This window comes from Phoenix dactylifera, chromosome 3 (assembly GCF_051530095.1).
Source record: "Phoenix dactylifera cultivar Ajwa chromosome 3, Ajwa_hap1_PhDact_Kaust_v1.1, whole genome shotgun sequence".
NCBI lineage: Eukaryota > Viridiplantae > Streptophyta > Magnoliopsida > Arecales > Arecaceae > Phoenix > Phoenix dactylifera.
The window spans coordinates 23,951,722-24,023,397 of record NC_143192.1 but is presented as its reverse complement, the minus strand read 5'-3'; the positions used below and the strand labels follow the sequence as shown (position 1 = coordinate 24,023,397).

Genomic DNA, 71,676 nt, shown 5'->3' with positions numbered 1-71,676 from the left:
GTTAGTTCATAAAAATTAATCTCTCAGCTACTTTTGAATCTTTCACCTCTTTTTTCATGCATAGGGCTAGAAATGAGCATATATGGGTTCAAGACTTACCAACCAGGCCAGGCCTCATTCACATGGGGCTAGGACAAAATATCAAGGTGCAAAATGATTCTAGACAAACTCTGGCCACTGCATATACTCATTGCCCCTAGAAAAAGCCGTTTGCATGACTGAGCACAAGTAGAGCCTTAGTCAAAAGCTTGCAAGAATTTTACCTCCTACTATTAGAGCACCTACTTCCTTTAGTCTTGAACAACCTCATATTCCACGACCACCTAAAGCAGTTGCCGGGCCAAAGTGATGGAGATCCAAGTTTGTGCCACGTTGCATCATGCTGCAGCTTAGATTTTTATTATATTTGATTATCATTTTTTTATGTATTTTTCTTTTATTTTCTGGTTATTTTCAATTTCAATGGGTTATTTTGGATTCTAGGTTGAGATTTAAAGATCTCAATACTTATCTAGGAACCTAACTGCTGTAGCATATTACAATTAATGGCACTGTACATGTTACAGTAATCATGAATAGTAAGTGCGTCTTATTAGGAGCAGTTTTGGATTTTAAAAGAGTTGAATTAGAATTTCTGTTTTGTTATAAAAAGGGGACGCTTAGTGTTTGATATAATCACAGTTTAAGCAGATTATGAATGAAATAATGGAGTCTTCAGTTTTCTTTACTCTTGTAGTGTGAGGTCTTGAAACCCTAAGTGTGACTCCAAGGTTTTAGTATGAGTCCAGTATTATCTTTTCCCTTCTCTTAGTTTTTTTTTCTATGTTTGATCCCCTAGAGACTTATTTGGACTTACTTCCTTGTCTCTTATTCATCTCTTATCGATCTCTATTTTGGGTTTCACATCCCAAAAGATTTTTTTTGGTCATATAAATATCAGATTTTCTTTCAAACTATTCCTGCAAGCACGCGATTTCATATATTTAAATGCATAAATCCTAAAAGTCTCAATTTAACCTGTAGAATCTTAAATTTTAGGTTAGAGAGTAGCTATTCATTAACTATTCTCTTCAAAAATATTATCTTTCTAGTTTAGTTTTATCGAAAACTAAGATCTGCGATTGAATTTCCAGTACATTTCAATCATATCCTAAGCCATTCTAGATCCCCTTCACCTGTCCTACATCACACAGCTTTGAAGCATTGCTTATGTTGCACCATAAACCAGCAGGACCAGAAGCATCAACCTCCTCGAGCCATTGCCCAACCACCTAGGAAGCACGGATGCTTCAAATTACATGTGTCTGTATCAGGTATGTATTTACTGGTACTCATTGATTACTTCTTGAAGACATGGCTGATACTTATATATCTTATTTTTTAAAATTAAGAAAAGAACTTCAAATAGTTCTCAAATATACTTAGAGGTTGTTTGGTTGTTGTGAGTTTTTCTATAACAAATTAATTCTCTGTAAAACAAGTTTCAAGAAAAATAAGGGAAGACCTGTTTTCATAAAATTCATTCTTTGGGTCTTATGAATTGTCAATTTGGGCCAAATAGGTGTTCCAAAAAAACACCAGACAAATATTTTCGTAAAACTCATTTATTTCCAGCTTTTAGTAATCTTAAACTGCTAAAGCTCATCAACCAAGCTTTGAGGTAAGCTATCTAGAAGCATCAAATGTTTAAACAATTGGATATAGTATGCCACAATATGACACGATTGGGTACTCCACTTCGAAGTAAATCGGTAACACCAGCTAAAGTTGTCCAACAATTGGACATTTTTTGTTTAAAGTCTCATCCAGGGAAACCTTAGTTTAAAGTGTTAGATGCTTCAAATGAAATTTCCTTATATTTTAAGTTTAGAGCTATCAAGATTTTCCAGACTCTTCAAGTTTAAGTGTTGTTATCACAATTAATATGTACACTTTAAGCAAAGGGTTGTTATGTTTTCAATATAAAGTTATCATAATTATGTGAACACTTTAAGTGAAAATGTAATTCAAATTAGTTATCAACTTAGGTATCTCAAGACATCTTAAGAAACTTTAAATGAGCCTAGCAGATAACTTGCAAGAATTGTTACTAAGGTATGGCATTTTCCATGTTCTTTGTCTTATCTCCATGGGGACATGATACGACATGCCAAATACAGCATGACACACTGCAAACATGCATCCTTTCATAGCCCACGCCTCATCTAAATTCCTAATCTTAAGGACTATATTAATCATGATTGACCACATATCCTCATTCTCGTACATAATATGGCTGTGCCTCTCATCTTTCATCCATCCAAGATGAAGCCATGGAAAGGAAAAAGGAAAAAATGTGCAAAAATTAAAAAAGGGTTAAAGAAGTGGGATGAGGGAAGAGCCACAAACAAAGAAAAAAAATGAAAAGAAGTGAGAGAAGAGGGAAGAATCTGTACCTTCCTCATCACCACCCCAACTCTAAGACATCCACCACACCTTTGAGCAGTTGGAGCATTCTTCTCTCTCTTTCTTTTTAGCCTAAGCCATAGGAGGCAACTGGACGGGGTGTTGTTCCCAAGCAATGATTAAGGACTTTGGAAAAAGCCCTTTTCCCTAACAGTGATGTTCTTAAGTGAACATGGCCATAGCATTTCTAGTTGTAGAGCCCAGCATCTAAGCATGCGGCCCATTAGCCATAACCCATAAATAAGGCTAAATAGATTTATTCATTAAGATTATGTTAATTTAGTGTTTTTCTATTCTTTCTCCAATTCAGGGCTATTAGGATATAAATTACTTATTTTATCCTGTTAGTTTTGCTAAAATTTTATGTTCTAATATATATACATATATTAATTATATGTCATTGTGTCCCTGTATACACATTTTTTGAGATTGTTGTGTCAAATTCTTCAGGATACTTGGACACTTGATACCCATGTCCCGTGTCCAAGAAACATTGCTCACAAGCACATGGTTATTCCATTAAGTTTTTGTTTGTTAGGCAAACTCTATAATTCTACTTCCACTTTTAAGTTACTCTTCTGAAATAAGCATCAAAACATGCACACGTGTGTCTACGTATGCAGGTAGGTATCTATGGACTGACACATATACATATAAATATATGTACGAATCCACACACATGTCCCTGTGCCTGGATTTTTTGTGGTTGTCATGTCCAACACTTGAGGACACTTCAACACTTAGCAACCATGTCAAGTGTCCAAAAATGAGGGAGGGCATTTTCTTTCTTTTCTTAAAGAATAACCTTTAAAAAGTTATGGTCAATTTTGTAGCCTAACATGTCAACACTAAAATATGAAGGATGCTTTAAGATCTATCGATCTGAATAATGATTAAATGATGAGATTGTCAAAATTGATGCTGTCGTATAATGTGTAGATTGTCATTTTGTTAGGCTGCTACGCTTCATGGATTTTTCTATTTACATATCTAAATATATGCATGTGTATACACACATACATATATGTGCACTATAGCATATAAACATACATATATAAATATATAAAAGAGGATGTATATACATATATGTAATATTTATAAGTATGTGTATTTGTATGTGTATATATGTGTGTGGGTGTGTATAGATAGATACATGTATATATGTATGTATATGTAATTGTTTGCACTCCTCAACAACCTAGAAGGCAATCATGAGCAAGCGCCACGTGGACCAGTCAAAGTGGATGATAGTCACATGACCCTTGCTGGACTGATAGAGTTCGGCTGTGATAATCAAACATGAAGGCACAAGCCAAAGGAGGAAGATTCAGCAATGACATTGACAAGCAAGCCAAGAGATTAAGACTGGGTCGTGATCAACCGCAATACAAGGTGGATGCATTGGTCTCAAGAGTCTCCCAAGGCATAAAAGGCCATTAAAGAGAAACGGCCAACATAAGCCATGTAGGGATAGGGCAAAGAAAGTTTAACGATGACCAAGGCTGATAGAGTATGAATATTGGTCAAACAATTAGTACAAAGTGGCCATTTTCATGGTCATGCAATAGTAGGAAGACGACCGCAATTAGTTACCAAAACTACTACAAGTCGAGACTTGATGCGGATAACCGTCAAAGTGAGCAGTTATTATATTTTAATATAAATAATGGATTTGTACTATGTAATAGGACCCTTCGACATCCAAATCAATGCAATTTATCTTATCTAAGTTCTTAATCTACCAGTAGTTTATACCTTAAGTGCAGTGGTAACTTAAATTAGATTTCTACTATCATAGCCTTATGCTACATCCCTATTCCTTATACAGATCCATCTCACTCAAACGGTAGTATAATAGTGGCAAAAAATTTTGAGGTCAAAGCACCTGGACCCATGGTTGATGGAACCGTCCCGAACCGTTCGGTTCAGGGCGCACCAAGTCGTATCTGCGGCAGACTGGAATGGTTCCGACAACCAAAACGAGAAACTGGGATGGAAGAGATGAAGAAGGAAAGAGAGAAAAAGAGAGAGAGCAGTGAAGGGAGAGGAAAAGGAAGAAAGAGAGGGAAAGTGGCTGTCAGTCGAGGGCTGCGAAGGGCTGGAGAGCCGCGCAGAGGGGCAGAGGAGGGGTTCCACCTCCGGTTACCCTGTTTCTTTTGAAACAGGGGTCCCCGAGGGGACTTCTTTTTATTTTCAAAATTTTTAAGTAAAGTTGAAATCCTTCGGGAGTCTTGTTTCAAATGAAATAGGAAAACCAGAGGCAGAACTTCCGCCGGCCTCCTCTCTCCCTCCCTCTCTCCCTCTTCTCTCGCTCTCTTTTTTTATCTTCGGTTCTCCCTCTCCCCCACCTCCTCTACTATGTCGGTATGGGCCAGCACAAAACAACATAGAAATGTACCGACCCATGCCATCGAAAAACCGGTCTGCACCCCAGTTCCGGCACAGCAATCCTTGCCTGGACCTACAAACTCCTATAATTCAATTACCTTTAATAAAAGACATCACCACCATCTTTTCGGCTAATCTAATACCGATGGCATGCTCGTGCACATATCTACCCCTTGCTATTAGGCTTGTCAACTCTCTCTATCAGACGACCGAGTTTCTTAGGACAAGGAGTTCCTTGGCACACCTAGACACGATGGAAAGGGTGGGAACAGTGATGTATGTAGATATACATATGTGTGCATGACAATCTAGATGTATATGTATTTGTACATATGCATATGCATGGTATATGCATATGTATGTAAATATGTATGCATATTAATATATCTTAGCCATATCATACTATATTCTTCAAGATTTGCCATATCGATGGATTTGTACCGTGTAACAGCTATATCGCATATCCATGTTGATGCTTCTAGCCTACCACAAGCAATCACATAGAAATTAGTTTAACACTACTTCAGAACTTCTGAGCTGTCACCTCCAAAGGGAAGATTCTCACCTCCTTCATACCGTTACCACAGAATATCTTCTCCTACTTTTATCTTTGAATTGACAAGCGAGTTAGTTGATTATATTCTAATACTTAAAATATGCATAAAACCTATTGCATGTACCAAAGATGAACTTGAATGGGATTGAGAAGGATAGTTACTGTACAACCAATAGAAAGGGCCTAAAATGGATAGACAAAGTTTATGGCCAACACCAATTCGAAGTGGTGCTTGACTGTATTATGGAGGAGGACAATGTAAATAGCAATAGTAGACACAATGACAAATGTTGACAGCATGTTTGATAAGTATTTTGCTTGCATTAAGCTAAAATTTTTGGACTTCACTCATTTCCTTTTAATATGAAACTAAATTTAAGAACTTTACTATTGCGCACTCTTAAATTTATCTATTATCAAACTTTGATATAGTTACAATTATTTAACATGATTCGGGGAATATGTTGTTTATAGTGACTTTTAAAGTGTTCTAATATATATCAAGCTACCAATAACCATATATTAAAATTGTCTTGATATATTTTAAGATGTTTCAATTCATAAATGCCCCTTTCTATAATTAATAATGTCATTATGATAGTTCCCTAATTTTGGTTCATAAATTTATTTTTGAAAAATTAAATTAAAATCATGGGTCAATGTACACCTCAAAAGAAAAAAAAAAGACAATTACAAGTTATCCAACTTCAAATCTAATTAACTATTTTAATTTGTAATAAAATTTCCCATTGTATTATCTTATTAATATCAATTTCTAAGACATTAAGTTGTTTCTGGCTCAAAGAAAAAGTCTTTCATAAGTAACAGCATACAAGTTGCATCCATCATGGCATAGAGTTCCATGGATTCATGGATCAAAGGCTCATAAGCCATAGTTAACAATGTGAATGGAGCACCTAAAAAAGTAAAATGTCCAAAAGACTACATTAACCAAAATGATAACAATAGCTCTTAATTTCAGATATTACTTGATTGAGATCTGTCTTAGCTATTAAATCTCCATCTATTTGTTTTCGATGTCAAGTGCCTGGTCCGTAGTAGTTGGAATTTTCTATCTAGAGTAATACACCCACTTCAACATCTTCCTTCCTAGAATCTTGAACCTGCACCTACTTCCTAAGCACTTCCTTGCAAAAAGTGTTTCTAAAATATTCACTTCTCTGCACCCATACCTACATTCCACTCCTAAACTCGCTTCGAATTCTAGCAACTAACATCTAGTCTCCAACATGTTAATTAGTCATCAAATCAATAATTCCATGCCACAAGACAAGAGGTTTGTACAAACCAAGGTCGTTGAAATGAGGAAAAACTAGTTCACCTTCCATGTGTAAATTGGAAAACCTATTGGCAATCCAATTTCTTTGATTGCATTAACTTTCCAGTTTTATCATACAGCTAACTAGCTGTGAGCAAACAGATATATGTATTTGAAAGATATGCTAGTCCAAAGTATATCATTTGATATGCTAATCAACTGTTTACCTGTATAGCATAAACCACTCCATTAATTGTATAGAAAGTTGGCCTAAGCCCATCAGTCGACACGGCACGTGCCTGAACACATTCCAATTCAGAAAAAGGAACTGAGTAGGCATCCGAAATCATTTTAAGCAAAAAGAAACTAAACAAAGAATCCATGATCAGTCAAGATAATCAAAAATGAGCAAGGATGGTTCATCAAATTGAGAAATATCCGACCTGATAATATATTTCAGCCCAGAAGAGTACCAACAGGGCATAGGTTGTGAAGAATGCAAGACCAGGAAAATCAAGAAGAACATGTTGAAAGATCTGAAATGCAACAATATTATAATAATGGCTTGGAAATATTTGGTTCAAATGCTCTGGAACCAGCACATAGTTAAAGTTCATCAAACCTCAGGCTTTATCTGCTGCACATTCCGACGAAAAGCAAAAATAACCGATCGGACTGCAATTGACCGATATAACAGCAGTGTCAACCATAAGCAAAGAAAAATATCCCCAGTGTTGTTTATGGAAAACATGTATTGAAGGATACAAACCGCCATTCACCAAGAAATTCAAGAAATGGAAGACCTTTTGCGTCGTCCAACCATACTCTGGTACTCTACATTCAATTCTAACCAATTGTATCTGCAAGGCACAAAATTTCAGCATCCAAAAGCATAATTTTTAATGGAATTTTCAAGCCTAGGAAAATGAAAGGCCAGTTTTCAGTTTTCACTTTGTCGCAGAAATCGTGAACTTAATAACCCAGAGGAGGAAAAGTGTTCTCATTAAAAAAAAACATGTTTCATGGAAACCCTAAAATTTCCAAGTTTTTCTAAGAAGATTCTTTGAGTGCAAGCATTGAGCACGCTAACCCTAGGTTTCTAGTTTTCTGAACATGAAAAGAATAATCTTTTCAAAAACTGAGGCTTCGAATTAGAAACCCTAGCAATCTGAAAATCGAGGAACAAACAAACCAAACGATCGAATCGAATAACGACAAAGGGAAAGGTAGAGATCCAACCAGAGCCACGGCTCCAACGAATCCAAAGAGGCCCGCTAGTGTATGGTAGATCCGGTCCTGCCACAAAGGCGAGTTGTTCACCTCGTCCCACCAATTCGCCGCGCTCGTAAGCGCCACCGCCGCCACATTCGGCACCACCGACGAGGCCATCGGACCCCGCTGGAACTCCCCCCAATATTTGAAATTCGAATTCCCAGTGGCCGGTCCCTAAAAATTCTCGGATCCGAGAAGCTGGAGAGCCGGAGATTGGAGAAATCCAGGAGACCGATAGAAAGAAAAAAAAAGGACCGAGGAAGGGAAAGGCGAGACGAAACCCGAAAAAAGACGAGAGGGCTGGGTTAAAACTTCAAAAACGGCCTCGGTTTGGATTGTTGTAGCCGATGGGCTGCTTCTAGCTCGTGCGGGAAACGGCCAGATGAGTCGGACAGCCGGCAATAGCCGGTGGGTTGGCTAGGGTAGACCGACACGTGGGAGTCTCGGCAGGGAACAGCTCATTCGATCGAGGTCCAGATTGGCGGACGGCTATGATGCAATCCCACGTTGCCGTAATAATTATGCCACGTTGGAGTAGGGCAGCCCACGGCCGACTAGAACTATCCTACGCTACCTGGGAGGCCCATCAAATTATGAGCTGGGCAATTTAGAATCCAATTTAGCTTTGGATGATGACCATCATAGCATGCTGGGGTTGGGTCAAATCAGAGATTTTTTTGGTAAATAATAGGAGGGGAGGGGGAGGGACCAGCCCACCCGCGTAGCAGCCCCATTACTGAGCCCCCCTTCCACTAGGGAATGTTCGATACAGGTCGCAGATTTCGCGTGCCTTCCCCTACCCGTGGGCTCACCCCACTGGGTTCACCGCCTCACGTGTGGGTACGTCATCCCAGTGCCACCTTGGTACAAGTGGAAGGAAAGCATAACCGCCAACAAGCCAGCCGGGCGTGGGGCATCCGGTCCCCCAAGAGATTCACCGGATAAATAAACTACAAAGTCATCAAATTTTACCGCCAAATAAACCCCGGGAAAAAAAAAAAATTAATAGGTGCTACAAGAAGTCTTCACATACCAAGTTCATTAAATATTTCTAACCACTGGAATCTAAACAAACAAAAAAAAGATAGTGAAAGTCATTTTTTCTACTCCTCTCTCTAGCTTCTGTTTTTTTTTCCTCTCTCTCCTTGTTTTACTTTCATACTCTCTCTTTCCTTCCACCAATTTAGATAATAATATTATTTTGCATCACCATGAAACTCTATATATGAGTGAGGACCAACACTCTTCAATTGCTGCCTCAAGAGTAAAGTCTATTTTCAATAATATTTTTTGATTGTGATAATTTTTTAGACCTCTAAGAGTTTAGAATCATCCTGGGGTGATTCTCAAACCATGTTACTGTTGATTTGTAGGAGAATGTGTGGTGGACTATGATCCAAAGTTGACTTTATGAGCTTACTCGACAGTTTAAAACTTTACCATAATCAGTCCAGAGAATTTTGGTACTAAAAACCCTCTGATTTGATATCAAGTTACTTTATCAATTCACCTCGAATGGCATCAATTGAAATTTGGACAAGGAAGATATGGATAATATGCCAAAGAAGTGATACTATTGCTTAAACTACCAAATTTGCGGACACTAGTAGTAGCACCAGATGCATCTAATGGTTCAAACGAAACTATCAAGTCCATAGAAAGAAAAATATTTTAGTGGAGGAAACTCACTTTACCATGAATTAGGTACCATCAAAATTTTTAAAACAACTACTTCTAAATATAGAATTTGTTGGGAATAGTCTTCTTGATATAGCACAAGGAATCCCTACTATTTGATATATGCCTTGGTCCTTATTGCATCAAGATATATGACAAACCCACGAAGGAATATGGTAAATGGTCAAACACCAACAAGGTTGAAGAAAAAGCATCATATGGCAGCATTGAGAGCTGTACTAGAACAAACCTAAAGGTCCATACCTCATCATTTGTACGAAGCATTCTTAACACACCAATAATATGTTATCGCATGCTAGAAAACTAATCCACGAGTCCAAGTGCTTAAATTTTGTGACAAAAATATTTCTTTGTTTGATTAGATTAACTTGAAATCAATCAAGGAATCTAGTGCAAATTAGTCTCAAAGATGAGTTTAACATTGTCATTGCAGATGGAGTTTGAGTTTCAAACTTCTTCAATGCATCGATATCTGTAATCAAGTAAAATTTCTAGCTCATACTAAATCACCAACATCAGAGCTTGAATAAGGAAGATATGGCTGAAAACAAAATTGATGCTAATGTTTCCATTTTTGGCAATAAAGACTAGGGTGTTGGTGTGAAACCAACAACAGTGCTCTACAATCAATTGCGATTATTGTTAGTTTGAAATTTGCTACTTTACAAGTCCTATTTAGCCTAGGAGTAAACTCATGCACCCTATTAGCCATCAATATAGGTTCTAATGGCGACATAAGTGCATCAAATGGTCCAGAGTTCTATAAGCTTCTTTAAGGTATGAGATTGCTTATAGAAGGTCACTTTTTTTTAGTGGTATGAGGTTGTGTTGTCGATTCAATTAGTGAGAAGAAAGGATTTTCTTTTCTTTCATTCATGTTGCCCCCTTATGCAGCCTAAAAGAGAGGGTGAATTGGATTTTTTAAAATTTTAAACTATAAGTACAGTGGAAAGATAACTTACTAATGTGTATGTGATGTAAAATGAGAGATATGAGCAATAAGTAAGGTGATAAACAAAATAAAGAAAGAACGCAATCAAAGCACCACAAATACAAAAGATTTATAGTGGTTGGGTGCCAAACCAAGTATCTACATCCACTCTCCAAGTCCCCTACTTGAAAACTTCACAAACGATTACAATGTCAGATACCACCGGCCAAACACCCTAGCTCTCCAAGCTAGTCACTTATTTTCTGGATACGAGCAAGCCTTACACACACTCCATTTCAAGGTACGGATCAACCTCTCTAAGTTTCAACTCAACTGAATCTTGTCCCACGAAGACAATGAAATACAACATAACAATGATTAATATACAATGTCTACAATTAAAGCTCCTTAGTGAGAAGAAATAAATCAATTAAAAGCCCTTTTGAAATGATGGAAGAAATCTCTTAATGTCCACTCCAACTGGAAATGCTTAATGAATGCTCTTGAAGTGGTTGGTGAAGTTGGATTGAATGCTTCTCACCCAATGAATGCTTTTCTTGCTTTGAATGCTCTTTTCGCTAATTCTTCTTGAGTTTTTCTCTTATTTTTCATCTTTTGGAGGCCTATTTATGAAGAGAAGCTGCTGAAAAGTGATTACTAGCTGTTGAAGACAGTTGGAGAAAGGTTGAGCTCATTTAATGCACTTCATTCTCGTTGGAAAACTAGCCGTTACAACCTGCAAGTACAGAGAGGTCGACCTCTGGTCTAGGGGTCGACCTCTAGATGGAACCTAGAGGAAACTTGAAACACCATCCCTCTGTTTTTTGCTTGTGGCACATCAGGGACCGACTTAAAGGTCGACGCTTGGTCCGGCGGTCCACCTTAAGGTCCACACCTAGTCTGTGCCAAGCGTGCCACTCATCTCCAGCATGTTGGAGTCGACCTGCAGATCAACATTATTAGATGTATGCCCTAAAAGCCAATCTGCCTGATACATTATTTATTCTGAAACATAATTTTGTACTTGAGTTTGTTATTATTTAATAATATTGGGCATCTTTTTCATTCATGTTGTGTATGTGTCCATGAATCGTCTAAGAAATTAATAAGATGATGATAGATATTCTCAAGAGTTGAGAATTTGAACCATGTGTCATTGATAATTAATTCCTAAATGCTTCTGATCGATGAATCATCACGAGGACGGTGATTGATCTGATGAGATTAGTGCACAGATTGCTTTTCTTTTGGATGGACGAGTCTCGAGTCCACAGTGTAGGGACACTGAAGTGATAGTGCAGGTGCTTGTTAGAGAACAAGAGTACCGAGCGTGACCAAAGCAAGAAGTCACTTGGATGTCTATCCACTCGTCAGTGACTTACTTGATGTTGCAATGGTATGACTGATCTTTCGACCTGTGGTGCCTCAGCTATTCACAATGAGGTTGCTGTAGTTTGACTGCACATATACATGGTCTCTAGCCATATGGGTTCTTGTAGTGCAGATTGGCTGCAGTAGGTTCACTGTAGGAGTAGGGTATGCACCTATATAAAATCTATCGATCTTGATAGATAAAGAGTAGTCCTATGTGATTTATGAGATTGAGTTCGTAAGATCTCGGCCAGGGCAGTATGTACAGTGGAAAAAGAGTTTTCCACTCTCGAACTAAAGTCGAAAAAATCTTAACATATGACAAACAATGGGGTTTGACAGATTATCCATGACATCCGTCTCGTAGGGATCTACGATAGAAGGACTATATCATACAATAGTTGTACCTAGAAGTTTATCTATTTCATTCTGCTGGATTACCACTATATGCTGCTAGGTGTCACTGGTGGATGGTGAGACTCACAGAAATTATCTTGATGGTCAATGATCCTTGTTGAGATGAGTTGGAATTGTTCCAACCCATTGAAAGGAGTTTTCAATGATATTGTGATAGGGATAACAATATATCTCACTACCAGACAGAATAAAAACTATGGGATCACACACATTAGAGGTTTTGATCGATCTAATGGTTAGATTGTGATTTGGAATCACAATAAATCATGATTATCAATTTGATTGATAATTGGTTTAACCCACTAAGAGTTAGTGAGTTGAAGAAGGAATAATTGCAATTGGATTGTAATTTGATTGAATCAATTTGACTTAATTAAATTGGGCTTGACCTTATTAGATAAGGTTTAAGAGTCCTATTTGCAGTAGGACTCCTAGAGTCCTAATTAGATTAGGACTGCAAATTATAAGAGTCCTACTTGGAGTAGGGCTCCTAGAGTTCTAATTAGATTAGGACTTGGGAATCTTAATGGATGTAGAATCCTAATTGCAATAGGACTCCTTATTAGATAAGGATGAAGAATCCAAATTGCAATAGGACTCCTTATTAGATAAGGATTAAGAATCCAACTTTTGGCGAGAGCAGTCCATCCCCGATATTCGTCGTGGAGTGCACCCGGGTATAGGCAGCAGAGATCATTCATGCAGGCTTAACACATGAGCCTTTAAGAGCTCGGGGCACCTGGGGCCCCCACTCTACTGAGGTAGCACCTCACACGGTGTTTTTCACCTAGGAGCCCCCACCCATGAGCTTCTTTAAGGTCAACTTTGATGGTTTTGTGCTGGATGCGGCAGGAGAGGAGGTGCTGAATTTGTCATTAGGGGCCCGAACTTTAGGGTAGTGGCTACTGGTGCATGCCAGATCTTCGATACCTCAGTTCTCTGGAGTAAAGTTGCAGGCGACTTGGGCTGGCCTAAGCCATGCATTGCGAGAGCTATAGGCCAGCTCAATTATATTGGAAGGCGACTAGACCACCGTGATCAGCTGGATCCAAGGTGGCTCGAGTGGCGGTGGAGAGGGACACCCTCTGCTTCGAGATATTTGGGCAATAATGAGTGACAGGGTGGCCTTTCAAGCTAACCATGTATTCAGAGAGGCCAACAGGCAGCGGACTAGGTGGCTTCTTATGTAGCCTGCTACTCTAGGGGCACCCTGTGGGTTGGGGAGGTGTAGTTGCCTAAAGCACTCCGAGATTTGTTGTTTTCTAATTTTATTGGATGTATCCGTGCTCGTAATGTATAAAATAACTATTTTTAGTAAAGAAGTAAAAATAAAAGAGATGGAGCTCGATGAGACCTATACATTTTTTCTACTCACAATAATCATTAGAGAATCACGCTCATAATGGATGAAAAGAGCCCAAAATGAATACGACCCACAATAGACACGGCTCCAACAGAGTGAACAGGGCCGAATATGGCTCAAAAGGTATACGATCTATAATAGACACAACCCAACAGGATGAACAGGGCCCGAACTCGGCCCACGATGGATGCGGCCCAACAGAATGAATAGGGCCTGTTATGGGGCAATTGAGCCGCCATGCCCCACGTGATCGGCACGCGTATCCAGGAAAGCTACAGCTGCCCTATGATCCAGCACTCCGACCCCGAGTCGGACCTCCTCGGCTCCGCAGCCCGACCCCGGGTCGGCTGCCCTATGATCCAGCACTCCGACTCCGAGTCGGACCTCCTCGGCTCCGCAGCCCGACCCCGGGTCGGCTGCCCTATGATCCAGCACTCTGACCCCGAGTCGGACCTCCTCGGCTTCGCAGCCCGACCCCGGGTCGGCTGCCCTATGATCCAGCATTCCGACCCCGAGTCGGAGATCTTTTGATAACGACAGGCTATTCTCCAGAGGCACGCCGCGGCCTCCTGCTCCACTACTCCCTGCAACGGCTGTACCCGATGCTGCCCACGATCTCCTGTATCAACCGTACAAAGCGGAGCTCCACTACGCCCTGCCATGACCGTACCCAGCGCTGCTCCACGACGCCCCGTAACGGCCATGTCAGTGGCCATTCTATCGTGCCCCACGACGACAAACCCCCCTGAGAGACCTCCCAGCCAGGTATATATGCGGCTGGGGGGAGAAGGGGGGGGGTAAGCAATACCTCCCAGAGCACTCTCTCCCACTTGTGATTATCATCTCTCCTCCTCCAATCTCCTCTGACTTGACCGTCGGAGGGCCATCACCACCCTGGTGGTGGTGCAAGGCTTGTTTGCAGGTTCCTTGGCGGAAGGTGGAGCGCAACCAGCACCAACCAAGACAACTCAGGCGGAACCCCGTTCACACCGTCGTGTCAATCGTTCTCGGTTTGGACCACCAGCAACAGTTGGCGCTAGAGGAAGGGTCGAATCTCAGAACGATCGTAATGGCACGGCGAGGTGGTCGCGGAGCTTCCAATGCTTCCGGTCGCGGAGCCTCTCGCGCCTCTGGCCGGGAGGCTGCTGCGTCCCCAACACACTCTCAGCAGCATTCCACCGCTTCTCCTCCCATTCAGACGGTCGAACCTGCTCAGTTCGACCAGCTAGCCCAGCAGGTTCGCACCCTCGCGGAGGCAGTGCAGAATCTGCAGGGTGTGATCTCTCGGGTGCCGCAGCGGGCTCAGGAGCCGCTGCTCCCCGAGCACTCGCCTCTTCCTCACAACCCGCGCTCCTTCCTCTCCCATGGAGAGGAGCGCCGGCGCGGGGAGGATTCTCGAGTGCGGTCCATTCTGCCAGGACCTTCTCATCGGAGCTGCGCGGGGTACGAGAGGCGGACCCGGGCGCGTTCTCAGACACCCCAGTCCTTGAGGGGCCCGCACTCCGGTCGGTCCCCCTCGCGCCGCTCCTTGTCTCCCACCCACCGGTCGCGCTCCCTGGACCGGCGGGTGGACGATCTCCACAGACAGCTCCAGGTCCTGAAGGGCCACTCCAAAGATCCCTTCGCCGACTTGGAAATCTCCTCCCAGCCGGCGCTTGCCTCAAGGATCCTGCGAACCCTAAACCCGCCGGGGTTCAAAATGCCGGCGATCGAACCCTACGACGGGGCGGCGGACCCACGGGACCACGTGGAGAGTTTCAGGACTCTTATGCTCCTCCATGGAGCATCGGATCCTCTCCTCTGCAAGGCCTTCCCGGCGACCCTCCGCGGCCCGGCAAGGGCGTGGTTCGCCGGCCTGGAGGCTAATTCCATCCAGTCCTTCCACCAGTTCACCCGTCTCTTCATCAGCCATTTCGCCGTCAGTAGCCGGCGAAGACTGGTCTCCGACTCCCTCTTCGATGTCCGGCAGAACGAGGGAGAGAGCCTGCGGGATTATCTCACCCGCTTCAACAAGGCAACACTGGAGGTCCGGAATTTGAGCCAGGAGGTGGCTCTCTCAGCCCTGAAGCGAGGCTTCCGGAAGGGCAGACTCACCTTCTCCCTGGACAAACGCCTGCCGCGGAGCTTCCCGGAGCTGTTGTCTCGGGCAAACCAGTATGCAGACGCCGAGGAGGCAGCCTCCCACCGGAACAAGGAGGCCGCCGAGGCCCCTCTAAAGCCCGGAAAGAAAAGGCGAAAAGAGGCACCCCAGAGGAGGAGCCCGACGCCTCAACGCCGGCGCAGAAGCCCGTCACCAGCAAGGAACCACGGCGCCACACGCCCTCGTTCTCCGCACCGACGCTTCAACCGGTACACCCCACTCCTGGCCCCCCGGGCCCAGATCCTCATGGAGGTCAAGGGGCGGGAGGACCTCCCGGTCCCGAGGCAGATGAAGAAGATCCCTGGGAGGAAGCCTTCTCGGGCGTACTGTGAGTACCACCGAGACCACGGCCACGATACCGAAGACTGCTTCCAGCTTCGGGACGAGATCGAGGCTCTCATTCGCCGAGGGCGTCTCGGTCGATATGTAAACGACCGACGTCCCCCCGCAGACCCGCGTCCAGCCGACCCGGCCCCTCAGGAGCCTCGGGAGCAGAATCGACCCGTTGCGGGAGTGATCCACACCATCACTGGGGGCTGCTCTCGGCCCGTGAGGAACGCAGGGGGCTCGGCGGAAGTATCAGGAGTGGCCGTCGCGAAGAGGCAGCGGGTCGGAAATGTAATCACTTTTTGTGATGAAGATGTAAAGGGGGTTCAGACTCCCCACGATGACGCCATGGTGATCTCTCTCACTATGGCGGACTATGATGTAAGGCGTGTTCTTGTGGATAGTGGAAGCTCAGCTGATATTTTGTATTACGAGGCCTTCCAAAAGATGGGCTTTTCCCGACAATTGTTGCACAAAACATCCACCCCCCTCATAGGATTCACTGGAGACGCTATCTCGGCCGAAGGTGTCATCGAGCTGCCTGTGACTGCGGGCATTGCACCCGCAGAAGCCACGGTGCGGCTCGGGTTCTTGGTCGTCCGTGTCCCCTCGGCCTACAACGCTATCCTCGGACGACCCGGACTGAACGCCCTTCGCGCGGTGGTTTCTACCTACCATTTGCTCATGCAGTTCCCCACAGCGGCCGGGATTGGAGAGGTCCGAGGTGACCAGCCGACCGCACGGCAGTGTTTCCTAGCAACTCTCAAAGGGAAGAAGCCCATGGAGGCCCTAAGCGTCGAGTCACTTGACGCCAGAGACGAAGTGGCCTTGCGGCACGGGGAGCCGGCCGAGGGCGTAATCGAAGTTCCCCTCGAAGAAGGCCGCCCGGACCGCACGGTCCGGGTCGGTGCCAACCTCGACTTGGAAGCTCGGCTCCGGTTAGTGGAATTCCTCCGAGCCAATGCAGATGTGTTTGCCTGGTCGGCGGCCGATGTACCTGGGATCGACCCGGAGGTCGTTTCTCACGCCCTCAACGTCGACCCGACCCACCGACCAGTAAAGCAAAAGAAGAGACACTGTGCCCCGGATCGGATCCGGGTGGTCGACCAGGAGGTAGACAAACTCTTGGAGGCAGGTTTCATAAGAGAGGTGAGCTACCCCGAGTGGCTGGCAAACGTCGTACTTGTCCGGAAGGCGAGCGGGAAGTGGAGGATGTGCGTCGACTACACCGACCTGAACAAGGCGTGCCCCAAGGATAGCTTTCCGCTTCCACGGATAGACCAACTGGTCGACGCGACTTCCGGATATCAGCTACTGTCTTTTATGGACGCCTTCTCCGGCTACAACCAAATAATGATGGCTCCACAGGACGAGGAGAAAACTGCCTTCATAACAGACCGGGGGCTGTACTGTTACAAGGTAATGCCCTTCGGTCTGAAGAACGCTGGCGCCACTTACCAGCGCCTCGTCAATAAAATCTTCAAGGAGCAGATCGGCCGGAATATGGAGGTGTACGTGGACGATATGCTGGTAAAAAGCCGCCATGCAGACCAGCACATTGCAGATCTGGAGGAGACTTTCACCACCTTGCGAAAGTTTCGCATGAAGCTAAACCCAGCGAAGTGCGCTTTTGGTGCTTCGGCCGGGAGGTTCCTCGGTTTCATTGTCAACCAGCGCGGGATCGAGGCCAACCCGGACAAGATCAAAGCCATCCAAGATATGTCCCCTCCGACCAAAGTGAAGGAGGTTCAGGAGCTCGCTGGAAGGGTCGCCGCGCTCGGACGATTTGTGGCAAAGTCGGCCGAACGCTGCCAACCATTCTTCAAGGTGTTGAAGCGCCCAAAAGACTTCCTCTGGACGGCCGAATGTCATGCGGCGTTCGACCAGCTCAAGGAGTACATGGCGTCTCCTCCCCTGCTGTCCAAGCCGCAAGAGGGGGAGATGCTCTACCTTTACCTGGCGGTCTCCCCAACCGCAGTCAGCGCAGTACTGGTTCGGGAAGAGGCAAGACTTCAGAAGCCTGTATACTACATCAGCCGAGTCCTCCGGGATGCCGAGACGCGGTACACGAAGGCTGAGAAGATCGCCTTCGCGCTGCTGACTGCGACCAGGAGGCTTCGCCCCTATTTCCAGGCTCATTCTGTCACCCTTTTGACCGATCAACCACTGCGGCAGATTCTCAGCAATCCAGAGAATGCGGGACGGCTGGTGAAGTGGGCAGTAGAACTTGGTGAGTTCGACATCCGCTACCAGCCCCGACCAGCCATCAAGGCCCAGGTGCTCGCGGACTTTCTCGCTGAGTGCACTGTGCAGGAGGCGGAACCTAAGCCGCCGGAGACACCCAGCCTCGATCTCCCGATCTGGACGCTCCACATTGACGGGTCGTCGAACCCTGAAGGTGGAGGGGCTGGGCTGGTCCTCACCAATCCCGATGGAGTGATAGCCGAGTATGCCTTGAGGTTCGGATTTCCAGTGACCAACAATGAGGCGGAGTACGAGGCCCTAGTCGCGGGACTCAAACTCGCCAGGGAGCTCGGCATCCGGCGTCTGAAAGTCTTCACCGACTCCCAGCTGGTGGTCGGGTAGGTTCGAGGGGAGTTCGAGGCGCGGAGCCCGACCATGCAGAGCTACGTCCGGAAGGTGCAAACACTCATTCCCGACCTCGGCAGTGTTGACATTCAGCAGGTCCCGAGGAGCGAAAATGCCAGGGCCGACAGGTTGTCCCGCCTAGTGGACGCAGACGCGCACAACTTGTCGAGGGCAATCTACCTGGAGACCCTGGATGCCCCGAGCATTGACGGGGCTGGAGCGGTGATGGCAATTGATCCGGAGCCGTCTTGGATGGACCCGCTCGTCGCCTACCTCGCCGAAGGAATCCTCCCTGAAGACGAAGATCAGGCCCGGCGGCTTGTAAAGAAGTCCGCCCACTACGTACTTTATGAAGGGAGGCTATATCGGACCTCGTTTACCGCCCCCCTCTTAAGGTGCCTCCGCCCCGCGGAAGCGGCCTACGCCCTCGGCGAAGTCCACGAAGGCATCTGCGGATCGCACTTGGGGGCTAGGTCCTTGGCGCATAAGATCATGAGGCAAGGCTACTATTGGCCGACCTTGTTGGAGGACTCGAAGGACCACGTGCGGAAATGCGACGCCTGCCAGCGCCACGCCAACGTCCAGAGAGTCCCCTCTGTCCCCTTGGCGCCAATCACCGCGCCCTGGCCCTTCGCACAGTGGGGAATGGATATCCTCGGACCATTCCCCGTCGCTTCGGCCCAGCGGAAATTTTTGATTGTCGCCATCGACTACTTCACCAAGTGGGTGGAGGCAGAGCCACTGGCCACCATCACGGAGGCACAAGTCCGGAAGTTCGTGAAGAAGAACATCATTGTCCGATTTGGAGTACCTCGGGTCCTCATCTCGGATAACGGTCGACAGTTTGATAACAAGCACTTCCGGGACTTCTGCGAGGAATTCGGGATCGAGCATCGGTTCACATCCGTGTCGCATCCCCAAACCAACGGCGAGGCCGAGGTCACAAATCGGACAATCCTCCAAGGTATCAAAGCGCGGATCGGCCGGACGGGGCAAGCTTGGGTCGAGGAACTCGAGAATGTCCTTTGGGCGTATCGGACCACACAACGGACTCCTACTGGAGAGACGCCTTTCAGCCTAACCTATGGCACGGAAGCCGTTGCCCCCGTGGAGCTCGGACTCCCCTCGCCTCGGGTGGCCGCGCACCGACCCGAGGCCAATTCAGAGCAACTCCGAGGGAACTTGGATCTCTTGGAAGAGGCAAGGGAAATGGCTCAGGTACGGATGGCAATGTATCAGCAGAGGGTGGCCCGATATTACAACTCCAAAGTCCGACCGAAGCTTTTCAGAATTGGAGATCTGGTGCTGAGGCGAGCTAAGGCATCTCAACCTACGGAAGGTGGGAAGCTAGCGCCAAATTGGGAAGGCCCGTATAAAGTTCGTTGGGTAAACCGACCTGGCTCCTACCAGTTGGAAGCCCTAGATGGCCGAGAAATTTCAAGGGGCTGGAATTCCGCTAACCTGCGGATGTATTACCAGTAGAACAACAAGGCCAGAAAGACAATTTAAAAAGGTGCAATACTTTTCATTTCAATAATTTCTGGTTACAGTGGCGTGCTCGTGTGATTACAAGGAATTCCCAGAGGGGAATTAGGGAGTAAAGAAAGTAAAGAAGAGGTGGGGACCCAAACCCTCAACCCAGGGCGGCTGCAGTCCCACCAGAAGTGGGTGCTTCTAACCGGAGGCGCCATCCAGCACCTCACCAAAAAGAGGAGGAGCCGCCGCAGAAGAAGCTCCCGCTGCCCCCAGGGGAACGCCGCCTCCAAAGGATATTCCCATCTTCCCCAGTGGTAGGGAAGAGAAGGGATTCGAGGGGGAAGAGTATATGGAGGCGCGGTCCCGGATTGAGCGTCCGGCGCAGAGCTCAACCGGGAGGCTGAACTTCAAGGAGGGGAGATGTGATCCCGGATGAAACGCCTAGAGCGGAGTTCCGCCGGGGAGACCCTCCTTGTTGATCCCAGATGAAACGGCTAGTTGGCTGAAGTTGTAAGGGGAGCGCCTCCCCTTTCCTTCGACAGGAGTCTCTCAGTCATATGCCAAGGAGGAGGTCCGCGATCCATGGCAACCTGCAGCTCCGGCTTGGCAAATTCCATCGTACCTGCACCTGTATTTATAGCCAAGCTGCGGCCCCCTGGTAGTTCCGATACGGGTGGCTCCAATAAATGCAGGCGCACTGAATCCGGAGCCGTTCCGGCTCCCGAGGCGTATCTCCCCGCGATTTCCTAAGCGTCATTCTCCTTAAATCGCATTCTTTGTGCAGGACGATCCGGGTGACGTATACCCCTAGGTCCACGTGTCTCCGCTCGCGCCCAGGCCGCATCCTCCTCGAAGAACCCGCGTATCGCGGCCGCTCAGCTAACACTCCTCACCAGCAGCAACTGGCGATCCGATTTCCCAGGTAACGCATTAATTAGCGTTTAATACCCTTCTCGTGTTCCCCCCAGGCAACGCTTGGAGGAGAGGAGAAACACGGTCGCGGCTGGGCACAGAGAAACCCCGATGGGCGGCGAGCGACAAGTGGCCGACCAACGAGTGGAATGTCCCGAGGCTCGGCCCTCGGATGCCTGGCTAACCCGATGATCATCCCGGGAGCAGACTAGCCGGAAGCCCCGACCGGTCGCCTCGGCTTGCGCCAGCCTAGGCCGACCAACGAGTGGAATCTCCCGAGGCTCGGCCCTCGGATGCCTGGCTAACCCGATGATCATCCCGGGAGCAGACTAGCCGGAAGCCCCGACCGGTCGCCTCGGCTTGCGCCAGCCTAGGCCGACCAACGAGTGGAATCTCCCGAGGCTCGGCCCTCGGATGCCTGGCTAACCCGATGATCATCCCGGGAGCAGACTAGCCGGAAGCCCCGACCGGTCGCCTCGGCTTGCGCCAGCCTTGGCCGACCAACGAGCAGAATTTCCCTGAGGCTTGACAACCCTCAGATGCCTGGCTAACCCGATGATCATCCCGGGAGCAGACTAGCCGGAAGCCCCGACCGGTCGCCTCGGCTTGCGCCAGCCTTGGCCGACTAACGAGCGGAATTTCCCTGAGGCTTGACAACCCTCAGATGCCTGGCTAACCCGATGATCATCCCGGGAGCAGACTAGCCGGAAGCCCCGACCGGTCGCCTCGGCTTGCGCCAGCCTTGGCCGACCAACGAGCGGAATTTTCCTGAGGCTTGACAACCCTCAGATGCCTGGCTAACCCGATGATCATCCCGGGAGCAGACTAGCCGGAAGCCCCGACCGGTCGCCTCGGCTTGCGCCAGCCTAGGCCGACCAATGAGTGGAATCTCCCGAGGCTCGGCCCTCGGATGCCTGGCTAACCCGATGATCATCCCGGGAGCAGACTAGCCGGAAGCCCCGACCGGTCGCCTCGGCTTGCGCCAGCCTAGGCCGACCAACGAGTGGAATCTCCCGAGGCTCGGCCCTCGGATGCCTGGCTAACCCGATGATCATCCCGGGAGCAGACTAGCCAGAAGCCCCGACCGGTCGCCTCGGCTTGCGCCAGCCTTGGCCGACCAACGAGCGGAATTTCCCTGAGGCTTGACAACCCTCAGATGCCTGGCTAACCCGATGATCATCCCGGGAGCAGACTAGCCGGAAGCCCCGACCGGTCGCCTCGGCTTGCGCCAGCCTAGGCCGACCAACGAGTGGAATCTCCCGAGGCTCGGCCCTCGGATGCCTGGCTAACCCGATGATCATCCCGGGAGCAGACTAGCCGGAAGCCCCGACCGGTCGCCTCGGCTTGCGCCAGCCTAGGCCGACCAACGAGTGGAATCTCCCGAGGCTCGGCCCTCGGATGCCTGGCTAACCCGATGATCATCCCGGGAGCAGACTAGCCGGAAGCCCCGACCGGTCGCCTCGGCTTGCGCCAGCCTAGGCCGACCAACGAGTGGAATCTCCCGAGGCTCGGCCCTCGGATGCCTGGCTAACCCGATGATCATCCCGGGAGCAGACTAGCCGGAAGCCCCGACCGGTCGCCTCGGCTTGCGCCAGCCTTGGCAGACCAACGGGCGGAATTTCCTTGAGGCTTGACAACCCTCAGATGCCTGGCTAACCCGATGATCATTCCGGGAGCAGACTAGCCGGAAGCCCCGACCGGTCGCCTCGGCTTGCGCCAGCCTAGGCCGACCAACGAGTGGAATCTCCCGAGGCTCGGCCCTCGGATGCCTGGCTAACCCGATGATCATCCCGGGAGCAGACTAGCCGGAAGCCCCGACCGGTCGCTTCGGCTTGCGCCAGCCTTGGCCGACCAGCGAGCGGAAGAATTGCCTGAGGCCTAACCCTCGGATGCCTGGCTCAGCGCCGGAAGAGTTTCCTGAGGCCTAACCCTCGGATGCCTGGCTTAGCGCCGGAAGAATTTCCTGAGGCCTAACCCTCGGATGCCTGGCCTAGCGCCGGAAGAGTTTCCTGAGGCCTAACCCTCGGATGCCTGGCCTAGCGCCGGAAGAGTTTCCTGAGGCCTAACCCTCGGATGCCTGGCTTAGCGCCGGAAGAGTTTCCTGAGGTTTAACCCTCGGATGCCTGGCTTAGCGCCGGAAGAGTTTCCTGAGGCCTAACCCTCGGATGCCTGGCCTAGCGCCGGAAGAGTTTCCTGAGGCCTAACCCTCGGATGCCTGGCTCAGCGCCGGAAGAGTTTCCTGAGGCCTAACCCTCGGATGCCTGGCTTAGCGCCGGAAGAATTTCCTGAGGCCTAACCCTCGGATGCCTGGCTTAGCGCCGGAAGAATTTCCTGAGGCCTAACCCTCGGATGCCTGGCTTAGCGCCGGAAGAGTTTCCTGAGGTTTAACCCTCGGATGCCTGGCTTAGCGCCGGAAGAATTTCTTGAGGACTAACCCTCGGATGCCTGGCCTAGCGCCGGAAGAGTTGCCTGAGGCCTAACCCTCGGATGCCTGGCTCAGCGCCGGAAGAGTTTCCTGAGGCCTAACCCTCGGATGCCTGGCTTAGCGCCGGAAGAATTTCCTGAGGCCTAACCCTCGGATGCCTGGCTTAGCGCCGGAAGAGTTTCCTGAGGCCTAACCCTCGGATGCCTGGCCTAGCGCCGGAAGAGTTTCCTGAGGCCTAACCCTCGGATGCCTGGCTCAGCGCCGGAAGAGTTTCCTGAGGCCTAACCCTCGGATGCCTGGCTTAGCGCCGGAAGAATTTCCTGAGGCCTAACCCTCGGATGCCTGGCTTAGCGCCGGAAGAATTTCCTGAGGCCTAACCCTCGGATGCCTGGCTTAGCGCCGGAAGAGTTTCCTGAGGTTTAACCCTCGGATGCCTGGCCTAGCGCCGGAAGAACTTCGAGAATCAAAAGTCAGCAAGAAGCAACCAAGAGCTAAAAAAAAAAAAAAAAAGAGGACGAGGGCGAGATGAAGAAATATTCAACGTGCATTAATTTTCAGGGCCGAGGCCCATACAATTAGGCAAAACGCCGACATACAAAAATAAAAAAGACAATGAAAGGTACAAGAGGTCAGCTTGGAGGAACTCCCGGGTCGGGAACGCCGGGCTCGTCCGCGGGAGGTAGGGAAGCAGCAGGAGAACCAGCAGGCGATGGCGCCGGAGAGGAGTCCAGGAGGGAGATCTCGCTCAGGTCAACTTCGGGATACTTAGCCGACACCCTTGCCAGGCCCTCCTCGAAGCCCAAGGTGAAGGCTTCGGCCCCCGCGTCCGACGCGTCATGGACAAACTCGTCAGACTGGCGATAGGTCCGCACTGCCTCCGACATATCATGGGCGAACTCGGCGGACTGGCGATAAGCCTCTACCGCCTGACGCCCGATTTCCGCCCTCTTCTCGGCCAGCTCCGCCTCAGCTCGCTCCATAATCTGAGCCTTGGCCTCCAAGACCTTCGCCACAATCCGGCCTTCGGCCTCAGAGGAGACCCTCAGCAGATCAGCCTGAGCCTCTTTATGCTTCGCCTCGGTAGCAACCCGAGCGGCCTCGGCTTCCTTCAGGCGCGAACGGAGCTCTTGGACGTCCGTGCATGACTTCTCCAGGGCCGACTCCAGTTCGCCTAGTTTGGCTTCAAAAGAGCGGATTCGGTCGCAGGCGTTGTCGGCAGACCGCTGGGCCTTCTCCCACCGCTCTCGATAGTCCGCGATCTTCCGGGACTGCTTTTCAGCCCGTTCCTCCGCCTTCTTGACCCTGCTTTCGAGGCCCGAGGCGGCTTTGAGTTGCTCCCGAGCCTCTGACAGTTGCTCCTCCAGGGCGGCGAAGCCGAGTGCCCGCTCTTCGGCCTCCCGGAGCCTCGCCTCGAGGTCCCCGGTCGTCCTGCCTGCCGCAGCCCGGCCTCCCTCTTCCATTGCTTTCAGCCGGTCCTCGGCCTTCGCCAAAAGCCCCGCCTGTTCCTTGTAGCACTCCTCCAGACGGATCATGTACTGGGCGAGCTAAGAAATAGGAAAAATAAGGGAGTCAGGCGGAGAACAACAGAGCCAATAAATGGTGAAAGACGGCCAGAAGAACACTCACCGACATGAGACAGACGCAGCTGGCGGCCCCAACGTCAGAGACATCCAACTCCCGGACCCGCCGACGGTCCTTCTCCAGCAACACTGTTTCGATGAGATTTCGGGCGCCATCGGTAGTGAAGGCAGACCCCGATTTCTCCCCGGAGCCGGATGGTGGTTCTGCAGCCTTACCCTTATCCATCGCCTGGGGAAGAGTCCGGCTGATCGCGCTCGGGGCGGGGGTCGCCCCAGGAATTGATAGGGTCCCGCTCGGCCGGGGCCTCGGCGCGTCCCTCCTTGAGTCATCAGGAGCCGACCGAGTCGAAGGCCGGGTCGGGGACCGATCACGTCCGACCCGTCCGTCTTGAGCAGGCTCAGGTGGCACCTCCGGAGTAGCGGCAACCTTACCACCGGAGGGCTGATACAGCGTCAGCTGCCGGTCGGTGCCCACGACATCTCCCTGACCGGTGGGCCCGGACTCGTCGGTCGGCATCGGAGGTATCTCCTTACGGGACTTCTTCGCCGGTGGGGCCCCGCTCGGAAGAGCTCGTTTCCTCCTCCGGACTGCTTCCAGCAGGGACGCCCTACCAACAGCCTTCGACTTCACCGACCGCATGACGTCGTCGACCTCTGCAAGAAGGACGGGATGGTCAGGGACTGAGAAACCGAAAGGAAGAAGGAACGAAAGAGAAGAAAAGAGCTAAAGAAACGATGGCGGACTCACGGTCGGTGGGGACCGAGCTCAAACCGACGTTCACCAAGGTATCCTCAGAAATAAGGCGGCCCACCGGGGGAAGCTGGCCCTCGGCGACCAACCCCTTCAAGGCGGCGACGCCCTCGGATTCCTCCCTCGACAACTTCGACAGGCCAATTGGGGACTTCACCGGCGTCCCCCAGATTGCCCTGATTTCCCAGGAGGGGTCTGCATCAACGAAAAAAGAAGCGCTCCTTCCAGTGGTGAATGGAGGTAGGACCCTCCTTGACAAGGCCGCACCCTCGCCGCGCTGCGAAGCACCACCACCCTTTGTCCTGGGGGTGGCCGCTCAGGCCGTAGAGCTCCCAGAAAACGTTCAAGGTGGCGGGAATCGCATGCAAGCGACAGAGAACCTGGAAGACCGTCAGAGCACGCCACGAGTTCGGCACCAGTTGCGTCGGTGCCATTCCTAAACCCCGGAGCACCTGTAAGACTAGGTCTGAAGGGGGAAAGCGGAACCCGGCCTGGAGGATGCCCTCATTGATGGCGATCTTCCCTCGAGGAGGATGAGACATCCTCTCCTCAGGCCCTGGGAGCGTGACATTGCAGGCCTCGGGAAGGTGGTACCGAGCCACAAATCCGTCTAAGTCCTCGGCGACCAGTTTTGACTTGATGCTATCTGCTCCCACTTCGCCCATCCCTAATGGCCAATCTACGGTCAGGACGGGGTCAAGAAGGAGGGAAAGGCCGGAACGACTGGGGTGCACTAGTACAAAAAGAAAAAGTATGAAGAGCTCAAAGTGGAAGAGTGGGAAACTCACTTGAAGAGGAGGAAGAACGGCTCCGAGAGCGTCAAAGGAAAAGCAAGCGAACGTTTCGGCGGCAACAATGGTAGCGCAAAGGAGAAACTCGAAAATGTCCGTAAAGAAGAAGACGGACGGGGGAGGGCCCCCGATTAAATAGGCGAGAGGGAAAGTGACACCTCGATGACGCCAGAAGACGCCTGGCCGCCGAAGGGTCGCTCGCACCCCAAAGGCGAATCGACACCATTAAGGAAGGATGTCCGCCGAAATCCTCAGGTTGCCAGGTCAGCAGCAACCGCCATACGCCATAAAGAAGGCGGGAAGCTTGAAGCGCGCGCGCCTCTCCGAAGGATGGCGGCAATCTCGAAACATCACTCCCTTCACCTGTTCCCCTTCTGGTTCCAGGCTCGGAAGTGGGGGGCTACTGTTATGGGGGAATTGAGCCGCCATGCCCCACGTGATCGGCACGCGTATCCAGGAAAGCTACAGCTGCCCTATGATCCAGCACTCCGACCCCGAGTCGGACCTCCTCGGCTCCGCAGCCCGACCCCGGGTCGGCTGCCCTATGATCCAGCACTCCGACTCCGAGTCGGACCTCCTCGGCTCCGCAGCCCGACCCCGGGTCGGCTGCCCTATGATCCAGCACTCCGACCCCGAGTCGGACCTCCTCGGCTTCGCAGCCCGACCCCGGGTCGGCTGCCCTATGATCCAGCATTCCGACCCCGAGTCGGAGATCTTTTGATAACGACAGGCTATTCTCCAGAGGCACGCCGCGGCCTCCTGCTCCACTACTCCCTGCAACGGCTGTACCCGATGCTGCCCACGATCTCCTGTATCAACCGTACAAAGCGGAGCTCCACTACGCCCTGCCATGACCGTACCCAGCGCTGCTCCACGACGCCCCGTAACGGCCATGTCAGTGGCCATTCTATCGTGCCCCACGACGACAAACCCCCCTGAGAGACCTCCCAGCCAGGTATATATGCGGCTGGGGGGAGAAGGGGGGGGGTAAGCAATACCTCCCAGAGCACTCTCTCCCACTTGTGATTATCATCTCTCCTCCTCCAATCTCCTCTGACTTGACCGTCGGAGGGCCATCACCACCCTGGTGGTGGTGCAAGGCTTGTTTGCAGGTTCCTTGGCGGAAGGTGGAGCGCAACCAGCACCAACCAAGACAACTCAGGCGGAACCCCGTTCACACCGTCGTGTCAATCGTTCTCGGTTTGGACCACCAGCAACAGGGCCCAATTGGGCCCAAAAGATATACGACCAACAATAGACACGACCCAGCAGAATGAACAAGGCTCGAACTTGGCTCACGATGGACGCGGCCTAACAAGGCCAAAAAGGTATACGACCCACAATAGACACGGCCTAACAGGATAACAGGGCCCGAACTCGGCCCACAATGGTCACTGCCCAACATGATGAACATGGCCCGAGCTCGGCCTACAATGGACACGGCCCAACAGGGCCCAAATTTGGCCCAAAATGACTAAATTGGGCCCAGTATGGGCACGGCCCAATAGAGCCCAAAATGAATGAACTAGGCCCAAATTTGAACATGGCCCAAAATTGTATGGTCTAAAAGGGATGAACACAGCCCAAAATTGGATGAATTCGACCCAACTAAATGAGCACAGCCTAATATGACCTAAATGGATAACAGAGAGTTCTTCAGCTCACTAAGAAAATAAGGAGGAAAGAGGAAAAGAAGAGAAGTAGCAGAAGAGAGAAGAGAGGAGAGGATCCGGTGGCGGCCGGCCTAGGTGGCCAACGGCCAGCCGTCAACGGCAGTAGCAGCCGACAGCTATTGTGGCGATCAGTGAGAAGAAGAAAATCGAGGGTGTCCTCAGTTTGGGGCCTATCTTGAGCGTGGTCTTACAATGTCGATCAATTATTTGGTCTACCTAACAAAACTTTAGCTTTGGTTAAAAGAAAAAAAAAAGGAACAAAAACAAAAATTATATATATAGAACCCATTCGGTATTATTTTTTTTATTTATGCATTTTTTATAAACCGAAGAAGGAAAATAAATTACATTGCTCTTTTGTTTGTTGAAATTATTTGTAAAATCTTTGAATTTTTTTTTTTTGGAGAAAAAAATTCTTCAAAGCTTGGGATAACAAAGATTGATTACTTTCAGAAGAGAATGAAAATAAAAGCATGGGATATCAGAAATTTTGCTCAATTGCTATTTTCAACACCAACCTCCACATAGTTTTCACCAATTTGTAGAGGAACAGAAACACAAAAGCCCCATTGATGCCAAATAGGCCTACGCTTTTTGCAGATAATGCTCGGCAGGTGAAACAGATGAGAAGAACCAATAAAAAGACAGAAGGATCATGAGCCAAAGACCCTCACAGATGTGTTACTTCTCAGGCCTACAAATAAAGTTCTGATTGCATCCATCTCGGTAGCCACTTCTTGCATCTCCATCCGTCCATTTGGTGCTTCCTTGGAACACAAAAGGCCAACATCAATCATGGAGACCAAGCATTCCACTATTCCTTCTCTGGCTATGGTTTCACTTGGACTGTCAGCTTCCATGCTTAACAGTATGCTAGGATCCACAATCTCCATTACTCTTTCAGGGTACCCCATCTCAACAAAATTACGAAGCGACTGGCCATCCTTAAACATATCATCAGTAGGCCTCTTTCCTGTGAGCAATTCTAACAGTAGAATCCCGTAACTGTACACATCTCCATGCGTAGAAACCTTGGCACCCATCCCATACTCTGAAGTTGATAGAAACATATTTTAAGCATAGATATCTCATATTTATCAGAAAAATAAAATGAAAAGCAGAAGTACGTGAAGTCAGGAATTTTTACCTGGAGCTATGTATCCTATCGACCCTTTCAATGCAATCGAGTTTGTTGGATCTTGAGTTGATAAGGTATTGTTACCTTGGAGGAACCTTGCCAATCCAAAGTCACCCAGGTGAGCACATTTTTGATCGTCGAGAAGAATATTGCTTGGCTTCACATCGCAATGAACAATTGGAGTCTTCCCATGGTGATGATGAAGATATTCCAATGCTGAGGCGACATCAATGGCTATGTCCAACCTTTCCGCAAGGCTTAAATGCCTGGACTCACAGTTGTCGGCTACCCTGGGATGTAACCACTCTTCTAGGCTCCCATTAGACACGAAATCGAAGACAAGAGCTTTGAAATCATTTCCAAAGTGATCAACGCTCGAACATGTAGTAATGATCTTGATGAGATTCCGATGTCGGATGTTTCTCAAGGCTTCGCATTCAGCTAGATAGCTCTTTAAAGCTCCACTCTGCTGAAGGTTGAGCACCTTCACAGCAACAACTTTGTCGTAGGCATCTAGAATTCCTTTATACACAGAACCGAAACTCCCAACCCCAATTAGATTGACGGAAGAAAACCCACCAGTTGCTTTGCGCAGGTCAGTATAAGAAACCATTCTATTTTGATCCTTTGATGAAGACTCAGATGGGGATCTCTTTCTTGGGCATTTCTTCCAACAGAGAATGCCTAATAGGAAAATTATCAAAGTAGGAGCTGCAGCGACAATTATGAATAATATTTTGAGTGATCTTCTTTTGTTGGAGCATAAAGGAAGTTGTAACTTTGGATCACCCCCACAAAGCTTTTCATTGCCTTCAAGAAAAACTTCACTCGTATTTGTAAAGATACCCTCTTCTGGTACTGGACCCTCTAAATCATTGAAAGATAGATTGAGATAGTAAAGAGTTCTAATATCCGTGAAGAATTCTGGGATTTGGCCAGACAGTTTGTTGCATGAAAGATCAAGCCGTTGGATACTTTTCAAACTGCTCAAGTGCAAAGGAATGATTCCCTCAAAGAAGTTGCCTTCCATGGAAAGGTAATTCAAGGTCACACAATCACCAAGAGCACTGGGAATTTTTCCAGATAGCTTGTTTTCAGAAACATCAAGCTGAGTTATAAGTTTCAACTTGCCCACATCAGGCGGAAGGGATCCAACCAGAGAATTATGGGACAGATCAAGAGACTTTGTAAGAGAAGGAATCCTAAAAACCTCATGCGGTATAGTGCCACTAAGCTGGTTATAGGAGAGGTCCAGCTCGTCTAAGTACATATAGTTTATGAAGCTTTTTGGAATGTTTCCTTGCAAATAATTGCCTCTCAAATTCAATAATTCTAGATGAGTGAGGTTGCCAAGTGAGGCTGGAATGGGCCCTGAAAGTCTATTTCCAGATAAAGTTAGTTGGCCCAGGTTACGGAGCTTTCCAATTGTTCCAGGAATGTTGCCGGTAAGAATGTTATAACTGAGATCAAGTTTCTGTAATCCCTCGAGGTTCTCGAGCTCTTCAGGGATCGACCCTGACATCGGAAGCTCCGACAACAATAGCCGTTCTAGTTTTGTAGTGAGGTTGCAAACGGAGCTGGGAAAGGTGCCTGCAAGAAAATTATGGGACAGGTCCAAGAACTCAATATTTGTACAGTTGGTTAGAGAATTAAGGAATTTCCAATCATTGGCATCCCTTGCCTCGAGCAAGTTGTATCCCAAATTTACGCGAGATAGATTCTGAAGCTGTCCAAGATTCGAAGGCACTCGCCCGCTGAATTTGTTGCCATTAAAATCAAGTATTTGAAGGTGAGAAGCATTGGATAGAGAGGGAGGAATAGGTCCTTCCAGTTGGCTCCCCGCCACGCAAAGGTATCGGAGTCCAGGGAGAGTGCGGCCTAAGTTGGGTGGAAGTGTTCCTATGAACTGGTTCAACCCCAAACTCAAAGACTGGATGGATGAGAGATTGTACAGAGAAAAGGGAACCATACCTGATAAGTTGTTGCTCGACACGTCAAAATATTCCAAGCTGGTTTTGTGGAAAAGACTCTCAGGAATTTCCCCCTCCAAACTGTTTGATCCTAGGGATAGAAAGATAAGATTCGAGCAGTTACCAAGGGAAGGTGGTATCGGTCCATGGAGATTGTTTCGACTGAGGAGGAGATAGGTGAGGGTGGAAATGTTCCCTAAACAAGGAGGAATGGTTCCTGTAAGGCTGTTGTTTAAAAGCATGACACTGGTGAGGGAAGAGCTCCCCCCTATCCCAGCTGGAATGCCACCAGAGAAACTGTTACTGCCAAGGTTTAGCCATGAGAGCTTTGGAAGAGAGACGATCTTGTCAGGGATCTCTCCAGTCAAGAGGTTTAATTCGAGAGAAATGATGCGGAGGTCAGAACACCGGGAAAGGCCGGGGGGAAGCCACCCACTTAGCATGTTATAGCTTAAGCTAATGTTTTGGAGGCTGGAACAATTGGATAAAGAGGCTGGAATCTCTCCTTCAAAATCATTGTAGCTCAGATCAAGATGCTTAAGGCGAGACAGGCGGCCAAGCTCAGGCGGGATGGAGCCATTTAGGTGATTGCCTGCAAGGTGGAGCTTCTTGAGGAAGGTAAGGTTGGCCAAAGAGGGGGATAAGGGACCTCTCAGGTTCATCATGTCGAGCTCCAAGGCTGTGACTCTATCGGGGTGCCGGCGGCCGCCACAAATCACGCCGTGCCAGTTGCAGAAATGGAGAGTTGGGTTGTTCCACGAGGACAAGGAGTTGTTGGGATCTGATAGCAGGGACTTGAAAGAGAGGAGAGCAAGCACCTCTCTAGTGGAGGTTGAGTTGGATCCTGAGATGCCGACGAGGGAGGATTGGTGTGTTAAGGTGGGCACGCAGACGACGAGGATGCTAGCTAGTAAGAAAGGAATCAAACTACGAGAAAGAGAGCTTGGGAACTCCATTGATTAGAATTTCTAGAGGACAGATGAATGCATGCATTGCTTCTGCAGATCTAAACCGCCTTCACTTATACTGGCAGTAGATCCCAGTTCCGTTGCTTTCAAATTCGTGGAACAGCTCTCTCTCTCTCTCTCTCTCTATGGGGTGGCCTTGTCAAGGTGACGTTTTTGACTCAATCCTGACTTTTACGGATGCCATAAAAGTGTTGTCTTTCATGTGCATTTGTTTCCAATATATGTTATTATTTCCATTTAAATGTGTTCATTCATTTCAGTATGGAAGCTTAATAGTCAAGACCAAAATACGCAGGGTACATTTATGGAAAATGTGAAGAAAAAAAACAAAAATAAGTATAAAACGTTCCAAGTAATAAAATTTTAATTTTTAAATTTTTTTTGGCATGAATATCCTCCTAAATATCAAATTTTGCATAAATATCCTTCCAAAATTGATATTTGCATGTATGCCCTCATAAAACACTTGTTTTGCTATTCTACCCTTTTTTATCCTTCTTTTTGCATATGTACCCACGCCATCTAACGACGTTAAAAAATTAATGGTTTTCAAATTAAAATGACTAAAGTATTCTTAATGGGTAGATGTGCTCAAAAAAAACATTTATAAGGTGATCGCGGTGGAGGACAAAAAAGTAATTTCAAAAATTTATTTTTTAATTCAAATAATATATGGTTTTTATTAACAGTGTTAGAAGAACTATTATATTAATGGTATTTGTGCAAAAACAGTGTTTTATGAGGATACAGAAATAAATATAAATTTTAAGAGGGTATTCACGCAAATTTAAATTTTTAGAAGGGTATTCATGCAAAAAACTCTTTTAAATAATGAAATGAAGGTAGGGCTACAAGCAGGTTGAGTAGAACCAAAAATAGGGACAATCCAAATCCAAAATATATTTAATCATATCAAAAGATTAAGCACAAACCTAATCCGATACCCTTTATGTTGGATCAATCAAATTTAATATCAATATTTCCAAGCCACTGGATTTTTCAAGTCAAAATAATCAAAACACAAATCATAATAAACATATATAAGTTGATTACCTAATTATAATATAAATAATAATTATCCAATAAACTAATATCAAGCAATATGTAAATGTTATCTAAAATAAATTCTATATATTGAATTTGATTGATAACTAGGCATGATTATAATCAACAATATAAACTATTAAAAGTTATATGATGAGAAGTAGATTAGTTCCTATAGCCAGGTAGGGTTGTGAAATATATAGCATGCTAATTTTGAATCAGTTTGGTTGGTTCTGTTTTGGGTTGAGAATTTTAAAGATTCAAATCCAGTCTAAATCTAAAACAAGTCATATTTTTGAATCCTAGTCTAATCCAAATGACTTAAGTTTGAGTTGTCGGCACTTTTTAGAGTCCTATAAGCGTCGGTAATTTTTGTACTGGCGCTTACAAAATTGTCATGAAAGCGTCAGGCAGGTGGGGATGGAATTTTTTTTTCTTGACTCTATGTCGACGCTTTTAAGCACTACTTGGTTTGGAGTTGACCGATGCTTAAAAGCGTCGGCCAATTTAGGACTCGGCCGACGCTAATTAAACGCGTTGGCCCAAGCTAGGGCCTTTGCCGATGCTTTAAAGCATCGGCAAAGGCGAGCCGTGCCGCGCCAGTGAGGCCAGCTATGTCGTGCTGGTTTGGTTATTTGATTACAAAAACTTTTCATTCAAAATATTCATATTATCATATTTGATTACATTGTAATTCGAAAATATTAAAAACATACATATCAAATTTCTAAATAAACAATCTACGATGTATCAGGGGTCGAGGGCATCATCATCTCTACGAGTGAATAAAGTAGTAGCAACCTACAAGAAAAAAAAAAGATACTTTAGAAAGTAAGAATACGAAAATCATTAAACTCGTACAAAAATATATTATAATTACATAAAATATTCAAATAGATTTAGTTATTTACCGAAAGGGTAAATCTCTGCAATAAAGATGAAATCTGGTCAAGCTAATCCTGTAAAGATTGTATCTTCAACTCATGACTCTACTTCAACTCCGTAATATCGGTCCTATGACTCTGCCTTATCTCCTCTATCCATGTCTCATATCTCTACTTTATCCATGCTATCTCTATCTTCAGACTACAAACCTCTGCATTGCTACTATCTTGTTTGGCATCTTAGATATATTAGCTCGCTGCAAACTGTTGGGAACCCGCCCATGCCGTAGAAAATTAAAAATTTTAGATGCAGCGGAAGTGGCATGCGCAGGATCGACGTTCATCTCATGAATGTCATTCAAAAATCGTTCGTAGATAGATTAGGATTAAAAACTTTAAAAATATTAGAAAGATCAGATCTTCACCTTGTGCGGGTAGATGATCACCGCAAACTGATGATTGTGATTTTGGAAAAAGGCTCGCTTGAAGCCGCACACGCGTCCGGCCTCTACGGATATCCACACGAAGCATAAACCGATCCAAGCTTCTTTATCTTCCTGGGGTGCTAGCTCCCTTGCAGAGACAACTTTAATGGCTGATGTCCTCCCTTTGAATCAACCTTTGATTGTGCTTGGGAGGAGGAAGAAGAAGGATGAAGAGAGGAAGAGGAACAAAGCCCCTGCAGCCTTCTTTCTTTTCCTGCGTTGGAAGAAGGAAGGGAGGAGGAGGAGGCCGCCAAGGCCTTCTTCTTTTCTTCTCCTTGCTTGTGGCTGAACCAAGGAAGAGGAGAGGGGGGCCACGGCTTGGAGAGGGAGAGGGCTTGAATGCCCTAACGTAGCCCCACGCCTCCTCTTAAATAGCATGTGGAGCTCCTACCTCTTTGATTAATTTCCAAGAGGGGTGCCGGCTGACGCGCTCGCAAAATTGCTTTTGCGAAACTAATCTCCCAAGTATAGGAGAATCGCACAAGTAGTAAATTCTCGAGAGTCCGAGGTCGAATCCTCAGGGAACGAAATATATATGAGATTATTTAGTATAATTTCAGATTAATTAATTCAATAATTTATGGATTAAAATGATGTTTTGATTTTCAGAAATTAAAAGTAGAGAATAATATATCAATAAACAAAGTTCTATGAAATAAAGATGGTAGGGATCTAGAATCCCCCTTGATGATATTGCATCCAAGAAATAAACTCTATGGTTCTTGATTAAAGATTAATTGTAGGATAGATCTAATCGTGATATATGTTTCATGAACATATGAACTCAATTTCTAAGCATTCATTGTGCTTTCTACGTCTACGACGAATCAAATACTAAAGCAATCCATATATCAATAATCATAATCCATTAAAGAGCTATCTACGAAATAACGATGCATGGATCAAGAACATATCAATAAATATAAGTCATTCAAAGCAAAAGTTTAGAGTTTACTTCAAAGAGCAATACATCAAAGGTTCCTCCATCACCCTCCTTAAGAAATCAGCCACTCATTTTAAAAATTAGTCCCCCTTTCATTTTCCCCTTTTTTTTCTTTTTCTTTTCGGAAACAGGGCCTCCCCTGTTTCCCTTTCTTTTTTTTTCTTTTCAAATGGCTGATACTCTCCTCTGTTTTTTCGAATGAAAACCTCCTTCTCAGCCGAAAAGAGAGCTCCCTATATCTCTCGATGGACCCCCGATCCCACAGGATACGTGGAGATGCCGAGTATCCCGGATGCGAGACGGCCAAACGCGGGATGGGAGCTGATCACGGATCCTGGGATGCTGATGATCTTCGGACGTAGAGGGACGGCTGTATAGCAGAAACGGGCGCATGCAAATCCAGGCGGAAGAAGCGGATGGATCGGAAGGAAGATAGGACTCAGGGCTTGGGAGATCCACACGCAGACGGCTGAAGGCTCTGGGATGCGAACTCGGAAGGCTGAGACGCATTGGATGTTGGGATGAAGTCGGATCTTTGCTGGGAGGGTGCACGCGGACGGCTGAAGGAGCTGATATTCCGGAAGATTGCGATCGCCATGGGATGCGGAAGGGAAGATCGGGACTCTGCTGTGAACTGGGACTCGGATGATGCGCTGGATGGTCGCCGAAGGAAGCTGAGATGCGTGGATGGATGAACTCGGAAGCCGCGGACGCAAACAGAAGGGGATGCTCTCGAACGGAAGGATGACACGCCGGTGGGGAGAAGGATCCAGAAGAATCGGACGTCGAGGATGCTTCGCGGAATGCTGGGAGGCGCCATGGGATTCAGATGATTCGCACGGAACGACCACAGGGCACTGGGAGCTGATCACACATGGACGCTGGGAGAAGTTGGATGCGGGAAGGCTTCACGGACGGCTGGGCTTGATCGTGTGGATGCTGGCGATGTTGTGATGCTGGGAGATCTTCAAATGGACACACGAAATGGGGAGGACATGCTGCTGCTGGATGTGGCTACACCTAGTCGGCTAATGCTCCTTCTAGTGTGCAACTGGGATTGAACCATGCGGTTGGCTGGTCATCTGCGATGATGCATCTTTTCCAGACCCAATGCGCATTTTAACTTTGATTTACGATCACCTGCACCCCACAAAAATATAATATTAATACAGCACTTTATCATTATTTGTTAGCAATAATACTAATTTAAGTGATGTATAGATCACATTTTTGTGCTCTCATCACACCCCCCAACTAGCTTATTGCTAGTCTCTAGCAATTCAGAGTAAACAATAACATGAGAGTACAAAATGTGTTGGTTGATCCTTTGATATTTTATTAGAACTAATTGCATAAAATTAAGATAAGTACTCACTTTCGTAGGAATCACGATTGCACTTAGCACGTGCAACAAGCCGTTAAATCCCTAGGTTACCCTAGTGGATGAGTGTTGTCTCGTGAGGATTTTTAGGGATGCTACCCACAAACATCATGAATGACATGACATGACATGAAATCCTAATAAAAATGTGAAATAAATCCTAAGCCAACACACATGTAATTAATATATATATATTTTCAAGCATGGCAACTATCAAAACAAGGAAAATATGATTATGTAGTGTGCATGAAATTGCATGACTTTCTCAGAGTACTAATACCTCCACCACAATAGGGTACCGTCTGAGTTTTAGGTGCACTACTCAAGTTCACAAGTATTTTCTACAATTTGTTAGAACCTGATCCATCAAATTTTCAGAATATCACATGTTGTCTAAATTTGTCAAGAATGGTTCGCATGTAAAGAAAGAGCTATCAATCCCAACTAAACAACCCGGGTATACAGAGGTCCAATATAATGGAGTCAAACCAGTCATTACCACATGTCACTAGGTTCAGTCCGACCAACCCTATTCATGCTTATTTTTATTTTTAAACACAAATGATAATTACAATAGTCCAACCCCATTAGGCTCTAGTAAGGTCCATGTAGCGAGCTTTCAGCCAATGACTCTCGATCCAGTTGGCTCAATACATTAGGTGAAGCACCCCTTGGGCTTAATTACTCGAACCAGACTACGCCACAAGGCCAGACTTGTCATCATAAGGATTTTTTTTTTTAATCATGCAAGAAAAGAGATGGTAGACTGAACCATATTGATATTTTTATTATATATGTGATTGCATTGTGACTATAGGTCAACCAAGGTCGGATCATAAGGCACCTAAGTAATCTAGTCGGGATATTCAATCTCTATTTTTATATGAAAACCAAATCATGAACCTTATGGTACGAACAAGTGTTAGGAACCCACATATGCCATGAAAATTTCGAAATAATTTTCAGATTGCAATGGAAAAACTATGTGGGATCTGTTCATCGCATGAACATGTTTTAAAACTTTTCGCTTGTAGATAGGTTAGAATTAAATCATTTTAAACCATTTTAAAATCTTTAATAAGATCAGATCTTCACCTTGTGCGGATAGATGGTCTCCGCAAATCTGATTCACGTGGATTTGTAAAAGGTTCGATGGAAGCCGCACACGCGTCCGGTTTCTACGAATATCCACACGAAGTAATGAGTCGATCGAAGCCTTTGGATCTCCCCGTGGTGCTAGCTCCCTTGCAGATAAGGCTATTGATGGTTGAATCCTTTCTTCTTGCAGCAATCAATACTTGGTTGCTTTCTTTTGAGGATGAAGAAGAGGAGGAAGAGGAGGAAGAAAAATAAAAGGAAGCATACACTTGCAGCCTTTTATTTTGGTGGAAGAAGGAAAGGAAAAATGCACACGGCTCCTTTCTCTTCCTTGTTGTTGGCGGATGAGAACCCAAAAGAGAAGAGGGCTTCTCACGGCACAAAGAAGGAAGAGAGGAGGAGAGGTACGGCTCAATAAATTGGGATGAATCAATCCATGCGGCATCCCCCTATTATTATTGTTTAAGATGAAGTTGGAGCTCCTAAAATTTAGGAGCTCCATCTTTATCCATTATTCAAGAGGAGGGGCGTGGGCCCCTCCTCCTTTTCATCCCGTGAAATGCCAAGGGAGGGGTGTACGCCCCTCCCTCCTTATATTACATCATGCATGCCTCCACTTGATCTAATCAAGTGGAGGTTAGGGGCTTAATCTTAGGTAGTTTAGTCCCTTTCAAAAGGACTAGGTGCACCCTTTCTTTCATTCCAAATTCTAATCCAATTAGGATTTAATTGAACAAAGACTCCATTGAACTCTTCAATCCTAATCCTATTAGGAGTCTTTTAATTAATTAGATTAAAATTAAAATTAATTAGGACTTAAGAAAATTCTAATTTAATCAGGACTTGTTCAAATCCTATTAGGAGTCTTTTAATTAATTAGATTAAAATTAAAATTAATTAGGACTTAAGAAAATTCTAATTAGATTAAAATTCTAATTAATTAGGACTTGTTCAGCCCTAAGACAATTAGGACTTTAGAAATCCTATTCCAAGTAGGACTCTAATTTAATTTGAAATTCTAATCCAATTAGGACTTCATGAATCCCACTCCAAGTAGGACTCATGATCAAGTCCAATTAATTAAATCCAATTAATTAAATTAAATTGCAATCCGATTGCAATTGTTTCTTCTTCCAACCACTAACTCTTAGCGGGTTATCCATTTATCAATCTAATTGATTATTTGTGATTTCTAATCATATTCAACCACCAGATCGGTCAATACCTCTAATGTGTGTGACCCCATAGGTTCTATTCTGACTGGTAGTGAGATATATTGCGATCTCTATCATAATATCATTGAAAACTTCTTTCAATGGGTTGAAACAATTCCAACTCAACTCGTCAGGGTTCATCGACCATCAAGATGATCCGTGGGAGTCTCATCATCCACCAGTGACACCTAGCAGTATATAGTGGCTACTCAGCAGAACAGAATGATGAACCTCTAGGTACAGTTATCGTGTGATATAGTCCTTCTATCATGGATCCCTACAGATCGGAGGTCATGGATAACTCGTCAAACCCTGTCATCTGTCATATGTCTAGATTTATTTGACTTGAGTTCGATAGTGGAAAACTCTTTCTCCACTTTATATTATTACCCCGGCCAAGGTCTTAGAACTCAGTCTAATAAATCACATAGGATCTCTCCTCTTCTATCAAGGTCGATAGATTCCATGTAGCTACGTACCATACTCCTACAGTGAACTTACTGCAGCCAATCTACACTACAAGGACCCATATGACTAGAGACCATGTGTATGTGCAGTCAAACTACAATAACCTCACTGTGAGTAGCCGAAGCATCGCAGGTCAAAGGACCAGTCATACTATTGCAACATCAAATAAGTCACTGACGAGTGGATAGACATCCAAGTGACTTCTTGTCTTGGTCATGCTCAGTACCCTTGTTCTCTAACAAGCACCTGCACAATCACTTCAGTGTCCCTACACTGTGGACTCGAGTCTCGTCCATCCATAAGAAAAGCGATCCGTGCACTGATCGGATCGATCACCATCCTCGTGATGATCCATTGATCAGGAGCATTTAGAAATTAATCACCAATAATACATGGCTCAAATTCTCAACTCTTGAGAATATGTATCATCATCTTATTAATTCCTTGGACGATTCATAGACACATAAACAATATGAATGAAAAGATGCCCATTTATTATTCAATAATAATAAAGTCAAGTACAAATTTATGTCCCAGAATTAATAATGTGTCAGCCAGATTGGCTTCTAGGGCATACATCGAACAATAAGGACACTCATACTTCTTTTATGGATAAGGCTAACAAAAATGCAATTAACAAATATGAACTCCTGAGGCCTTCCTATTGTCACTAAGTACACATGTGGGGATCTAATAATAGGTCTCTGATCAATCATAGTATGCATGTGTTCCTTGCCGTAATAGTTGCACAAACTCAATATGAAAATGCATGTGCATTTGCTCAAAAAAGAAAGTAATAGAATAAATCAAATGCAAAAACAAGTTTTTTTTTCTTTTTCAAAGCAAAATATTTTCCTCCCCCCAACTTAAACATTGCATTGTCCTTAATGTAAAAGATGCAAGAAAACTATATATGAGAGACAATAGAGAAAATAATATTGGAGAGAAGAAGAATACCTTGAGCTGTTGATTTTCAGAAAAGAAGACCTACAAAATAAGAAGAAAACTAGAAATAAAAGAAAAAAATAATTCTAACTAATATACACATACCTTTGTCGTCAAGCTCAGTCATAAGAAGGCTCCTCCAAGGAAAAGGAGTCCTTTTCATCTGCAAAATTCTCAAGAAAAGGTTTTAATTTATGTCCATTTACCTTAAAATTTTTGCCATCCTGTGGATTCTCAATCTCAACTACCCCGTGTAGAAAAACAGTTTTTACAATGAAAGGACATGTCCATCTTGATCGTAACTTTCCAGAAAACAGATGTAAGCGAGAGTCATAACAAAGAACTTTTTGTGCAGGTTCAAAAGATTTTCTTAGAATTGATTTATCATGCCTAATTTTCATTCGTTCTTTACAAAGTCTAGCATTGTCATACGCATCCCGACGAATTTCATTCAACTCACTTAGTTGTAATTGTCTAGCTAAACCAGCATCTGACAATTCAAAGTTTAATTTTCTAATGGCCCAATACGATTTATGCTCTATTTCAACAGGTAGATGACATGCTTTTCCATAGACTAGCCGATACGGGTACATACCAAGAATAGTTTTATAAGCGGTACGGTAAGCCCACAATGCGTCAGAAAGTTTTAAAGACCAGTCTTTGCGTGATGGATTCACCGTTTTCTCTAAAATTCGTTTAATCTCCCAATTGGTTAACTCGACTTGGCCACTAGTCTGCGGGTGATAAGGAGTTGCAATTCTATGGATGATACCGTACTTTCGTAATAGGATCTCAAAAGGCTTATTATAAAAATATTTTCCTCCATCACTAATTATGACCTTGGGCATCCCAAACCTAGAAAATATGTTTTCTTTAAGAAATTTTAAAACTAGTTTCTGATCATTTGTTCGACAAGACACAGCTTCTACCCATTTGGACACATACTCAAGACCAACCAAAATATACTCATATCCAAAAGACGGTGTAAATGGGTCCATGAAATCGATGCCCCACATGTCAAAAATTTCAATAGCAGTAATAGGCTGAAGAGGCATCATTTGCCTACGAGTTAGACTTCCAACACGTTGACATGGGTCACATGTCCTACAGAACTCGTGGGCATCTTTAAATAGTGTAGACCAATAAAAACCACATTGTAACACCTTAGCTGCCGTTTTCTTAGATGCAAAGTGTCCTCCGCAAGCACTGGCATGACAAAAAGAGAGTACACTTCGCATCTCATGATCCGGTATGCATCTTCTAAAGATTTGATCATTGCAATACTTGAACAAATAGAGGGCATCATAATAATAACTCCTTACTTCACGCAAGAAATTATTCTTATCATTCGATCCCCAATGCTCCGGCATCCAGTTCGTGACAAGAAAGTTTACAATATCAGCATACCATGGCATAGTAGAAAGTGCAAATAATTGCTCTTCAGGGAACGAGTCCTTGATGGGCAACTGTGGCACCAAATCATGAACAACTAGCCGTGATAAATGGTCTGCAACCACATTCTCTACTCCCTTTTTATCTTTGATAGTGATGTCAAATTCTTGGAGTAGAAGTATCCATCGTATTAAGCGTGGTTTGGCCTCTTTCTTATCCAGCAAATATTTTAGTGCTGCATGGTCCGTAAAGATAACAATAGGAGCACCAAGAATATAAGAGCGAAATTTGTCTAATGCAAATACTACTGCAAGCAATTCCTTCTCAGTGGTGGTATAATTCATTTGAGCATCGTTCAAGGTTTTGCTTACATAGTAAATGACATATGGCTTATTATCCTTGCGTTGTCCTAGGACAGCTCCTATCGCATAGTCGCTAGCATCGCACATGATCTCAAAAGGTAATGACCAATCGGGTGGTCGCACGATGGGTGCAGTGCTAAGCATAGACTTCAACTTTTTGAATGCCTCTTGACAGGTTTCAGTCTAATTGAACGGTGTAGCAAGGGATAGGAGGTTACATAATGGTCGAGCTATGACACTAAAGTCCTTGATGAACCTCCTATAAAATCCGGCATGACCCAAAAATGATCTAACATCTCTAACCGTCTTGGGTGCAGGTAGCTTGGCGATTAAGTCAATCTTAGCTCTATCAACTTCCATGCCCTTCGATGAAACAATATGTCCTAGGACAATTTCCTTTGGCACCATGAAGTGGCATTTTTCCCAATTCAGTATCAGATTCTTTTCCATGCATCGAGCTAAGACTGCTTGTAAATGTAATAAACAATCATCAAAAGAATCACCAAAAATAGAGAAATTGAAAGTGAATCCTAGGTTCTTCGGTGTTTAGCATGCTGAATTTTTTTTTTTTTTTGAAAACCATGGCTGAACCTGATCGGGTTGCCTACGTACCCCTTCATAAGGGGGATCAAGCCATACGTAGTTCTTTTTAAGTTTTAAAACGCAGCGGAAAAACCGAATCAAACAATTTAATTCATGCATGCTTACAAGATCAAATCTAGAAATCAGCACCTTAAGAACACATAGGATTATGCCGGAATCGTTTAAACAATTATGTTAAAACTTTTATGCATGATTAACTATCAGATCTGAAACTTAAGAACTCTATTCCAATTAATCTCCGAATATCCATCGAATGGATTCTGGAGATATCTCCGTGAGGAGCCCCAAAAGAGGGTAAAACCTCGGAGAATTGGACCTAGACCTTGACACCATAATAAATGAATGCTAGATTAATACCTTTTATGATGGATGAAAGTTGTGAATCTGATTCTTGACTTCGCAGCCACGCACACGAATGGCCTCTACGAGAAGTACACGCGAAGTCCTGAAGGATCTTCTTCCGCAACAGTGCTAGCAGCTGCAGAACACTTGAAAGCTGAAATCTGCCCGCCGGGATTCAATCAACTCTTGATCAATCGTCTTGAAGCAGATAGAGATGAGGTTTGTAAGGGAAGTAGAGGACTCAGATCTGATCTTGAATCTTCTAGATATTCACCTTGAAAACCCTATCTAAAATGGAGAAGAAGAGGAGGAGGAGGCGGGTGAGGAAGAAGGCTGCAATGGATGTGTTTTTGGTGCCCATGTTTGACCCCTTTTAATGGCCTCCGAATTTTTATTCAAGATTCGAAATTTATTTTCAGAAAACCTCTTTTAGTTGGCACATGCAAAGGAATAGGAACAACCCAAATCAGATCTCAACCAAATCTGATTTAAATTCAAATTTTAAACACATGTGCAAGAGGGAAGGAATTTGAAATCCATGCGGCAAGGTAAAACACTTCATAATTTCGAAATCACCTCTTGAAATTCGAATTTAATCCATTCAAAAACTCAGACGCCACCTTGGCTGATGGTTTGAGTGATTAAAATCATTTAACACATTGCTTAATGTTTGAATTTAAATTCAAATAACAAACAATGTCGCCATGTGTCAAGCAATGGGTCCATGTGCCATGCAATAATTTTGGTTTATTTAAAATTCATGAAATCCAATTCCATGTCACCAATAATTGCCACATCATCTGAGCCTAATCTCCTTGGGTTGCACCTAATCAAATTTGGTCAAACCTGAATTAAAACAAAGCAATTTGGTTGAACCCAATCTAATCAGGTCAGACCCTGATTGAGCTCAAATTGAATCCAATTCAATTTTGGCTCATGCAAACTCAATCAAATTGAATTATTACTTTGTGTTGGACCTAATTCAATTAGGTCAATCCCCAATTAAGAATAAATTAATTTAAAATTAATTTGATCAGCTTAAGTCCTTTTTGGTTCTGACCTAATCCAATCAGGTCAAAACCCTGATTGAGCCCAAACTTGAATCCAATTCAATTTGGCTCATCCTTAGCACAATTACTCAATCAAATTGAGTTTATTAGTAATTTAATTACTAATTAATCCTTCAATAATTACTTTAATTATTTTATAAGATAATTTGCCAATCAAATTGACTAAATTATCCCTGAATGATTCTTAATCATTCATCAGCTTTCTTGATCAATCAGGAATCTTCTATGCGTGTGACCTCATAGGTTCGAACCTAAGCCGGTAGTATAGGAACAATTTTCTACACTAATCGATGTGACCATCTAGCAATGGTACCCGACGTCCGGATAGGTCGAATATATGCGAAGCAAATATTCTGGAACCCTGAACTATGGTTACTGTATAATTCAATCCCTTTGACTCCTAATGCCAGGATGACTTAGAGCTCACTGTCAACCCTATAATTAGTACATCCATTATGTGATTAACTTTAGATATCCCGTGACTCCTCACTGGGATTACCCTGGCCAAAGTTTTGCTAAATTAATCACAAGACATTATCTCCTGTTTTCAGGAGGGGTCAATTCCATCTTGACTCACAACTGACTACGCAAGTACTTGACTGCACCCAGTGACCTTCCGTCACTGAATTAGAAATTCAGGTAGTCCGGTACCAAAGTACAGTGAGTTGTTTGCTAGTCACAGGTTGCGGTCTCAGGTCAGAGGGCCAAACTTATACCCATATCCACTCGGAACATCTCTCGATAGTAGAGCGTTCCGGAATTGGTCACGTTTAGTGAAATGTACTTCTACACTTCACTTGTATGGCATACCAGTGTCTCCACACTCCTTGGTTAAGAGAACAACCAACGTATATGTCACACAACGGCCTAATCTCGATAATGTTGTCGTCCTAGTAACAACATATCATTTCGTCGCAAACAAATTTAAGGACTCAAAGATAAATCCTCCTTTATCATAACATAAGTCCTAAGGACTTCATCATATAAGAGTTCATTTGAAGATGAAATGATAAATAATGCCAAATAACACTTTATTAATTTGTCAATTCATTTACAAAATTCAATCATCAATATGCTGACGATTGACATTTAGGATACAAATTCCAACAACTCTCACTTAGCCTAATGCCAATCGGCACAGTATCTAATACCCATCTTCGACTTGTGTTCGTCGAACTCTTTGATGCCGAGGACTTTGGTAAATGGATCGGCCAGATTTTCTTTTGTGTCAATCTTCTGAAGATCAATATCACCTCGATCGATGATCTCTCGAACCAGGTGGTAGCGACGTAGAATATGCTTGGTCCGCTGATGTGCTTTGGGTTCTCTTGCTTGAGTTATGGCCCCAGTATTGTCACAAAATACAGGCACTGGACCATCAATGGAGGGTGTCACTCCAAGCTCGGTGATGAACTTCCGCAACCATACAGCTTCCTTGGCGGCATCAGATGCTGCGATATATTCTGCTTCACATGTAGAATCTGCCACTGTATGCTGCTTGAAACTCTTCCAGCAGATGGCCCCACCCTTAAGAGTGAAGATATATCCTGACACGCTCTTGCTATCATCTTGATCTGACTGAAAACTTGAATCAGTATATCCCTCAAGTTTTAAGTCAGAATCACCATAGACAAGCCACTGATCTTTAGTATTTCTCAAATACTTAAGGATGGTTTTTACAACCTTCCAGTGGTTGCTACCTGGATCAGACTGGTATCTGCTCACTACTCCTAGTGAGTATGCCACGTCTGGTCTAGTACATGTCATGGCATACATTATAGATCCCACTGCCGAAGCATATGGAATTCTATCCATACTCTCTCTTTCTTGAGGGGTTGTCGGACAATCCCTTTTAGAGAGGTTAATTCCATGGCCCATCGGAAGATAGCCTTTCTTGGAATTAATCATACTGAACCTCTTCAGTATAGTATCAATGTATGTGGATTGGGATAATCCAAGCAATCTTCTAGATCTATCTTTATAGATCTTCATCCCTAGGATGTAAGATGCTTCTCCCAAATCCTTCATGGCAAATTGAGATGATAGCCAAACCTTTATTCCTTGTAATGCAGGAATGTCATTTCTGATTAAAAGAATGTCATCCACATACAAAATAAGGAATATAATAACTGAACCATTTGCCCATTTATAAATGCAAAGTTCCTCTTCATTCTTAATGAAGCCATATGTTTTGATTACCTTATCAAAACGTATATTCCAACTCCGTGAAGCTTGCTTTAATCCATAAATGGATTTTTGAAGCTTGCACACTTTAGACTCATCTGCAGATGTAAAACCTTCAGGTTGTATCATATACACTTCCTCTTCTAAATCTCCATTTAGAAATGCGGTCTTTACATCCATTTGCCAGATTTCATAGTCTAAATGTGCTGCTATCGCAAGCACAATCCGAATGGACTTGAGCATTGCCACAGGAGAAAACGTCTCGTCATAGTCAATACCATAACGTTGACGATAACCTTTGGCAACCAAACGGGCTTTATAGGTCTCTACCTTTCCGTCTGCACCCCGTTTCCTTTTGAATATCCACTTACACCCTATGAATTTAATTCCTTCGGGTGGGTCAACTAATGTCCAAACATCATTGACCTTCATGGATTCCATTTCGGATTGCATGGCTCCAAGCCATTTATCAGAGTCATACCTCTGCATTGCATCCATATATGTGATCGGATCCTCATCGTTTTCATCAAGTTCGATAGGATCCCCATCCCGGACCAAGAAACCGTAGTATCTGTCCGGCTGACGTGGTACTCTACCCGATCGCCTTAATGGTGCATCTAATATGGGTTCTGGATCTGATCTAATCAAATCCGACTCAACTGGTTCAGTAGATGGTGTCGGATCTTCTACATGTTGAACTTCTCTAAGCTCAACATTAGAGCTATTTGTTCCTTCACCAAGGAATTCCTTTTCTAAGAAAATTGCTCTATTGCTTACGAACAACTTTTGTTCTTCAGCAAAGTAGAAGTAATATCCTTTAGTTTCTTTAGGGTAACCAACAAAGAAACATTTGTCAGACTTGGGTTCAAGTTTGTCTGTCTTCAAACGTTTGACGTACGCCGGACACCCCCAAATCCTAAGGTGAGAGAGCATCGGCTTACGTCCAATCCACATTTCATGTGGTGTTTTATTTACAGACTTACTTGGAACCTTATTTAGAATATAGCAGGCTGACTCAAGAGCATATCCCCAAAAGGATATGGGCAGATTAGCAAACCCCATCATGGATCGAACCATGTCTAACAGAGTTCGATTTCTCCTTTCTGACACACCATTATATTGTGGTGTACCAGGAGGAGTCCATTGGGAGAGAATCCCATTTTCTTCTAGATATGTCAAAAATTCACTGGAGAGGTATTCACCTCCTCGATCTGATCGAAGAGTTTTAATACTCTTTCCAGTTTGTTTTTCTACTTCATTACGATATAATTTGAACATTTCAAATGATTCAGATTTATGTCTCATTAAATAGACATAACCATACCTAGAAAGGTCGTCTGTAAACGTAATGAAATATGAATACCCACCTCTAGCATCTGTGCTCATTGGCCCACATACATCAGAATGTACAAGGGTCAATAAATCACTGGCTCGTTCACCTTTTCCGGTAAAAGGTGATTTGGTCATTTTACCAAGAAGACATGATTCACAGGTTGTCAATGATTCACAATCATTAACATCAAGAATTCCCTCTTTACTTAACCTGTTCATCCTATTCTTGTTAATATGACCTAGCCTATGATGCCAAAGGTAGACATCCGTGACATTATCTATTCTAGGGCGCTTATTGGATTTATACATTACATGAACAGGCTGTGACAAAATGTAAATGCCATTACTCAGAATTCCATTCATTACAACAACACCATTCCAAATGACATTGCAATAATCCTTTTTTATTGATATTTCATAACCATTTTTGGCCAAAAGGCCTACAGAAATGATATTCAATAGAAAACTTGGACAATAGTGACAATCACTAAGGACATTTACATGAGAGCTGAATTCAAGTTTAAGAATTCCTAAAGCTAGAACTGGAACTGGTCTTCCATCTCCAACATTCAGGAACCTTTCTCCTTCTTCAAACCTCTTACTGACTTGTAGCCCCTGCAACGAATTGCAAATATTAAAAGGACTACCGGTATCCAATACCCAGGTCGAATTATCACAAATAGAAAAATTGCAAGGTGTTATCATATAAGTACCTTGATTGGCAACTGATTGCCCACTTTTCTTAGGCCGGTTCGGATCGAGGGATGCAATGTAAAGAGGACAGTTCCTCTTCCAATGTCCTTGCTTCTTGCAGAAGAAGCACTCCGCCTTGCTCTGATCAGCCTTTTTATTCTTTTTCTGACTAGGCTGAGCATGGTGCACCTGTTTCTTTTGGATTTTATTTTTCTTTTTTCCTTTCTTAAAGGAGCGACCCTTGGATGAACCTCCCACTAAATTCACCGTCTTCTTAAGAAGTTGGTGATCATTCTCAAACGTCTGTAGTAACCCCAACAATTGGTGATAATTCACTACAGGTTTCGTCATACGAAAATGAGTGAGAAAAGGACGGTATGATCCAGGCAATGAGTTTAGTATGGCATCCTTCCCCAATTGATCATGAAGGGGAAAGCCAAGAGAGCTTAGACGCTCGATCAACTCAATCATGTACAGTACATGATCAGTTACCGAGGTCCCATCTTTCATTCGGGCGCTGAAGATGGCACAACTAGTTTTGTGCCTCTCAACGTCGTCAGGAACCCCGAATGATTCATTCAACACTTGAATGATATCTTCCGGCTGCGTATTCTCAAAACGCCTACTAAACTCATCACTCATTGCTGCCAACATGATGCATCGAACAGTGATCCGGTCACTGAGCCACTTCTGATAAGTGTCTCTGGCCGATCTTGATGCATTAGCAGCGGGCTGCTCAGGTGCTTGATCCGTTATCACATAAAGGATCCTCTCATGCTCTAGCACTATTTTCAGTTTCCTATGCCAATTATTGAAATTTGGACCAGTCAACTTGTCATTGTCCAACAATGAGCGAAGTGATAAATTAGTGGCCATTTTTGCATAAAAAGAAAATTTGGCTATTAGTATATGAATTGACTAAACACAGTAGACTTGGACTTTAGTCTAAAGATATTCCCACTATTTTATACAAATTGGTAGCCTCTACCTCTAATTCGAAAAATTACTCCTAATTCTTTAGTGGGCACTAGAACCCAATAGATCCCATATAGGCCCGAGTGTGGCTCGGCCAACCCATATGCACCTATTGGTAGGTTCTTAACCAATTGCTTCACCAAGCAACTTCTAGTGATGATTTTGCCCTAGGTTTTCCGGCAGGCGTGTGGCGCCTCCACCGAATACCCTAGTCAGATCCAACCATTAAATGATAGGGTTAAGGCTAATCAACTAATAGACGACCAAGCCCGAGTGTGGCTCGGCTCACCTGACCGCCTATTGAAGGTACACTTAACTCATCATATATTGAATGACAATTCCAATGCTTGATAAGTACCAGGCGTGTGGCGCCTCCAATAATTATCAAAACATTGGACCCATTATCACCCAACTTAATGGGAGGCTATGACCTAGTTATCTCCATAACCATTTCATTTTAAGGACCTAATAATTTTAGAGGATTTCATAATTAGGATAGATGAGAAGATCCGGTTAGTCTAATTTCTCCCACTGACTTCACCAAATCAGATTAGACTCAAACCGGTTAAGGAGACACCTAAATCAGTCATACTGATTTTCCTTAAGGCATGGGCTAACTCGAATCATTAAGTGATCCAATCAAAATGTGATTGACCATGTCGGCCAGGTAAGTGAGATCGGTGGAAGGGATATGCCATTAACTCGACAAAGACGAATCAGTGCGAGTAGCTCCCAATTAAAAACCACCGGTCAAAACTGCCAAACTTACCTTAGACACCGACTGGTTAATCAATTTCGATTTGATTACTCAAATGACTCGGGCTACACCTCTGAGCCTAAATCAAGTTCCATCTTGGTCTAATCAAAGACATGGAATTGATCAATCTACAACTATTGTACTTAACCTAGAGTTTCCTTGACCTAATCTAGTTACTACTTAATTAGATTTGATCAATTAACTCTAATTAGACCATGTTTGATTCTAACCTTAGGTCTAACCCAATCCTAAGAACTTGATTCAAGCTAACCCATATGCCCAAAGAATTATGCAATGTCAATTAATTGAGTTACAATTCTATTTCATAACACTTAATTCTCAATTAAGTTTAGACTTATGAAAGTTTTGATCATTGCATATTTCTTTTTAATTACATATTAATTACAATCTTTCAGTTCTTAAAACACATTTTCAGATCTGAGTTTTTGTAATTAATCACATGTAATCAGATTTAATTCATGTTTAAGTCATTATGTTTTATGTTCATGCATCACATATACATAACAACATGAATTAATACAAACAACATACATCTTATGTATTTGTTTTTTCACTTTTATTTTCAGATCTGATTTGTTCATTAAAATCAAAGATCATATGAATCATAAACTTTATTTAGATCTAATCTAAATAATATTATGATTTCAGATTTATTCATGTTACTAATCCTAACACAAACATGCATCATATGCATCCAAAATTTCAGATCTACTTAATCATGCATAATCAGCAATTAAATCAATCATAAAAAGCACTTTAGATCTAATCTAAATATGTTAATGATTTCAGATTTAATTGCAAGAATTAAAACATAAAAGTTTAAACATAAACCTAGCTCTGATACCACTGAAAGTGAATCCTAGGTTCTTCGGTGTTTAGCATGCTGAATTTTTTTTTTTTTTTTTTTTGAAAACCAAGGCTGAACCTGATCGGGTTGCCTACGTACCCCTTCATAAGGGGGATCAAGCCATACGTAGTTCTTTTTAAGTTTTAAAACGCAGCGGAAAAACCGAATCAAATAATTTAATTCATGCATGCTTACAAGATCAAATCTAGAAATCAGCACCTTAAGAACACATAGAATTATGCCGGAATCGTTTAAACAATTATGCTAAAACTTTTATGCATGATTAACTATCAGATCTGAAACTTAAGAACTCTATTCCAATTAATCTCCGAATATCCATCGAATGGATTCTGGAGATATCTCCGTGAGGAGCCCCAAAAGAGGGTAAAACCTCGAGAAATTGGACCTAGACCTTGACACCATAATAAATGATTAATGCTAGATTAATACCTTTTATGATGGATGAAAGTTGTGAATCTGATTCTTGACTTCGCAGCCACGCACACGAATGGCCTCTACGAGAAGTACACGCGAAGTCTTGAAGGATCTTCTTCCGCAACAGTGCTAGCAGCTGCAGAACACTTGAAAGCTGAAATCTGCCCGCCGGGATTCAATCAACTCTTGATCAATCGTCTTGAAGCAGATAGAGATGAGGTTTGTAAGGGAAGTAGAGGACTCAGATCTGATCTTGAATCTTCTAGATATTCACCTTGAAAACCCTATCTAAAATGGAGAAGAAGAGGAGGAGGAGGCGGGTGAGGAAGAAGGCTGCAATGGATGTGTTTTTGGTGCCCATATTTGACCCCTTTTAATGGCCTCCGAATTTTCATTCAAAATTCGAAATTTATTTTCAAAAAACCTCTTTTAGTTGGCACATGCAAAGAAATAGGAACAACCCAAATCATATCTCAACCAAATCTGATTTAAATTCAAATTTTAAACACATGTGCAAGAGGGAAAGAATTTGAAATCCATGCGGCAAGGTAAAACACTTCATAATTTCGAAATCACCTCTTGAAATTCGAATTTAATCCATTCAAAAACTCAGACGCCACCTTGGCTGATGGTTTGAGTGATTAAAATCATTTAACACATTGCTTAATGTTTGAATTTAAATTCAAATAACAAACAATGTCGCCATGTGTCAAGCAATGGGTCCATGTGCCATGCAATAATTTTGGTTTATTTAAAATTCATGAAATCCAATTCCATGTCACCAATAATTGCCACATCATCTGAGCCTAATCCCCTTGGGTTGCACCTAATCAAATTTGGTCAAACCCGAATTAAAACAAAGCAATTTGGTTGAACCCAATCTAATCAGGTCAGACCCTGATTGAGCTCAAATTGAATCCAATTCAATTTTGGCTCATGCAAACTCAATCAAATTGAATTATTACTTTGTGTTGGACCTAATTCAATTAGGTCAATCCCCAATTAAGAACAAATTAATTTAAAATTAATTTGATCAGCTTAAGTCCTTTTTGGTTCTGACCTAATCCAATCAGGTCAAAACCCTGATTGAGCCCAAACTTGAATCCAATTCAATTTGGCTCATCCTTAGCACAATTACTCTATCAAATTGAGTTTATTAGTAATTTAATTACTAATTAATCCTTCAATAATTACTTTAATTATTTTATAAGATAATTTGCCAATCAAATTGACCAAATTACCCCTGAATGATTCTTAATCATTCATCAGCTTTCTTGATCAATCAGGAATCTTCTATGCGTGTGACCTCATAGGTTCGAACCTAAGCCGGTAGTATAGGAACAATTTTCTACACTAATCGATGTGACCATCTAGCAATGGTACCCGACGTCCGGATAGGTCGAATATATGCGAAGCAAATATTCTGGAACCCTGAACTATGGTTACTGTATAATTCAATCCCTTTGACTCCTAATGCCAGGATGACTTAGAGCTCACTGTCAACCCTATAATTAGTACATCCATTATGTGATTAACTTTAGATATCCCGTGACTCCTCACTGGGATTACCCTGGCCAAGGTTTTGCTAAATTAATCACAAGACATTATCTCCTGTTTTCAGGAGGGGTCAATTCCATCTTGACTCACAACTGACTACGCAAGTACTTGACTGCACCCAGTGACCTTCCGTCACTGAATTAGAAATTCAGGTAGTCCGGTACCAAAGTACAGTGAGTTGCTTGCTAGTCACAGGTTGCGGTCTCAGGTCAGAGGGCCAAACTTATACCCATATCCACTCGGAACATCTCTCGATAGTAGAGCGTTCCGGAATTGGTCACGTTTAGTGAAATGTACTTCTACACTTCACTTGTGTGGCATACCAGTGTCTCCACACTCCTTGGTTAAGAGAACAACCAACGTATATGTCACACAACGACCTAATCTCGATAATGTTGTCGTCCTAGTAACAACATATCATTTCGTCGCAAACAAGTTTAAGGACTCAAAGATAAATCCTCCTTTATCATAACATAAGTCCTAAGGACTTCATCATATAAGAGTTCATTTGAAGATGAAATGATGAATAATGCCAAATAACACTTTATTAATTTGTCAATTCATTTACAAAATTCAATCATCAATATGCTGACGATTGACATTTAGGATACAAATTCCAACAGAAATCATCCATAAACACTTCTAAAAATTTCTCGTTCATATCTTCAAAAATACTGAGCATGCATTGAAATGTCGCAGGTGCATTACATAACCCGAATAGCATCCGACGGAAAGCGAATATGCAAAAAGGACAAGTGAAAGTAGTTTTTTCTTGATCCTCAGGTGAAATTTTGATTTGGTAGTACCCGGAATAGCCATCGAGAAAACAATAGAAATTGTGTCCTGCAACTCTTTTCAAAACTTGATCTAGGAAGGGTAAAAAAAGTGATCTTTCCTAGTGACCAAATTCAATTTTCGGTAGTCAACACACATGCGCCAACTCGTCGGAACACGAGTTGGGACTAGTTCACCCTGCTCATTTTTGACTACTGTCAGACCCGCTTTCTTAGGAACGACTTGAGTAGGACTTACCCACTTGCTGTCGGATATTGGGTAAATGATACCCACGTCAAGCAACTTGAGGACTTCTGCCTTAACCACATCTCTCATCGTAGGATTCAACCTGCGTTGCATTTGCCTTGTGGTTTTGGCATTGTCCTCCAAATATATCCGGTGCGTGCAAATTAAAGGGCTAATCCCCTTCAAGTCTGCAATAGACCACCCTAAAGCTCCTTTATGATTCTTTAGAACACCAAGTAATTTTCTTTCTTGGGATGATCAAGATCAGATGAGATGATTATAGGAAAAGTGTCCTCGGGTCCAAGAAAGGCATACTTGAGTTCCTTCGGTAAAGGTTTCAACTCGAGCTTAGGTGCTTGTTTATGGGATAGTACTATCTTTACTTCTCGAGGTGGCAACAGTTCAAATTCCTCTATTCTCGGTCTCTACCCATTGACCATCATGACATCCGAATTATCTAAAATAGGTGGGACCACATCATCAGCAGTACCTTCAGAATACCAATCTATCAAACCATTGTCGGCCGATTCAGTAAATGTTTCTTTTAATAGATATTCTTCCGCAATGGTTTCAACCCATTCAACTTCCTTACTTTCTTCATGATCACTGGGTTGTTTGCTTATACTAAAGACATTCAGTTCCAAGGTCATATTGCCAAAAGAAAGCTTCATGACACCATTCCTACAATTGATCAATGCATTAGAAGTTGCAAGGAATGGACGTCCTAAGATGACCGGAATCTGAGATGGTGAATTGGAAGCCGGATGTGTGTCCAGTACGATAAAGTCAACAGAAAAATAGAACTTGTCTACTTGGACCAACACATCTTCGATAATCCCTCTAGGGACCTTCACTGACCTGTTAGCTAATTGTAAGGTGACAGTTATTGGCTTCAACTCACCCAAACCGAGTTGCTCATATACCGTATATGGCAACAAATTCACACTCGCTCCTAAATCTAGCAATGCTCGCTCAATCCTAAAATTGCCAATGATGCAAGAGATAGTTGGGCAACCTGGATCTTTATATTTAGGAAGAATGTTATGCTGTAAAATCGCACTCACATTTTCAGCCAAAAATGCCTTCTTCTTGACATTTAATCGACGCTTGACAGTGCACAAATTCTTTAAAAATTTTGCATATGAAGGCACTTGTTAGATTGCATCAAGAAGAGGTACATTGATTTTTACTTGCTTAAAAAGCTCAAGAATTTCAGAGTTTGGTTCAAGCTTTTGCAAGGGCTTTAATCTATGTGGAAATGGTGCAGGAGAAGGATATTTAATTTTTTCAGTAGATGTTGGTGCTTCAGTTTCTTCGTTATCCTTTTCTTTTGTCTCGGGAGGGTCAGAATCAGGTATGACTTTGAAATCAAACCAGGAGTAATTCAATTGCTGCCCAAGTATCATGGAATGGAATCCGAGAACCCTTATCTTCACCTTAAGGATTTTGAGAAAATTAGCATCACATTTAGAGTACCAAATGTATCGGAAGGCGTCCTTAAATTAACCTTGTTTCCTTTTTCCATAAAGGATAAAGCCAAAACATGGCTGAACTCCTTGAGACCTAGATCGCTAGGAACATGGCATGATATGCAAAGAGAATTCTTGAAAAAATTCTTTCACGCACAAAGGACTAACTTTTTAAAAAGGCACATTAGTAATTTCCAACAAAAAGACCATGAAACATTTTATGAATGTTGGAAGAGATTTAAAGAGTTGCTTCTCTCTTGCCCTCATCACAAGTTTGAAACATGGAGAACCATTAGTTTCTTTTACGAAGGGTTGTCTCCACAGTTAAAACAATTTATAGAGACTATGTGCAATGGTCTATTTTTGGAAAAGCAACCCGATGAGGTGTGGGACTATTTAGACTCTCTCGCAGAGACTGCACAATTATGGGATACAGGGGATAGAGTGAATAAACCTTTGCCTAAGCCTACTAGCATTGGACATGAGGGACTTTAAAATCTTAGTACTCAAGATGATATTCAGGCTAAAATGGCAGCCCTTACTAGGAAGGTAGAGGAAATTGAACTTAGAAGGATTGAACCCTGTGGAGTGACTGATTATAACCCTATTTGATTTTGATGAGCTCAAAGCATTTGAGTATATCTTATGTTATACTAATGAATTCAATCTAGTGTTTCAGTCAAATACTTGTAAATTTATGGTTAAGTGTCTCAAGCTTTGGTTCAATACATTTTGAATAAGTAAGGAATTCAATTTGAACCAAAGTCAGAGTCTCGAGTCGACTCCGGGAGATTACGAGTCGACTCCAAGCGTATCAGAAGCACTGGCACAAGCTCGAGTCGACTCCTGCACATTACGAGTCGACTCCGACTGAGAACAGACAGCCGGACAGAAAGATTCATCTCAGAACCTGTCAACGAGTCGACTCCTAAAGAATTCGAGTCGACTCCAATGCTTGCCGAGTCGACTTCAGAGTAGTACGAGTCGACTCCAGGGAGTAACAGACAGAAATACAAAGAAGCTATTTTGGACTCTGAGAGTCGAGTCGACTCCCGAAGAACTCGAGTCGACTCCGATGGTTGGCAGGTCGACTCCTAAGGAAGCGAGAGTCGACTCCCAGAGAAAAGCAAGGCAAAAGTCAGAGAGCCAATTTCGAACACTGAGAGCCGAGTCGACTCCCGCAAAGTCCGAGTCGACTCCGAGGCAGCGCAATCCCAAAGACAGAAGACGGTATTTTCGTCTCTGAGAGGCGAGTCGACTCCAAGACAGTTCGAGTCGACTCCAAGGCAGCGCAACCCCAAAAGACAGAAGACTGTTTTTCGGATACTGAGATCCGAGTCGACTCCGAGACAGTTCGAGTCGACTCCGAGACGGCACAAGTCAACAGACAGAAGATCGAAAGTTCGGGCTCTGAGTGCCGAGTCGACTCCCAGAATATCCGAGTCGACTCGAGTGAGCAAATTTGAAAGCAACTTCTCTGGATTTCTTGGAACGAGTCGTCTCCAAAAGTGCCAGGTCAGCTCCAGACATTGGAGAGTCGACTCCAGGTTCAGTCGAGTCGACTCAAGTCAAGACAGCACTTTAATTCAAATCCAGAACAGTTGCCGAGCCATCTCCAGAAAAGCATGAGTCGACTCCTGCAACAGGCGAGTCGACTCCGATCCCAACGGAAACATTGTCAGGAGTTGCAGAATGTGCAGAACGGCTAGTAATCTAGGTCTAACGGCTAGTTTTCTTGGGGAATGGCTTAAATAGCCACAGAGAACTGTAGCAAGGTAGGGAAGTGACATTCCATTCAAAGAAAACAAGTAATCTCCACCTACCAAAGGATTTTAAAGGGAATACACGTGAAAGAAGGAAGAGAGGCATTAAACTCCATCCAACCAACTCTTTCCAGCATTCAAGAAGTCTCCGTCAGTCATCAAATCTTCTAGACATTCACGTGGAGACTCCGAGTTTGAGAAGCCCTCCTCTACATCTTCATAAATCTATTTGAGGGCTCCTAACTTCTCTCTTATTAATATCGCTGAATATCTGCTTGTTAAGAAGCTTCCTTTTTCTGTTTGTTTTCAAACCATTTGTTTCTTACTTGATTCAATCAGGGGATTGAATCAAGGGTTGTATGGTTTGTTGGTGAGCCTAGGTTAAAACCAACGGTGTAAGGGTTTGATTGTGATCATGGAAAAACAATCGGGTGGTTCTAGTCGGTGAGCCTGGAAAAACCGACCGAGTTCGTTGTGATCTCGTAAAACAACAAGTTGGGTTGTGAACTTGTAAAACAACCGGCTGTAATCCGAGGGGTTATAGTGAATTCCCAAGTGAGGCTTGGGGAGTGGACGTAGGAGCAAGGGTTAGCTCCGAACCACTATAAATTTGCTTGTGTTTGTGATTGCTTTATTGTCTCTTACTTTCCCTTCATCCACTGCATATAGCAACTAATTAAACCACTTGCAAAAAGTTTTAATTAGTTACTCACAAACCTTTTAATTGCAACAAATATTTTAAAACCCAATTCACCCCCCCTCTTGGGTTGTCTATCTGGGCAACAAGTGGTATCAGAGCCTGAACTCTTTTACCAAAAGAGTAAAAGATCAAAATGACAACCCCATTTGGATCTTCTCATATTGAGGGCCAGTCCACCCATAGACCTCCATTCTTCAATGGATCCGACTACTCATATTGGAAGGCTAGGATGAGAATATTTATCCAAGCACAAGACTATGAGATGTGGACCACCATACTTAATGGACCATACGTCCCATCAATTTTTGTAGATGGTGTTACTATACCCAAACTTGAAAAGGATTGGGATGACAATGATATAAGGAAGGCACAACTAAATGCCAAAGCAATGAATGTGCTTTATTGTGCTTTAGACAGAAATGAATTCAATAGAGTCTCTACTTGCAATTCTGCAAAAGAGATTTGGGATAGACTTGAAGTGACCCACGAGGGCACAAATCAAGTAAAAGAATCTAAAATAAATATATTAGTTCATAAGTATGAATTATTTAAGATGGATTCCAATGAAACTATCACTTGCATGTTTACTAGATTTACTGATATTGTCAATGGCCTAAAAAGCCTTGGCAAAAATTATACTAACAGTGACCTTGTCAGGAAGATTCTTCGTTGTTTGCCAAGGTCATGGGAGGCCAAGGTGACGGTAATCCAAGAAGCCAAGGACTTGAACAAGCTTCCACTTGAGGAGCTTCTTGGATTCTTAATGACGCACGAGCTCACAATGAAACAACACAGCGAAGAAGAATCCTCTCACAAGAAAAAGGTAATAGCTCTCAAATCTACTTCTTCTAACAAGGATTTATCGTGCAGTAGCAGCAGTGAAGAAGAAGATCATGAGGGAGATGATGATGAGGCTCTTCTCGTGCGTAAGTTCAGAAAATTCATCAACCGAAAGAAGTCCTTTCATCAAAGGAGAGGCCCCACAAGTTCCTATTACAAGGATAAAGGTAAGGAAAGAAAAAATGAGAGAATCGGATGCTACGAATGTAAGAAGCCGGGACACTTTAGAGCAGATTGTCCTTTGCTCAAGAAGGCCAGCAAGTACAAGAAAAAGAAAGTCCTCGTCTCCACCCTATCGGACTCTGATACATCATCATCATCGGATGAGGAACAAGAAGAAAAGGCCAACCCATGTTTTATGGCAAACGACAACGAGGTAACATCTGAAACGCATTTAGATTTTACCTTTGATGAATTGTATGATGCGTTTAATGAATTAATGGATGAATATAAGACAATAAGCCTTAAGAATAAAGAGCTAAAACTAACCAATCAATCTCACCTTCATAAATACGATAAATTAGTTAAGGATAAGGATTTTATCACTAAAGAAAATTTAGAACTTAAAACAAGCAAGCAAATGTTAATTCAAAAAACTAATACCTTAATTAAAGATAACGAAAAACTAACTAAGGAAATTTCTGAACTTAAAAAGGATAAACAAACTATTAGAGATAATTTCACAAAAGACTTAAATGCACTAAAAATAGAAAAACAAAAGTTGGCACTAGAACTTGAAAAGTACAAACCTTTTGTAGAAAAGTTTACATATAGCTCTGAAAAATTGGAAATGATACTTAATAGTCAACGAGCTGTGTTCAATAGAGCTGGTTTAGGATATAAACCTAAAAATAAGCAAAAGCTCCTTAGTAATTTCTTTGTAAAAGCAGGGGAAAGCAAAACTAAGAAAATAACCAGTTTTTGCTGTGGAACAATAGGACATAAAGCTAATGTGTGTGATCATAGAAAAGAAAAAACTAAAGAAAAAATTAAAAGAATTTGGGTTCCAAAAGGAACCAACATTACTAACCATGAAGGACCCAAGAAAACTTGGGTACCTAAAATTGTATGATTTCCTTGTGTAGGAGTGTCTTGCAGCCAAGGTCGACAAAAACTGTTGGTACTTGGATAGTGGCTGCTCAAGACACATGACGGGTGACAAAGACCAATTCTTCATCCTTGAGCCTAAGAAGGGAGGTGCTGTGACATTTGGAGACAATAACCAAGGTCACATCATTGGTATAGGTAAAGTACAAATCACCTCTTCAACCTTTATTGATAATGTTCGATATGTTGATGGTCTTAAGCATAACCTACTTAGCATTAGTCAATTGTGTGATAGAGGTTTTGATGTTCTGTTCAAACCATCTTTATGCATCATAACCAACTCAATTGACAACAGTTTAGTATTTAAAGGAATAAGACGTGGCAATGTGTACGTAGTAGATCTTGAGGATCTTGCCAAACATAACCCCTGTTTAGTTGTTAATGATAATAAGGATAATGATGCAAGTTGGTTATGGCACCGTAAGTTAGGTCATGCAAGTATGAATACAATATCAAAACTAGTTAAAAGAGATTCCGTGATAGGTTTGCCAAAACTAAAATTTGAGAAAAATAAAATTTGTGAAGCTTGTCAATATGGCAAACAATCAAGGAACTCCTTTAAATCCATAAATTGTGTCTCTAACTCTAGACCTCTTGAACTACTACACATGGATCTATTTGGACCAACTAGAACCACAAGTCTAGGTGGAAACAAATATGGTCTTATTATTGTAGATGATTTTTCTAGATATACTTGGGTCATGTTTTTAGCTCATAAAGATCAAGCATTTTCAGTATTTAAGAAATTCCATAAGGAAGTAACTAATGCTAGAGATGCTTCAGTCATAGCTATTAGAAGTGACCATGGAATGGAATTTGAAAATCATTGATGAGAGCACAAAAGTGCGACCTACATGTCACCTAAATTAGTATTATTGCTAACTGATAATGATAAATTCACTGGATTAATATTATATTTGGGTTTGGCACAGATTTTCATAAATTAGAGATAAAATGCACATTGAGTACAAATTTGACTAAAGAAGAATCCCTTCCCAGATCCGACCCGGTTAAAGATCCGATCGGGTCCGAGTCGGGTTCGGATCCGAATCAGGTCCATTTCTTTTGTGCTTTTAAGAAATAATTTTGGGGCAAATCTAATTTGGCCATATCATAACTATGAGGTGCTGGGTGACCCATGACTTAAAAGATTTGCAATTGACCTCCAGTGAGAACAGATGACCCATGACGAATCCGTCTACAACCCAAATTTCATATCACATTATTTATTTTATCTGATTGGACGGAACTTGGTGTCCCCCAGCTCCCATCTCTGGAGGGAAAAACACATCCTAGCTCTTCCCGGATCGTAGCCGCATCAAATCATCCATGTCCTCCTCCTTCCCAGCAACCAAAGAAGGAAGTTCACACCCTTCCAAATCCTCCACGCCCACCGCGTGCCAGCCACCGTGCCAGCAGCGCCCAAATCCCAGCGTCCGAATCCATCTCCCGAAATCCAAGCTTCCCGTGATGCAGGCCGTGATCCACAGCAGCGGATTTTCAGCAAGCCCCGAGCAATGCGTCCGTGATCGGCTCCTCCCAGCGCCCGGATTCGCAGTGCCCCAGCTGTTCACCGTCCGTGATCCCACGCGTGTCTGCCCTCTTCCCGTTCCAGCATTCTCCCAACACCCATCAAGCCGTGATCTCCTTCCTTACGCGATCAAAATCCCAGTGGCCAGCCCCTCTTTCGTGATCCCAGCAACGCCCGTCTTCAATCTCCTCCACGGATCACGCCAAGATCGCTCCTCCTCCGCCTCAGCCCGCGCCTCCTTCCTTCCGCACCGCGTCCAGCCGTGCAACCATTCCGGATTCGAGACCCCATCCTTCCGCATCCAAGGAATCCCACTGCCAGCAGCCGGTAATCCAGCTCATCCCTGCATCCGCGCCGGATCTTCGCCCATGATCAGCTCCCATCGATCACGATCCTCTCCACGTGCTTGCTGATGGGGTCTATATAAGAGAAGGAGGAAGAGGAAGGGGGGTGTGCTCGATTGGGGGTGGAGGCCAAGAGAGAAGAGGGTTCGGTTGGGGGAAAGAAGAAAGAAAGAAAACAGAGCTTGCTCTGTTTTCGGGAAAGAAAAGAAAAAAGAAAAAAAAAAGAAGGAAGGGAGGAGTATTCTATTAGTTTAGTTTGAGTTTAGTTCTTTTTAATTCATGAGACCAATGTATTTTTTTGTTTTAGTAGTACTTTAGTTGAAAGTTTTTTTTGAGAAGTATATTTTGAGTTTGAAAGCATATTGTTCTTATTTTTAGTTTCATTTTAGGTTTTGTTTTGAGTTTTAATTTTTGAGAGTTTATTCGGGTAGAAAGTTATATTTATTCTGCAATTTTAATTTCTGTTCTGCAATCCATTAAATCCTCTTTCATGCAATCTATATTTCAGTCTGCAATTTTCCTAACACTGTTTTCATCCATTTTAATTTATGTCAAAGCTTTAATACATGAATGCTCTTTGAATCTGACTACCTGTCTTGTAGTTAATTTCAATTAGAAAACATTCTCTGGTAGTCCAGGAAATCATTCAACATCTCCAACGTAAGGTTTTTCTTTCGTTATTCAAAAAAATCGATTTCGAATCCAAGTGAATGTTTTTATTTTTAAGCAACTCCAATCGCCTTCCTGTGGATCGACCTCTTACGACCACTATTCTTCGAGTAGAACAGGTAAGAGTAGAATTAAATTTAAACTTTGTTCGTCGGTTCTAACAACGATCTGTCTAGCATATTTTTAAGTAGACAGGAAAGGACAAACAGAATTTTGGCGCCGTTGCCGGGGAGGCAAATCGAGAAACAAGAACGATCACGAAGATCAAATCAAATTTTGGATGCCCGGAGTGAACGCACTCCAGTAGTAAGTTTTTATTTTTATTATTTTTGATTATTTTCAGTTAATAATTTCGTAGTTATTAAATTCTGAAATTTGAAATTCGAAAAAAAAAATTTCAAAAAAATAAAATAAAATAAAATAAAATAAAATATAAAAAATATTTCAAAATTCAAAGATTCAAAAATTTAAATTCAAAATTTGAATTCTGAAATTCGAAATTTGAAATTTAAATTTAATTTTTTTTAAAAAAATATATATTAAAAAAAATTAAAAAAAATTAAAAAAAAATTAAAAAAAAAATCTATATTATTTTTTTGCTAGTAATTGATAAGGCGCAATCCCCCGAGGTTATCATACCTCTATTGGAACTCCTCACGGAGTAATCTCCAGAGCTTATTCAACGGGCATTCGGAGGTTGACTGACGCATAAGAATTGTGTTTAGTTTACATTCAAGTTATTGCTATATAAAAAAATAAAAAAATAATAATAAAAAAAAATAATAATATAAAAAAATTTTAAAAAAATAATAAAAATAAAAAAAAAATTTATTGATTGCTCATTTAATCAATACAACCTAATGACATTGCATAAACTTTTAAAAAAAAAATATTGATTATTTGCTGCATTTAGTATTAAGCATTTGCATAAAGTAATTAAGGGCAAAACCCATTAAAAAGATAAGGTCGGGAAGTCATTACCTGTCCTTAGCCCAAAAATCACCACCTTGCATACTTATCCTAAGCCAAATTAAATTAAAATCAAATTAGATGTTGGCCTTAGGGTTTTCGAGCTCAATTAGGCTCTTGGAAAGAAGCGGCTGAAAGCCACTCCAGTGAGAATTTAGTAATTGGTGATGTCTAGAAAAGTTTTACAACAGTGAGAACTGTTACGGGTATTGTGGTATCGGTGTATCCCTTCTGGCACCACCACACACCCCGGGACTTTCCTGGTCACTGATTATTGGATTGCTTAACTGGTAAGCTCAAGCTCAATCTGAAAGAGAGATTAGGAGCTGTCTAATCTAGGAGAGAATTTCAGGAACTTTTTAACCTGATATATCTCTGTGCAACTAGATTTAAGAAGCTACTAAACCTCACTTAGTTCTAAGACTAATAGGGTCAATTTATTGTGTGGTGTTGGTTGTGGTCATCTGTGTCTAGCCCTTCTCTTCTTTTAGGATTTCGTTCATTGTAGGAGTCGAATCTAATTAAGTTGTGGAAAATGTATGCATGGTAGAAGGTCATTAAGGGATAAGTTAACCCCATTTGATCCTGAGATTGAAAGAACTTTTCATCACAACCTGCGAACTGTAAACCAACCATCGATCTCTACAATGGGTGAACATATTAGAACCCTAAATGAATTGTTTGCACCCGCATCCGCTAGCCCCCCTACTTGCATAGTATTACCAATTAATAATGCAGCCCAATTCGAGATTCGGGCTGCAACAATAAACATGTTACCCAAGTTTCATGGGTTTGAGAGTGAACAACCCTACATTCATCTAAACAAATTTTTGACAATCTGTCAAACGTTTAGAAATCAAAATTTAGATGAAGAGGATATTAAATTAAGGTTATTTCCCATGACTTTAGAGGATCGTGCTGCTGCATGGCTGTATTCCCTTGCTTCAAATTCCATCACATCATGGGAACAGTTGTCTAGGAAGTTCATGGCTAAGTTCTATCCCATGGTAAAAACTGAAAAAATTAAGGATGCCATCAGAACTTTTAGAGGAAAATCTGAGGAGGAATTTTTCCAACTTTGGGAAAGATTCCATGATCTGTTAGTCAAGTGCCCGCACCATGGGCTCGACAAGGCTGATCTAGTACATTTCTTTTATAAAGGACTACCTCCGGCACATAGAAACATGATTGAGTCCATGCACAAGGGTAGGTTCATGGACCAAACCCCAGATCAAGCCTATGAATTTCTTGTTGACTTAGCCGAGAACGCCCAAAATTGGAGTAGCTATGGTGAGGAAGTAAATAGAGATGAGTTCGGGTCTAGAAAACCAGGTAATTATGAAATGAAAGCAGACCCAGAACTTAAAAATGTCATGTCCAATCTGGTGACTGGAATGAACAACTTAAGCAAAAAGTTTGATGCTTTCACTAGCTCGAGTTCATATAAAGAGTTAAATCCCATCATGAAAGTGGATCACGAGTCACATAGTTTATGTATCTTGTGTAATAGTTCTGAGCATCTAGTGGAGTGCTGTCTTAGTTTACCCAACATTAAGGCTGAGCAAGCAAATGCTCTAAATTCATATAGTGCCTTCAAAAAGCCCACTCTCAATTCATTCAGTCCAGTCTACCACCCTGATAATAGGTTCCATCCAAATTTCTCATACAAGCAAAATGAACCTATTCAGCATCAAAGTGGTCCACCAAGTTTTCAGAACAACTTCCCCAGGATAGGTCCACCACAAATGAACCAACCTTTGGTTCCATCTGTACCGCCTTATAATGCCCCTATCCCACAGCAACCTTCACAATTAGAAACTGAGGATGATAGTGTTATTTTGATGATTAACAAGCAATTATCTAGAGTATGTTATAAGTTAAATAAATACTTCATTTATAAGTCCATTACTCTCAGTATATTTGTATGAATTGACATAGATATATTTCATTGTTCATTTGAATGAATCTAACATTTAGATGCAGCAAAGAGTGGATTAAGTCGACCCAAAGATTGATTGGGTCGACCCCGGCACATCAAGAAGTCATTTGGCACACTTCTGCAAAATTGGCACAGATGAACAGTGAGTTGGGTCGACCCAAGGAAAGCATGAGTCGACCCAAACACCAAGATTCTTGAAACAAAACAGAAAATTGGCTCTCTGGATTTACTGAGAGGGTCGACCCAAATAGTGGTTGAGTCGACCCAAGCTTGAGTCGACCCAAACCCTGAGAGGGTCGACCCAAAGGCAAAACAGAAAAAGAAGTCAGGAAATGGTTCTCTGGAATCACTGAGAGAGTCGACCCAAGAAGAAGTTGAGTCGACCCAAGTGAACTTTGAGTCGACCCAAAGAATGGTTGGGTCGACCCAAGGGAAGGAAGGCTGAATTTCAAGTTTCTGTGTTTTCTGAGAGGGTCGACCCAAGGAATGTTTGAGTCGACCCAAGTGAAAGTTGGGTCGACCCAAGGACAGGTTGAGCCGACCCAAACACGGGCTGAAGCATAACGGCTAGTTCTGCAGATGTACTTTTTGTCCTTCCCAAGGTCAGTAACGGCTAGTTTTTCAAATCTAACCATTGGGGCTTGTCCAAAGGATGTGGGAAGCTATTTAAAGGGGCACTATTCATCAGATAGAATAACTTTTGAAAGAGATATCAAAGAGTACACAAGAAAACAAAAGTGCCCTAATCTTCTTCATTCAAGTGCTTCATTCAAGAATCAAAGAAAGGGGTTGAGCAGATTCAAAGAGTCATCAAGAGCTCCATCCTCCCTTGAAGAGTGAAGCATCCTTGACAAAGAAGAGCAAAGCCACTTTAAAGCGATAAATACTTTCTAACTCTTCTTTGTAGTTAATATTGTTTCATTTGCTCATTTAGGAGTTTGAATCTTTCTTTTTGTTTGTCAAACTATTTGTAAAGGTTGGTTGGTGAGCCCGGAAAACCAACGAAGTAGGTTGATTGGTGAACCCGGAAAATCAATTGTAAAGGTTCGTTGGTGAGCCCGTAAAACCAACAAAGATTTTTGGTGAACCCGGAAAACCAAATTGTAAAGGTTCGTTGGTGAGCCCGTAAAACCAACAAAGGTTTTTGGATTGTGAGCCCGGAAAACAATCCAACTGTAATCCGCGAGATTATAGTGAATTCCCAAGGGGTCGCTTGGGGAGTGGACGTAGGTGCTAAGGAGAGCACCGAACCACTATACTTTGTGTTGTTTGTGTTGTGAATTGCCTTAGCTTACTAACCATCTATTTGACTTGAGTAAGATAGTTTAAATTTAAAAGAAACCAATTCACCCCCCCCTCTTGGCTTGTCACCTTGGGCAACAGAAACCATGATGGCTAATATGATGAAACAACAACAAGATTTTATCAAACAACAACAACAGACCAATACAGCCCAAGCCCAGACTAACCAATTCCATGCGCAAGCAATTGCAAAACTTGAGGTTAGTCTGAGCCAAATAGCTAACTCTCTAGGGGATAGGAAGAAAGGTGAACTACCTAGTCAACCAGTGCCTAACCCTAGTAGACAACAAAATCAAGGTCAGATAGGTCAGTATCAAATCAATTCTAATGGAAATCCGACCTATGAAGTCCAGGCAATTACCACTTTAAGGTCTGGCAAGCAAGTGGACAATAAAGTCCAACTTCCTGAACATGAAAAAGAAAATAAAACTGAATCCGATAAGAACCCTATTCAGAAGAGGGGTCAAGAACAGGACAAACCGGAAAAGAGGGAAGAACCCATAGAAACATACAAACCCAAGGTTCCCTTTCCCAGTAGACTTCAGGACTCCAAGAAACAATCTAACTTTGATGAAATCATGGAAGTCTTTAAAACTGTTCAAATAAATATACCTTTTTTCGATGCCATAAGACAAATTCCCTCCTATACAAAATTCTTGAAAGACCTCACCACGGTCAAAAGAAAAACCAGTATTCCTAGGCAAGCTGTTATAGCTGCACAAGCCTCATCTCTCATTCAACAACAGATTGCCCCGAAATTCAAAGACCCTGATTGCCCAACTATTGAAATAAAAATAGGAGAGACGATCATCCAGAGAGCTCTATTAGATTTAGGAGCCAGTGTAAACCTACTTCCCTACTATGTGTACCAAAAATTAGGTTGGGGGAATTAAAGCCTACAAATATTACCCTTTCCTTAGCAGATAGGACAGTGAAGTACCCCAAGGGGATTGTAGAGGATGTAATAGTGAAAGTAAATGAGTTTTACTATCCTGTGGACTTCGTTATCCTTGAGACTGAACCTGCAATACATCCAGACAGTCACACACCTATAATTTTAGGTAGACCTTTCTTAGCCACAGCAAATGCTGTGATCAACTGTCGAAATGGGATGCTGAAGTTATCTTTTGGCAACATGAAAGTCGAGTTTAATGTCTTCAACATAAGTAAACAACCACCAGACGACAAAGAAATCAATGAAGTTGACATGATTGAAAGTCTGGTTCAAGAGACTTTCTTACAAACTTATAATAAGGACCCTTTAGAAGCTTACCTTGCCCATTCCGAGGAAAGGGTCAAGCATGCGCCTCTTAGTTCTGTTCCCCTTATGAGCATAGATCGTCATCAGCCGACTGTTCTTCATCGGACTCTTCCAAAACCATTCTTAGATAATGGTTGAAAAAAAAAGAGATTTACATTTTGTCTGGCTGAAGACTTAAAACTTAGCGCTCTTGGGAGGCAACCCAATATGTAAATATCTTTTATTTAAAAAAAAAGTTCAAAAAAATTACTAACATGCAGGTTTGGGGGATTTTGCCCCAACTTTCAATTTACCCACCCATATCAGGTAACTTCTCCTCTGTCCTCTTACTGCTTTAAATTTTCTTTAACATTGAGGACAATGTTAGATTTAGGTTTGGGGGTATTTTTAAGCATTTGGAATTTTATAAAAAAAATTTTAAATTTAAAAAAAAAAACTACAACACAAAAAAAAAAAAAACTACAACACACAAGGTATATAAAATCTAAGAGCCCAATGACTAGTTGGAAGTAGTGCAAAGTGAGTTCTTTTTATTAAGTTCCTTTTAGTGAGTTGTAAGCTAATTAGTGCTTTGAATTTCACAACACATCTGGCCTGCATTTTCTAAGGTATAGGATCGACATTGTGTTGAGAATATGGTAGCAACCTCGAATCCTGATGAACCATCTTTTTCTGATCCAAAAAAAAAAAAAGTTCAAAAAAAAAATGGTGGATTTAGTCAGGTACATCGAAAAGAGCTACCTATTGTCAAAGGTCAGCGGGCTTGTGATGAGGAACCCGAGCATAGGTCCGTAGGGGAGTCTTGATGCCCGACACCTCATGCCAACTGGTGTGAGAATTGTCCACTAATTGCTCGCTACATGGAGGAATCATCACAGGAGTAAAAGTGCACAATATATACATTATCATTTCTCTTTAATGCAAAAAAAAAACAAAAAAAAATGAAAAAAAAATGTATACTGACCTTAAGAAAGACAATAGTGTGAAAGCCGTCGTTGTAAAAATTCGAGTAAACTGGTGTTGCCCAGTAGATACAACCCAAGAGGGGGGGTGAATTGGGTCTTTTTAAACTTTTAGACTACTTCTAAAACTTTTCAATTAATTATGCTAAGTTATATAGATGCACAGTGAAATTTAAACTTAGCAACAGTTTGATGTATAGAATGTGACTAGATTGAATATGCTTGCAACTAAAGGATGCGCGGATAAAAGTTAAGCAAGCAATTTATCTAAGTAAGTAAGTGAGTAAGTTAGACAATGACAAGAATCATTACAAACACAACAAACATATAGTGGTTCGGTGCACCCCAGCACCTACATCCACTCCCCAAGACCTCTTGGGAATTTCACTATAATCCTACAGATTACAGCCGGTTGTTTTACAAGCTCACAACCCAACTTGTTGTTTTGCGAGATAACAACGAACTCGGTCGGTTTTCACAGGCTCACCGATTAGAACCAACCGATTGTTTTCCCGGGTTCACAATCAAACCCAGTTGGTTTTCCCCACAAGCTCACCAACCACAACCTTACAACGATTGTTTTCCGGGTTCACAATCAACCCAGTTGGTTTTTCCAAAGGCTCACCAACCACAACCTAACACCGTTGGTTTTCCCTTTGGCTCACCAACAAACCTTAACCCCTTGATTCAATCCCTTGATTGAATCAAGTTACAAGATATTAAAACAAAGGTTTAAAGACAAATACAAGCTTCTCACTTAAGCAGATATAGCAAATATAAATAAGTAAGGTAAAGAGAAGAAGCCCTCAAACTAATTCGTAGATGGAGGAACTCGGCTTCTTCTTCACTTGACCCTCTTCTGATTTTGCACGAAGTAGAGGATCACCGAGGCAGCACACAGTTGAAGAGGAAGCTTTGGAATTCACTTGGATGCTCTTCTTCTCTCTATTTTGCTTTGAATGGCCCTTTTGTGCTTTAGGGAGATTTTCCTTGTAATCTCTTCTAAATCTCTTTCCTAAATGTTCTCTCCCACTTCCATGCCGTCTCCCCTAGCTCTCCTCTTGATTTTATAGCTTTACATGTTGTGGAACCAGAAATCTAGCCGTTAGAGAGAAAAATAGAGCCGTTGTGCACAGTCTGCAACTCCTGACAAAGTTCCGGTTGGGATCGGAGTCGACTCGCGCGATCTGGAGTCGACTCGGCTGTAGCAGGAGTCGACTCATGCTTTTCTGGAGTCGGCTCGGCAACTGTTCCAGATTTGAATTAAAGTGGTCTTCTCGACTGGGAGTCGACTCGACTTAACCCGGAGTCGACTCGCCAAAATCTGGAGCTGACCTTGCACTTTTGGAGTCGGCTCATCCCAAGGAATCCATAGATGTATTCTTCAACTTGGCTCACTCGAGTCGACTCGTGAATTCTGGGAGTCGACTCGGCGCTCAGAGGCCGAACTCCCGATCTTCTGTCTTTTGGCTCGTTCAGTCTTGGAGTCGACTCGAACTGTTCCGGAGTCGACTCGGCTCTCAGTATCCGAAAAACAGTCTTCTGTCTTTTTGGAGTAGCGCTGCCTTGGAGTCGACTCGAACTGTCTTGGAGTCGACTCGAGTCTCAGAGACAAAAACACTGTCTTCTGTCTTTTGGTGTAGCGCTGTCTCGGAGTCGACTTGGGCTTTGCGGGAGTCGACTCGGCACTCAGTGTCTGAAATTGGCTCTCTGACTTTTTGCCTTGTATTTCTTTGGGAGTCGACTCTTGCTTCCTTAGGAGTCGACCTGCCAACCATTGGAGTCGACTCGAGTTCCTCAGGAGTCGACTCGGCTCTAAGGGTCCAAAATAGCTTCTCTGTGTTTCTGCCTTGTTACTCCCTGGAGTCGACTCGTACTATCCAGGAGTCGACTCGAGGACTATTCTTTTGGATTTTCCTTTGAATTTGCTCTTCCAACTTGAGTCCTTTAAACTTGAAACTTGGGCCAATGAAGTGTAACTTTCTTCCAACTTTTCTTGAGAGCTTTGGAGGCCTTCTTGTGTTCTTCCAGCTTGCTATGTTCCTTGCAAAATGAATATTTTTCTCCTTGCGACACAAACATTAGTATTTATACTTCAAGGTTTTTGTGATCATCAAAATCAATCTTTAAATCAATCTTTGGGTCATCAACTGGAATATTACAGATAAAGCCCATGAGGTATTAAAGTAAACATCCACAGCTCTCGAAATCCTGCAAAAAAGATGATTTTGAATCAGCAAATAGGTCTTGTCCGACCAACTCTTGGAAACTACTGATATTAGCGATATTTTGGAGATCCAAAACCTTA

General features: G+C 43.4%; 2 protein-coding genes, 1 long non-coding RNA gene and 1 other non-coding gene across 5 annotated transcripts in view; 1 reads left to right on the top strand and 3 right to left on the bottom strand.

Moving 5' to 3' along the window:
* The window catches only part of LOC120107768 (uncharacterized), an 11,422-nt gene extending 7,248 nt beyond the window's left edge, over window positions 1–4,174 (top strand). For both annotated transcript variants that reach the window (XR_015976176.2, XR_016399800.1), the window contains exon 2: window positions 1–4,174. This exon is cut by the window's left edge. This is a non-coding gene — a long non-coding RNA (uncharacterized LOC120107768).
* The window catches only part of LOC103724238 (tobamovirus multiplication protein 3-like), a 15,069-nt gene extending 6,788 nt beyond the window's left edge, over window positions 1–8,281 (bottom strand). The window contains exons 1-5 of the mRNA XM_008815434.5: window positions 7,908–8,281; window positions 7,438–7,528; window positions 7,291–7,343; window positions 7,112–7,204; window positions 6,896–6,967 (exon numbers count right to left, since the gene is read on the bottom strand). Of these exons, the coding sequence (XP_008813656.1) occupies window positions 6,896–6,967; window positions 7,112–7,204; window positions 7,291–7,343; window positions 7,438–7,528; window positions 7,908–8,057 (459 nt within the window). The 5' untranslated portion in view covers window positions 8,058–8,281. The remainder of the gene's footprint in view (window positions 1–6,895; window positions 6,968–7,111; window positions 7,205–7,290; window positions 7,344–7,437; window positions 7,529–7,907) is intronic.
* A 20,674-nt stretch (window positions 8,282–28,955) lies between these two features.
* Window positions 28,956–32,157, bottom strand: LOC149767992 (receptor kinase-like protein Xa21). Its single transcript, XM_089929514.1, has 2 exons — window positions 29,532–32,157; window positions 28,956–29,435 (listed from the first exon to the last, which is right to left on the bottom strand). Exons 1-2 carry the CDS (start codon window positions 32,155–32,157, stop codon window positions 29,038–29,040), a joined length of 3,024 nt encoding a protein of 1,007 aa, XP_089785640.1. The 3' UTR covers window positions 28,956–29,037.
* Window positions 32,158–56,146: 23,989 nt separating this feature from the next.
* LOC149767991 (small nucleolar RNA R71) lies at window positions 56,147–56,256 on the bottom strand. The gene has a single exon (XR_016400097.1). It is a non-coding gene; the product is annotated as a small nucleolar RNA R71 (small nucleolar RNA).
* Window positions 56,257–71,676: the final 15,420 nt, after the last annotated feature.

What these genes read in the sequence shown, in the direction of transcription:
- LOC149767992 (XM_089929514.1), bottom strand. Translation starts at nt 32,157, where the DNA reads ATGATGAACCTGAGAGGTCCCTTATCCCCCTCTTTGGCCAACCTTACC. An exon ending in GATAGGATACATAGCTCCAG is followed by an intron (nt 29,436 to 29,531) that starts GTAAAAATTCCT and finishes TATCAACTTCAG; the next exon opens with AGTATGGGATGGGTGCCAAG.